The sequence below is a fragment of the Zingiber officinale genome, chromosome 3A (genome assembly GCF_018446385.1).
Source record: "Zingiber officinale cultivar Zhangliang chromosome 3A, Zo_v1.1, whole genome shotgun sequence".
Lineage (NCBI taxonomy): Eukaryota > Viridiplantae > Streptophyta > Magnoliopsida > Zingiberales > Zingiberaceae > Zingiber > Zingiber officinale.
Window position 1 is genome coordinate 76004464 of NC_055990.1, and position 72089 is coordinate 76076552.

The window sequence follows — 72089 nt, forward strand, 5'->3', positions numbered from 1 at the left end:
CTAGAGGAGGAATTGGTTTAGGCCTCCTGATGGGCTTGGGCTTCCTGTGTTCGGGTCGAACACCCAACCCAAGTCCATCAATAATAACCCATACGACTAAAGGATTATTATTGAACTACCGCACCAATCCCATATTACAATATGGGCTCCATCTTATCATGAGTGCGTTAATCTCCCTGTGTTTAAAATATCATATGTCCATTAATTAAATGAGTTATTGACAACTCAATTAATTAACATCTAATTCCAAGAGTAGTACCACTCAACTTTATTATCATACCGGACTAAGTCCACCTGCAGGGTTTACATGATAATCCTTATGAGCTCCTCAAGAGGTCATCATCAGCTAAATAATTAGGACACAAATTCCTTCTATAATCAACAACACACCATATAAAGAGTATTATCTCCCAACTCACCGGGCCTATTGATTTAACGAATAAATCTCACTTATTGATAAGTTAAAGGAATAAATACTAAGTATACGTGCTTATTATTATATAGGGATTAAGAGAATGCACATCCATAATAACAGAGGTTTTGTTCAATTATGTAGTCAATATAAATTGAACAACCTCAAACGGTCCTGCTCAATACACATATAGTATACTAGTGTAATTTTATAGTCAAGACAGACTAATATCAAATTACACTATAACCGTTCCAATGATTTGTCCTAATCCATCTTGGTTGTGAGCTACTATTTATAATTTATAAGGAATCGATAACATGATCTTCTGTGTAGCACCACACACCATGTTATCTACAATATAAATTAAATGGACAACTGCATATATATAAATATAAAATTCAAACATTTAACCAAAGTGATTCTCATTTCAAAATATTTCAAAATAGATGTTCATACAAAAGTTAGGCTTATAGTATACATCCCAACAATCTCCCACTTATACTAAAAGACTATACTGCCATAAATGTTGTCATACATCTGATTCTCATCCCCTCAACATGCCTATCAAAAGCTCTCACCGGAAGGGCCTTAGTGAAAGGATCTGCCAGGTTATCTGCTGATGTAATCTTGGCGACAACAACCTCTCCTCGTTTTATAATATTTCATATCAGGTGGTACTTGCGCTCAATGTATTTACTTGCCTTATGGGCTAATGGTTCCTTCTAGTTTGCTACTACACCACTGTTATCATAATAAATTATGATAGCTTTGGGCAAACCAAGAATCACATCTAAGTCCATCAAGAAGTTTCTGAGTCATACAGCTTCTTTGGCTGCCTCAGAGGCTGCCACATACTCAGCTTCCATGGTGGAGTCTGAAACGCATTTTTGCTTAACACTCCTCCATGCTATGGATCCACCTCCCAAATGAAACACATACCCCGAGGTTGATTTACTACTGTCCCTATCTGATTGGAAGTCCGAATCCGTGTAACCCACTGGGAGTAAATCATATGTCTGGTAAACCAACATATAATCTCTAGTCCTTTTTAGGTACTTTAATATATTTTTATGGCAGTCCAATGTCCTGGTCCAGGATTACTTTGATATTTGCCAACCATGCCCACAACAAAACAGATATCCAGTCTCATACATAGCATCGCATACATTAGACTTCCTATAGCCGAAGCATAAGAAACTGCCTTCATCTACTCTACTACTTTGGTGTCTTAGGACATATTTCTTTAGATAAAGGAACTCCATACCGAAAAGGTAGAAAACCTTTCTTGGAGTTTTGCATGTTAAAAAGAGCTAGGATAGTATCATCAATGTATGAAGCTTGAGATAAGCACAACATCCCTTTCTTGCGATTCCTTATTACTTTGATCCCAAGAATATGTTCACATTCTCCCAAGTCCTTCATATCAAACTGCTTGGACATCTATACCCTTACGTCTGACAACACTTTGACATTGTTGCCAATGAGGAAAATGTCATCTACGTATAGTACAAGAAATACCACTACATTTCCATTACTTTTCTTGTATACACAAGACTCATCCAAACACTGAATGAATCCATAAGACTGGATCACTTCATCAAACTGGATGTTCTAAGATCTCGAAGCTTGCTTCTATCTATAAATGGACCGATTGAGCTTACATACAAGATGCTCTTTGCCCTTCGCAATGAATCCCTCTGGTTACTTCATATAGATGTTTTCTTCAAGACTTTCATTAAGGAAAGCCGTCTTGACATCCATTTGCCAAACCTCATAATCCATATGAGCAGCAATAGATAAAAGAATCCGGATAGACTTAAGCATGGCTACCAGCGAAAAAATTTCCTCATAATCGATTCCCTCTTTCTGAGTATACCCCTTTTCAACGAGCCTCGCTTTAAAGGTTTTCACCTCCCGTCTGTTCCTCTTTTCCTTTTGTAGACCCATTTACATCCAATGGCTTTTACACCATTGGTAGTTCTATAAGCTCCCAGACCTGATTAGAATGCATAGATTCTATTTCAGAGCTCATTGCACTTTGCTAAGATGTCGCATCTTTATCTTGGAGTGTTTCATCATATGTCCAGGGATTAGCTTCATGTTCACCAGGGATCAAGTCTGAAGACTCTCCCAAAAACATAAATCTATCAGGTTATTTAACAACTCTCCCACTACGACGAGGCACTACCTGTAATTGTGCATCATTTGTGACACGTGTTGCAGTTACTTGTGGTATCTCATCTTGTACCATTGGTACTAAAGTAGAAGTGTCCTCTCTTATTTCCTCAAGAATAATTTTACTCATGGGCTTGTGGTTCATTACATAGTCCTCTTCTAAAAATCGGGCATTGGTGCTAACAATGACCTTCTTATCTTTAGGACTATAAAACAAACCACCTTTCGTTCCTCTAGGATATCCCACGAACAAGCGAACTTCTGTATGTGATTCCAACTTATCAGCGTCTCCCTTCAGCACATGTGCTGGATTACTCCAAATCCGAATGTGTTTCAAACTAGGCTTACGTCCATTCCACAATTCTGTGGGAGTAAAGGGTACTGACTTAGAAGGTACCAAGTTCAGAATGTACGCCGTAATTTCCAGAGCATATCCCCAAAACGAATTTGGTAATTCTGAATAACTCATCATTGATCTGACCATTTCCATAAGAGTCATATTCCTTCATTCTGCCACACCATTCTGTTAGGGTGTACCAGGTGCAAACAATTGGGATTGAATCCCAGCCTCTGATAAGTAACTCCTAAACTCTCTTAAGAGGTACTCTCCACCATGATTAGACCGTAGTGTCTTGATACTTTTACTATGACGTTTCTCCACATCATCCTTGTACTCTTTGAACTTATCAAAGCACTCAGACTTGCGGTGCATCAAGTAAATGTACCCATATCTCGAATAGTTGTCTATAAAAGAGACAAAATATTAGAAACCACCTCTTGTCTGGTAGTCATAGACCCACACAAATCAGAATCAACCAATTCCAACACTTTTTTGGCTCTATACGCCTTTGCCTTAAAAGACCTCTTGGTCATTTTTCCTTCCAAGCAAGACTCACAGGTCGGAAAGTTTTCCACTACCAATGAACCCAAAGGTCCATCGACTATTAACCTTTGAATCCTACTCAAGTTAATATGACCCAACATTAGATGCCAAAGATATGTTTGGTTTATTTTCGAAAGTTGCTTTCTCTTATTATAATTAGAATATGTGTTATTAATTTTCATTTGTTGCATCGTGGGAGTTATTAGATTAAGAGTATACAAATTGCCAACCAACGCACCAGAACAAATAATCACCCTATTTTTCTTGACAACCACTTTGTCATCAAAAGAAACAGAATATCCATCCATAAATAATTTAGAAACTGAAATCAAGTTCTTTTTAAAACATGGTACGTAAAGATAATTTTTCAAAATCAAAGTTTTATTCCTATCAAAAGATAAATAAACATCCCCCACTGCAACAGCCGCCACTCTTGTAGCATTGCCCATGTAGACGGTGATCTCCCCTTCATGTAGTCGTCTGGTTTCCTGGAACCCCTGCAATAAATTGTAGACATGATCAATGACTCACATATCTACACACCAGGTACCGGTAGATAACACCGTTAAACATGTTTTAACAACTAATGAATAAGATATACCTTTATTATTCTCCTTTCTATGAGGACAGTTCACCTTCCAATGTCCAGACTGCTTGCATGTGAAGCACTTGTCTTTCGGCTTCTTCACACCTGCCTGTGGCCCAGTCTCTTGAGGTCGAATCACTTTCTTTGCCGAACCAACTTGTTTCTTCTTATTCTTTCCGCCTTTCGGCTTAGAGGCAGAAACATTTTCAGCAATGTGAACTTGAGAACTTTGATGAAATAGCCCTTCTGTCGCTTAGAGTTATGTCAGAAGTTCCGCCAATGAATAAACCCTTTTGTTCATGTTGTAATTTAGGCGGAACTGCTCAAAACTCTTGGGCAGCGTTTGCAGAATGATATCGACCTGGGTTTCCCCATCAATTTCAGCTCCAAGGGCTTCCATCTCATTCAAATGAGCCATCATCTTGAGCATATGATCCCTCACGGGAGTCCCCTCAGTCATGGTGGTCATCATTAAGTTTCTCATAGCCTCCTGTCTGGCAGCCCGATTCTGGTGTCCGAAGAGTTCCTTGAGATTGAGCATCATGGCATAGGCAGTGGGTAAGGCATGATGCTGATGTTGCAGCACATTTGACATAGAAGCCAAAATGTAACACCGCTCCATCTCATCTGTCTTGACCCATTTCCTATCTCTCTCTATCTCCTCTTCACTAGAATCCTTATTAGGCACGCTAGGACAGAACTCAAGAAGTACGAACTTGTATTCTTCAGCAGTTAAGACAATATCCAGTTCCGTTTCCAATCAATATAATTTGGACCAGTATGTTTATTTTCTTTTAAAATAATAGCAAGAGGATTGAAACCCATTTTGAAATCCTGAGAGTTACAAAATAAAATATTTAGTCAAAATTTTAGAATTTAAAATAATATTGATTTCTCAAACAAAATAATTTAAATTCGCCGACACCTCATAACACTGTAAATTTCGTATGCCACGATAGTGTGGACATATACTAATTCAAACATTTGTAAGAGGATGTTTTACCCATTAATTTTATTATCTTGTCAACCTAATTTTATGACAAATAAAATTAATAGTTAGTTTATCTTTGGCCACACAAATAATAGCAGTGACTCCGATAGGGAGGATACTATTAAATGTGTCTAAGTATATACCATTACTTGATACTTAATCCATTAATTAGGATTGTGCCCCTTCAGATGGAGAAGATCACATATACCTAAATAATTTCCTATAATCATCCATAGAGAAAGTTTGATCTAGTGATCCACAAACAAACTCATCTGATATGGAGGAAAGCACTTAAAGCCAACGCGTAAGTTTGAATGCATCACTTACAAACCAGTAATGGAGATCGCGGAATTTATTTAAATAATCCCTCTCCTACTTAGTTATTTAAATTGAGGAATTTTAACATGCACACACATCACAACACATAAAAATAGCATCACAACACATAAAAACAGCATATAAAGGCAATAAATATGAAAATAAAATTTTCAACTATTATGGACTTATCCATCGCTGTCCTCTAATATGTCGTCAATGGATCAAGTCGTCACATCTATCTCGCTTCCTTCTTTGCCGCACCTCCGGTCCTCAAAATAGCACCATGCGTAGCAAGAATACAAGCCGTAACAAAAAGAAATAAAAAATTATATTTATCGATCCTATATTCCATAAAGGATTTTACATGTAATCTAGATCGAACAGAATGTAAAAAAAATAATAATACAGCAACCGACTGCATTTAATTATTACAATCATGCACACAAAATAACCTCGACATGCCCGAGGATTCAAATCATACACAAACACAAAAATCATAATAGTTGGATCTAGGATGCCTGCAACCACAGAGTTAATCTTTCTTGCACATCCTACTATTATCCTGCCTAAACTTATATATAAGCAGTGCATAATTTAACTATAAACCAATCACACATAACCAGAAAACTTGCTCTGATACCACTAGAAGGCGCTGGAATTCCATTCTGTTTAAATTTCCCTATACAAAAATTGTACAAGTACAGAACTTTTCCTAGCAACCCGCATGTTCGATCAGACATGTGTTTGATCAATCAAGCAAGTTCTTAACGGATCAAAGCACACCTTGATCGAAGTACAAGATCGTTGGCCTCTTGTATTGGTATTCAAAATCGATACAAAGAAAACTAAACTAATTACGCGGCGAAATTAAAGAACTAGTTGTACCTTTCCTTTGTAGCTAAAGATCTCTTGATCTTCTACCGTATTCCTTTCCTCTTCTTAGGCGTCGTGTGGATGACGATCTACCAAGATAAAACCACCCTTCTTCGCTTCTCTTCTAAACTGTCGGGCACCAAGGGATGATGCTCTAGGATGGAGCGCCTTCTCTTCTTTTTCCTCTTCTTCCTCTTCTTCAAGTCGCGTCCCACAAGGAAGGAGGAGGAAGGGGGGGGGAGGAGGAAGGTAGGGCCGCCGGCCACAAGGAAGGAGGAGGAAAGGAGGTGCCGACCACAAGGAGGGAGGAGGGAGGAGGAAGGATTGTGCCGCCGACCCTAAGCAAAGCTGGAGGAGGCTTGTGGAAAAAATTAGGTTTTGGAGGTACCACCTACTCCCTTTTATAAGCTTGCCGCTAGCCCTAGGTAAGGAAGAGAAAACCAAAAAACAAAACTAAGCCAGATGGATGGATGCGAGGTTTTATATAGAGGCTACAACAGGGACCTAGAGAAGGAATTGGTTTAGGCCTCCTGATAGGCTTAGGATTCCTGTGTTCGGCCCGAACACCCAATCCAAGTCCATCAATAATAACTCATACCACTAAAGGGTTATTATTGAACTACCGCACCAATCCCATATTACAATATGGGCTCCTTCTTATCATGAGTGTGTTAATCTCCCTGTGTTTAAAATATCGTATGTCCGTTAATTAAATGAGTTACTGACAACTCAATTAATTAACATATAATTCCAATAGTAGTACCACTCAACTTTATTATCATGCCGGACTAAGTCCACCTGCAGGGTTTATATGATAATCCTTATCAGCTCCTCAAGGTGACATCATCAGCATAAATAATTAGGACACAGATTCCTTCTATAATCAACAACACACCATATAAAGAGTATTATCTCCCAACTTATCAGGCCTATTGATTTAACGAATAAATCTCACCCATTGATAAGTTAAAGAAATAAATACTAAGTATACGTGCTTGTTATTATATAGGAATTAAGAGGACGCACATCCATAATAACAGAGGTTTTGTTCAATTATGTAGTCAATACAAATCGAACAACCTCAAACGGTCCTGCTCAATACACACATAGTGTACTAGTGTAATTTTATAATCAAGACAGACTAATACCAAATTACACTATAACCGTTCCAATGGTTTGTCCCAATCCATCTTGGTTGTGAGCTACTATTTATAATTTATAAGGAACCGATAATATGATCTTCTGTGTGGCACCATACATCATGTTATCTACAATATAAATTAAATGGACAACTGCATATATATAAATATAAAATACAAATATTTGACCAAAGTAATTCTCATTTCAAAATATTTCAAAACAGATGTTCATACAAAAGCTAGGCTTATAGTATACATCCCAACAGCATGAACTGCCTGGCATCTCCCCGAACGTCACCCAGCATGAGTTGCATGTCCGATCGGACGCTCGGCCAATAAAGCAAAGGAAGAGAGACTTCAATGCTGAGCAGAATTTGATCATCCGAGCCAGATAGAAAAGCTCCTGGAGGGCGACCACATACGTGAAGTTAAGTTCCCGAGCTGGCTCGCCAATGTGGTGCTGGTCTCCAAGTCCAGGAATAAGTGGAGGGTCTGCATCAACTTTCGGGACCTCAATAAGGCTTGCCCAAAGGACTTCTACCCCTACCTTGGATCAACCAGATGGTGGACTCCACTGCCGTATGCAAGTTGATATGCATGTTGGACGCGTATTAAGGATACCATCAAGTGCTGCTCGCCCGGGAAGATCAAGAGAAGGTCAGCTTTATCACAGCCGACGGTACGTATTACTACAATGTGGTGTCGTTCAGACTGAAGAATGTTGGGGCCACATATCAAAGACTGATGAACAAAGTGTTTCGGCGGCAGATAGACCGCAATATGGAGGTAAATGTGGACGATATACTAATTAAGTCTCTCCAAGTTGCTGATCTATGTTCAGATGTCACGGAGATGTGTCAGACACTGAGGACGTACGGGATCAAGCTAAATCCGAACAAGTGTCCGCTCAGCATGAAAAGTGGGCGATTTCTGGGCTACATCGTTACCGAACGGGGAATCGAAGCAAACCCTAGCAAGGTGAAGGTGCTACAGGATATGCCACCCCCAAAAACCTGAAGGAAGCCCAACGTCTCACCGGTTGGATAACTGCATTGTCTCGATTCATTTCCAAGTTATCCGATCGGAGCCTGCCCTTCTTCAAGATATTACGCCGAGCCATCAAATTTAAGTGGGACGAGGAGTGCGACCGGGCATTCGAGGAACTCAAGGCGTATCTGAACTCGTTGCTAGTACTAGCTAAGACAACTGTCGGTGAGCCGCTCCGAATCTATCTATCCTCAACCAAGCATGCTGTCGGCTCAGCAATAGTCTGGCAGGACGGCGAAGAACAACTAGTGTATTTCCTAATTCATATATTAAAAGACGCTGAGTCCCACTACACTGGTCTCGAGAAGCTTGCTTTTGCATTAGTGCTCGCCGCTCGGAGGCTCCGCCCGTATTTCCTCACGCACACTATCATTGTGATGGCCAATAGTCCTTTGGGGAGAGTCCTCCTCAATCCTAAGGCTTCCGAACGGCTGATCAAGTGGACAATAGAGCTCAGCGAGTTCGACATTCAGTATCAGCCCCGAACGGTCATCAAGGTATAGTCCTTGGCGGATTTCGTCACGGAGGTACAGAATCCTGAGCCTAACTCAATCTAGAAAATATATGTGGATGGGTCGTCCACTCGGTAGGGTAGAGGGATCGGCATACTACTCATCTCCCCTCAGGACGAACGGATGCAACTGTCCGTTCGGTTGGACTATAGGGCAACAAATAATGAAGCCGAATACGAAGCGCTGATAGCCGGTTTGCAAGCCACCTGGCACATCGGAGCCATTAAGGTTCTCATTCACTCGGATTCTCAATTAGCCGCTCAGCAGCTTAAGGCTAGTTTTCGGGAGGTCACTATACAAAAGATCCCTCGCACGGAGAACCAAGCTACAGACAAATTGGCCAAACTGGCCAGCTCACTATCCCCGATCATCATATCACAACCGATCGAGCAGGTATCCCTAGTGGCCCACATTGATCGGATGGAGGGACTCACTTTCCCAAGCGACTAGAGAACGACACTGGTAGAGTTTCTGCGATTGGGAGCTACACCCTCCGATCGAGAAGAGGCAAACTTATTGAGAAACAGAGTCGGTCGGTTCACTCTGATCGGGGATCAACTCTACAAAAAAGCCTTCGCCAGACCTCTGCTTAAGTGCGTCGGATCCGAAGATGCCGAGTACATACTACGACAGGTGCATCAAGGATCCTGTGGCGGGTACCCGGGTGGCCGCTCATTAACAAGGAAGATCCTCCTGGCCAGATACTTCTAGCCGACCCTCTAGGAGGATGCTGCTCGGACAGTCGCCACCTGCTTGTCATATCAGAAGTATCACACCTTCTCGCATCGGCCAACCGAGAAAATGAAAGTTTCTACTGTCTTACCCGTTCGACCAATGGGACATGGATATCGTGGGACCCTTCCCAATGGCGACAGGTCAGTGGAAGTTCCTGTTTGTCACGGTCGACTATTTCTCTATGTGGGTTGAAGTCGAGCCCCTGGCCAGCATAACCGAATAGATGGTCAAGAAGTTCATCTGGCAGCACATCATTTGCCAATTCAACATCCCTCGCCATCTCGTCTTGGACAACGGGAGATAGTTTATTGGTCAAGAACTCAAGGAATGGTGCGAGGGGTATGGCATCTAGCAAGCCTTCACCTCGGTAGCATATCCTCAGAGTAATGGGCAAGCATAAGTCGTCAATCGGGTGATATTGCGGATCCTACGTGCGCGGCTCGACCATATGGGAGGGAGCTGGGTGGACGAACTCTCCTGCGTGCTGTGGGCAATCCGCATGACCCCCAAAGAAGGAACGAGAGCAACCCCCTTTCACTTGGTGTACGTCGGCGAAGCGGTTGCCCCCATTTAAGTTGGAGTAGAGTCCAACTGGATACAACACTTTGACTAGGACAACGTCGAGCGGAGACTCCTGGAACTGGACTTGGTCGACAAGACACGTGCTAAAGTCACCGCCCGGCTGATGGCTTACCGACAGAGGATGAGGCAGAACTACAATTGAAGGGTGATCCCAAGATCATTTCAGGTCGGTGACTTTGTGTGGAAGAAGGTAAAGTCGGTCGGCAACGTCATAAGTTGGAAGCTCCATTGCCCGGACCCTTCAGGATCGTGGAAAAGCTTCGCTCGGGCGCCTACTACCTAGAGGATGAGGACGGATGGCGATTAGAATGTCTGTGGAGCGCGAACCATCTCCAGCCATACCGAGCCAGATGAGAGGTACGCTGATGTAATAAATATATTTTCTTTATCCCTACGCCCTCTGAGTGTAGGACTAAAATCAAAAGCAAAAGGTTGCCAAACTTAGTGCTGAATGGCAAATCAAATCATTGAGCAATGACGTTAAACCCAGGTCTGCACCGATGGTCGAGCGACGACCTTAAACCCGAGACTTCACCAAATCGTCGAGCGGCAACGTTAAACCCAGGTCTCCACCGACAGTCGAGCGACGACCTTAAACTCGAGTCTTCACCAAATCGTCGAGTAGCGACGTTAAATCCAGGTCTCCACCGACGGTCGAGCGGCAACCTTAAACCTGAGTCTTCATCAAATTGTTGAGCAGCAATGTTAAACTCAGGTCTCCACCGATGGTCGAGCGGTGACCTTAAACCCGAGACTTCACCAAATCGTCGAGCGACGACGTTAAACTCAGGTCTCCACTGACGGTCGAGCGGCAACATTAAACCCGAGTCTTCACCAAATCGTCAAGTGGCGACGTTAAACCCAAGTCTCCACCGACGATCAAGCAGCGACCTTAAACCCGAGTCTTCATCAAATCGTCGAGCGGCGACCTTAAACCTGAGTCTTCACCAAATCATCGAGCGACGATGTTAAACCCAGGTCTCCACCGACGGTCGAGCAGCGACCTTAAACCCGAGACTACATCAAATCGTCGAGCGGCGACGTTAAACGCAGGTCTTCACCGACGGTCAAGCGGTGACCTTAAACCCGAGACGTCATCAAATCGTCGAGCGGCGACGTTAAACCCCAGAGTCGAGCGGCGACGTTAAACCCCAGAGTCGAGCGGCGACTATAAACCCCAGAGTCGAGCAGTGACTATAAACCCTAGGGTCGAGCGGCGACCTTAAAACCCAGAGGTATGACCTTGATGAATTTATCAATGATTGAAATGTGAGCATGATGCCCATTCGGGGCTATATAGTCAAAAGCTTTGTGATAGACGAGCAAACATATGAGGAAGAACTGCAAAATGACTTCATTGATAACAAACCCAAAAGCTGCCAAGTGGCAGTCAAACATTCAAAGGTTATAAAATCCCTCCTCACTCAAGATAATCGAAGACTTCATCTGGCATCAAGTCGTTCAACTGAGCCCGGTCGATGAAGCCGTACAGTGGAACCTCTAGGTTTTCCGAGTAGCAACCAACATGAACATCCTAGTTATGGCCAGCTCGAAACTCCGGATGACCCGATTAACAACTTTATCAGTAAATTCCTCCGAGCGGAGGTATTCTTGGAACATGGTCTCGAAGCGGTTTGGTTTGGCGTCCTGGTAAGTCTTCAGGGCAGCGTGGGAAGACTCTAGAGCACCTTCAAGGGTCCTCACTTGACCTTGAAGATCAGCCTCCCTAGCCGAACAGCTTCCCGTTCGGTGATCAGAAAGTTCTCCACCTCCTTGAGCTTCTCGGCTAACTTCTGAGCCTCCTAGTTCTTCAACTCCAGGTCAGCTATGACTTGGTTCTTCCTGTTGGCAGCCTGCTCAATCTTCTTGTCGTAGGTTTTCACCTGAGTCTCGAGCCAACCCAGCATGATGGCCTGATCGGCAGACTTCTTTCTCTCAGTCTCTAAGAGTTTATTGGTCTTCTCCAGATCGGCATGCAGTTGGGCAATGGATGACCCCTAGGATGATGATGCTCCACCAGAAATATTGAGCTTCTTGAGCTCATCCTCCACAAGCGCCAGGCGACCGCACATCACCACACTCTCCACCAAGTACTACCGCCGAACTGAAAAACGTTAATGCTGAATGGAGGTTAAACCACGAATTGATCATTGCATACATACCCCTGTGGACATCTGCAGGTGGTTATTGGCGAGCAACCCCAGTGGCATTGTTGCAACACGTGCTTTGGCCTCCTTCCAAACCTTGGCGAGCAGCCCGCAGATGCGTATCTGATGTTTGGGAGTTTGTGGTTGATCGTCGGTCGCAAGGAACTCCTATGTTGGGAGGTGGAGAATGGTCGTCATAGATCGGCGGGCGCTCAAGGCCGATTGAGGTGACGTCGCGGGACCAGAGGACTGACCAGCTGAAGCCGAAAGAATGCCGGATCGTAGGATCCTTCACCAAGCTGGAGGGAGAGACGCGATCGGCTGGGCAGCAATCGGGTCCGACGGCAGATCGGCCAGTGAAGGGGTCCGATCGAAAGATATGATTTCCACTGTGTCGGAAGCTGCCACAGAGGAAGTGCCTCCCCGCTCAGAAGAACGCATTGCCGAGGCAGCAGAATGGGATGAGGTGGCCATGTGATGTCTCTTGCGCTTGAAGAGGGGAACTTCATCGCTAGAGGACCCCGAGCCTTCAACCGGGGTGACAAGCTGCGTCTCAGAAGGGACTGGGTTCGTCGTTGGTTTGGTGTGCGACGTCTGATTGGTGGTGCCTCCTCCTTTAGTTGGCGTCGCCTCGCTCTCGCCCTCATGAGAGCCGACCGTAGTCAGGCCGAGGTTAGCCATCTCCATTGCCGCTGCCACCTCTATTGTAACACCCCACCCTCCTCGCTACTAGTCTGTGAGGGCGGAGCGCTACTGGACTACTAACTTTACTTAATTAGAGTTGTTCACATGTAAAGATCAATACATAAACTCTAAAAAACTCAAAACATACAATTAACTAGCAGCGGAAGATTAAATGACTCATCTAATACATTCTTAATAAATGACAATCTTAATAAATTCTTATGTTAGGTCCCAAGGCTTCTATAGTCCAGACATCACACATCCATCCGCACCTCCTTGTCGCCTTCCTTTGCTATAACTTTTCCTTTCCTTTATCTGCAGTAAGAGGAAATGCAAACTATAAGCAAAATTGCTTAGTAAGCGCTATCTAACTCACAAAACTCGAATATGTATGTAACTGGAAGAAATCTAAAACTGAATGCTCAGAAAGAAACACTACTCATGCTCATCTAACAGCAAAAGAAACAAGGCGTACTGGAATGCTAAACATGTAAAGCAAATCTAAACAAACATGCTAGCATAAAAGAAAACTAAACTTGCTGGATTTTAAACTTATGTGAAGCTTATTTCTTTTGTTCAAAAACTTATACTTATAATACTTCAAAATAATAATCAACTTCTTCTTGGGCCCGGCAACTGTACTTGCTATGCGCGCATCCCTAACTAGACCCGAGATAATTGGTCCCGAATCTAATAGGATTTGCTAGGTTATCTAAACATAGGGACCGACTATGGGAGCCCAGCCCAAGGACTACTGAGAGTCCTACATACTAGGTTATCTAAACCTAGGGACCGACTATGGGAGCCCAGCCCAAGGACTACTGAGAGTCCTGCATACTAGGTTATCTAAACCTAGGGACCGACTATGGGAGCCCAGCCCAAGGACTACTGAAAGTCCAGTACAGTGTCACTGATAAAAGTAAAATACTTATTATCTTTTAATACTTCTAATATATAATGCCTCGGCATTTTAACGAGCACCTTGTGTACCAAAATCCCTAAAGTTTTGACTTTGGGATCTACTTAAGGCCTTGGCCTTTTTCTTTCTTTTCTTTATATTTCTTATACTTGTTAATACCTCTAATAAAAGAATGCTTCTTTAAAAACTGAAATGTTTAAACAAATTCTAACTTTGAAATGCATAAACAAAAATCTGCATACTATGCTAATCAAAATTCTGCATACTATTCTAATCAAGATTCTGCATTCTATGCTACACTATTTCTGCATACTATGCAAACATAAAATCTGCACTATAAGCTTAATTAAAATCTGCACTATAAGCCTACATAAAAATCTGCACTATAAGTTTAATTAAAATCTGTACTATAGGCTTAATTAAAAACATGCACTATAAGCGCTTAATTAAAATCTGCAATATAAGCTCTACATAAAAATCTGCATTATAAGCTTAATTAAAATCTGCACTATAGGCTTAATTAAAAATCTGCACTATAAGCGCTTAATTAAAATCTGCAATATAAACTCTACATAAAAATCTGCATTATAAGCTTAATTAAAATCTGCACTATAGGCTTAATTAAAAATCTGCACTATAAGCGCTTCTTATGCTTCGAATTCAAGAAGAACAAAGGTCCGAAACTACTCCTACTGCAGGTGAGAAGCACTTACCTTGATTCTTGGACTCACAACCGAACAAAAAGGGCATCTAGGACCTTGGCCGCTCGCCGGAGATGATACCCTAACTCCCTTTCATTTTCTGCCCGAGCTCCGCCATCGTATGCAGAAGAGAAGGAGAGAATGGTTTAAGTCACGGGAAAACAGAGCATCAACTTATCCCCTTTTATAATCTAATATTCTGTTAATTATCTTAGATAAATTTGCTACTTTTTCTAAACAAACAAATCCAACATCAACTTATCCCTTTTATAATCCAATGTTCTGTTAATTATCTTAAATAAATTTGCTACTTTTTCTAAACAAACAAATCCAACATCAACTTATCCCTTTTATAATATTCTGTTAACTATCTTAAATAAATTCGCTACCTTTTCTAAACAAACAAATCTAAGATCAACTTATCACTTTTATAATCCAATATTTTGTTAACTATCTTAAATAAATTCGCTACCTTTTCTAAACAGAAAAATCTGTTTGCCCACCTGGTCAGTCGTGTTTTGACCGAGTCAAAGGTCGCGGGTTCTATTCTCGGCTTGGACATTTTTTTGTCGAAACTTCCTTCGTTTAATAAAAATACCAAACGACCTCCAAAAATTACATAAAAATACTCTAAAAATTTCTAAAAATCCCTAGAATATTTCTATAGCATTTTTAAATATTTTAAAATTACTTTTAGGACTCTAATTGAGGAAATTTGGGGCCTTACATCTATCTCTTGTTTCTTCACCATTGAGGATCCGTTGGCCGGCCCATTGTTGGCACCAAGAAAGAGTCGGCACTCAATCAAGAAAAAGGAAATATATTTTTTAAAATTTTACAAGAAGAAATCCTCATATACATCTGCAGTAGCTTGTGAATGTCGAACTTTTGGCCGACCAACATGTTAGCCGCGTGAAGGTAGTCCAGCCGGCCCCGATACTTTTTCAGGTCTAGTTGAGGCGGAAGTTCGACCTGCCACTTGGTGCGGAAACTCGATCGCTCAGGGAGTCGCATGTAGAAAAAGTAATCTTTCCAATGTTTATTGGAAGATGACATTTTGTCGAAAAAGACCAAACCGACCCGAGACTAGAAGAGGTAGGTGTCCAACTCGGATTGCTTGGGATAATAGAAGTAATGGAATACCTGAGGTGTTAGGGGAATACTATGCACTTTGAACAGAACGACCACGCCGCACAAGAGGCGAAAGGAATTAGGGACGAGCTATGCTAAAGGGACACGGAAGTAGTTACAGACCTCAATTATGATGGGGAATCGAACACCGACCACGAATTGGTCTCGGAAGAAACAGACAGTGCTGGTCGGCGGGCCATAGGACCAATCGGACGGGTAGGGCAGGATTATCTCATGGTCAGAGGGAAGGTCAAAGGCATTTATGAGGCTCGCAGCGTCGCCCGCGTTGAACTGAGTGTCCATGGTGTTGTACCAGAGACCGAGAGTGGGGTCGGACGGTTGAGAAGAGCTCGCCATCGCTGGAAAATCGAAAAATAGAAAGCTCGACGGACGAAAGGAAGGAAAAACGCAAAACGGGCGTCGGAACAGTGGCGTGGTGGAGAAAGAACAGTGGAAGAGCAATGACAGAAAGGTTTGGGGAGGCTTACGGGGAAGAGAAAGGGGGCCACAGAGAACAGTGGATCACCACCGAGGAGCGCAGGGTCGCTGGAGCACCGGTCACTCGAGGTCGCCGACAATCGCTGGAAAAGGAGATGCAGAGGGGGGACGAAGGCGGTGCCGCGGCCTTATAAAGGTTGGGTGGGCCGATCGAAGCCGTCAGATCTAGGTCATGGGAATCGGAGCACAGATCCAACCGTTGAATTCAAACCGCCAAACTCACATCGGTGTCTGTCGCCTCGGAAGTGCGGCGACTGCGGCGATGACACGTGGCACGCTCTCATAGGGCGACATTTTATGGGCGTCATTATTAGACCTGGGCGCGTGCTCGGGCTTAATGGGGTGATTTTCACAAATTCCGGATAAATTCGGATTACGTCAGCATTGACCACGGGGTTCGCACTTATCCAAAGACGCTGAAGGAAGAATCTTCCAAGTGCAAACCCTCAGAACGCCGAGCAGCCTTGAATATCGGTCCTACATAGACCGGTCGGGATCCAACCAGCATACTAACGAATCGGCCGACCAATCACCAAACTACCTTGTCCAGTCAGTTGAACTTGCAGCCTCCTTCGACTAGACTTAGGGGGGGAGACATGTGATCTGGTGAAAAGGTTGGGCCCCGCCCCGCAGGATGTCAGCGCTACGTGGAAGGTCAAAGTTAAGGCGGTCAATGCCCCCAAGCTAGCGTCCAACCGGACGACCCCATCAGCCGGTCGGACTAAGGAATGGCTGCTTCGACGTTATTACAGTTCGGTCTCGCACCGAGCTTCCAACGCTCAAAGGCTATCACCAAAGCAGGCACCGACTGACAAGTCATGTACCGGGCGGACATCCGGATCGGCCACAGATCAGGTCACGGCCAGCGAAGCACAGACCCGACCCAGCAAACCCAGACAGTGGAAGCAGCCGCGCAGCCACCTCGCTCGACCCAGACAGCGGAAATAGCCGAGCGACCTCCCCGCTCGACCCAGACAGCAGAATTAGCCAAGCAATCATCTGCTCGGCCCACTAACAGACAAAGGCAGGATCGATTGGTATCCTCCTCGAGACCCGTGTCGCAGACAGACAGCATGGTTGGCGACATAATCAGGCAGAGAATTGTACGACAAAAGCTTCCACTGTCTTGTCAGGATATGCTCGGATTGTTGAGGTATGATGTTAGGTACACTTTTCTGACACGTCATATCAGGGGAAGCTTTGAGATGCGTGCATGCCTCGAGGAGTGTGCACGCACACCCCTGGGAGCCCTATATAAAGGACCCCAAGCTTCGACGAAGATATGCTCATTCTACTATAGCTACAGTTACGCTACCACTTTCGTTTCTTTGCTTGCTTGCTGTTTTCGCCGGAGGTCTGACTTGTACGTCGGAGGGCTATCGTCGTGGGAACTACTCCCTGGCTCGGCACTGATGCTTTTGTGCTAGCAAACTAATCTCATCAGAGGTCCACGCACAGTCAACAGGAGCGTCACTTCCCCAGCGTCCGTCATCTTGACTTTCGAACAGGATCACTAACATTATGCCCCTCTTCAATATTTATTTTATTTAAAATTTAAATTTATTTATTTATTTTAAAATATTTTACCATTATATCACACTTGTTAGGTCTACGTAGATTAATTATGGTAAGAAAAATTGTTGGTAATCGCCCGGTCAGGGTCCATCCAATTACTCTTCTTACCTTTTCGGACTAGGCTTGACCCAATCAGACCGGTTTTATTAGTCCATTCGTTAAGCCTCCCCGATTACTGCGCTCCACTCTCGCGGTCGGGTTCGCCTCCTGACCAATCACACTCCCTCCGACGACTCCCCAGCGATCCCTTTCTCGATGGAGGAGCCGAAGCTGCCTCCTCCGGCAGCCTCCGGCACCCCTTCAGTCGTAAGCCCTGCGGGCGATGTGACCATGCCCAGGGGAAAGAAGAGGAAGCTGGACGTCGATGAGTTCCGTAACTCCGATTACTACAAGCTTCGACTCATGGTCAAGGACCTGCGCCCGCTGTTTCTCGAGGTGATTCTGCGGCTTGGATACACTTTTGTTTCTTAAAATTTTGGATTTCACTGGCTATTGTAACCCTAGACGACCTTCTCTGCCATTATGTAAGGCCTGATTTCACTGATCTCATCCTTGTTTGCACTGATGCTGATCTTAGGGGAATGTAAGCTTATCCTCTCAAAAAAGCTTCTTTTTGGTTCATTTTTGTTACTTTGTTCCTAGTTTTGTCCGAGATGAGCATGTTCACCTTGACCTATGTGACTCTATTGTTACTACTACTGTACAAGCAGTGGAACCATTAACCTTGACCTGATGATGAGCTTGCAGATGATGTCTGTTGGTGTATAGATTCAACTTTATTATAGGAATTATTTCTCTACAATATATGAGCTAAATTGTCTTCCTACTACTTGCCCGTCTTTGGAAACCTCATTTTTGGTTATCTTGGTTAGCTCACAACTGCACTTGTGAAATTAAGTTAAGATGCTTCAATGTCCCTTACTCGATGCTTACTGCGCTCACTGTCCAACATGTGCTTTTGAATCATCCCTAATCCAAGGTGTCATGCAAGGTCCAATGGTATCTTTGTTACAAGACTTACAGGTCTTTTCAAGTACCTCAACTTTCTTAGATCAGGTTCATCTAGTACCGGATGTCACAACCTTCCCATATGGTCCACTATTTTCTTAGGGTCAACTTTTAGCTCAACATGCATAAGACTAAGGTTAATTTATAGCCCAAAATGCATAAGACTAAGGCAACACAAGTTCAATTATTCAAGCGTATGCACCTCTTCATTAGCTCACAACTCTTGAAGAAAAACTAAATTAGGGTGTTATGATCTTTCTCACTTGAGGCTTGATGTCTCCTTCAAGATAAAATCCATCTCATAGGCTACAATTACTCCTAATCGGTGAAATGCCGAGGCTTATCAATGGCTACCATGCTCCAATATCTAGGACTTTGATACCAACTGCCCACAATCTGCTTGAAAAATCTATTAACTTATTTTGCTCAATCAATATCCCAATGTCCTAAATTAATAGTTATTCTCCCATCTTAGCTTAGAAAGCCCTTCATTAGCCCAAAATTGTCCATGCTGGATAAACTATTGTGTCATGTTTTCTTTTGGGACGTATTTGGAATAATAGATAAGTAGTCTTGAGTAATAGAAAAGGTAATTTTCTCCTTATATAAAGTGCAAGTTGATATATGCTAAGATAACCATATTATTCTTTGTTAGCCTTCAGTAAATTTTATCTTCTAATGCATATAACACCTTTGAACCTAAACCAGACTCATATGATTATTTAGTTTAGGAAGCTTAAAATTCATAATGTCTTAATGTGCCTCTGAGTTTTCATCCACACAAAAATAAGAAATGAGATAAGAAAGCTACTTGCAGCTTCTTTAATAAAAAGCAATTTATCCATCATGATTAATGATTTGGCAGGTTCTTCGCACACCAAACTTCCAGACCAGCAAAGCAGCATGTGAGATTCAAAATCGTAAGTTCTTTATTTGTTTTCTTATCAAGCTATACTTTATAGGTCAACAACTTGCATAAATAATGTATTGCAAATTCGAAGAAATGCATTTATCTAGCATGTTTTTACAATACCACAAAACTTTAGGAACCTCCTATAACCTCGTATTGTTTTTCTTTGTGGTTTATTTTAGATTTGGATATAATGTTGATGTTTTTGCATGCAAATTGAGAAAAAGGTTCCTACCTTTTGGTTTTATTCTTTCTTTTCTTTTCTGAAATTATTGGATTTTTTTTATTTGATTCCTATATAAACTTTTGTAAGGTTGCTGTATGAATTAGCTGACTTGTGAATACAAGTATTTATTGCAACTTATGTTCCAAATCCTCAAGTTTAGTTAGTATGTCCTATGGACAGGGAAATGTGGGATGTGAAAATAGAGACATTTGAATTTGCATCATCACAGAATTATGCTTTTATTGTTTGGTTCCCTTTTTCTGATATAACATGATAGGCGGCAGCCTAAGTTAAACTATGATATTGGTCTTTCAGCACATGCTAGCTTTCTTAATTTAGTTTCTACATCATTATCGAAGCAAGGTTCTTGAATTTGCTTTGTGCACAGTTGTCGGCTTGTTAGAATGCTGGTTGTAGTTAACAATTGTTGCATTTATGAATAGGATTTCATTTCTTATTTATATCCAATCAAACAATTATCTGACCTTCACTTTGTTTAGAAATGAAGACAATGCTAGTATTGATCAAGAAATTGAGAGGTGATGTGGACTCTTCTGAGAACTGTAAAAGTCCATCCCAGGCAGAATCCTCATTTAAAGTTAAGGATGAAGAATCATTAGAAATGCATGTAGAAGATGAAAAAATTGAACAACATGAAACTGGACACGACCCAACAATTCCAGTGAAAGCATCACAACCTGAGAAGAATACAACTGTCTCAGACAGTAATCAGGAGAAAACACATGCAGAATGGATTGCTGAGGTACGGGAAAAGGTGAAACAATTTGATGTAGCATCTCTAGGAAGCTATGTTATCGGTGGATCCAAAATCGGATGGAATTTTCTTGTTTATCTAGGGAGTGAGCCAGTTTATTATGGCGTAACAAAAGAAAGTTTCCTTGCGCGCAGATCGGCAAAGTGATTTGCTGTTTTCCTTGGAAAATAACTAAACATGTCTCTAAATGCTCGACTGATTACTGTTTTTGTTCCTGAGAAGGTTAATGCAGACATTGTGGTTGAATTTTCAGTTATTGTAGAACATATCAGTGTAGAACAATGCTTGAGAAAGTTGATATAAGTAGTTCCGGACTCCACTGTACTCTCTTTCTTGACTTAATGTTTTTTTTTTTCAATTTTTAAGGGAAGAATTATTGGGACTTAGGGATGTAAGATGAATCTGACCCGTCGATCCGATCCCAATCTATCTTAAAAAAACTAAGTTTAGATTGGTTTAGTTTCGGTCGGGTTGGTCTGGATTTACTTTGATTGTTCTAGTTTTTATGAGATTAAATTAAATTTATTTTAAAAATTAAGATTTTTTTATATATTTAAGTAATAATGTAATATAATAATGATAAAATATTGAGATAAAAGTGAATAATTATTAATAAAAAAATTAAGTTGGGCAGATTATTTGGGTATAAGTTTAGGATTTTTGAGTTGGATTTGGATTCGGATCACAATCGAGTTGAGATTTTTTTTAATAATGGATCACAATCGAGTTGAGATTTTTTTTAATAATGGATCTTCGATCTGAATATATTCCCTTCATTCGAATTGACATCTCATTGGCACTAGTTCAGATTCTCTGTCCTGAAATTTCTCTGTCCCCATGTCCCACTGCCGATCGGACGGTTTAGATTACATCTCAAGGATGCCTTGCACATCACAAGGATATTGCACACATCTTAAAGATGTCATGATGTCTTGAAATGTAATCTGGACCGTCCGATCGGCAATGAGACATGGGGACAGAGAAGTTTCGAGACAGAGGATCTGAACTACATTGACACTAGCTAGTTATTCGAAGTTTAAATCATCTTAAATTATATTATTTTTGAAATGGAATAAGGAATTTTTTTTTTATAAATTTAAAGTAACTATAAAACTATCATAAGAATAATGGATAATGGGATAAAGACGGTTTTATATATATATAATTTAGACTTTTCAATTAATTTTGAAGGTGAGTGATGTTTGTTTAGTCATAAATTTAGAAATATAAACAGATTCATACTCAACAGTTAACTTTTGAAAATTTTCTTATTACAATGTGTCGAAATATAAACAGATTCATACTCAACAGTTAACTCTTGAAAATTTTCTTATTACAATGTGTCGTAATTGAGATTTAAATTGTGAGAGCTTATGAGTGGGACATGAAGGTAGACTTTATTTGTTAATTGTTATTGTTGTGGCAAATTATTGAACCACTATCTAAAGTTTTGAATTATTCAAATCATATACTTAAAATTTAAAATTATTAAATCACCTATCCTATAATCATTTTACCTAGATTTTGAATTATTCAAATCACATATTTAAATTTTAAAATTATTAAATCGCATACCCTATATTCATTTTATCCCTCATTACTATTTTAAATCAATTGTTACAGTGTAACAATCGATTAGTTTTTTTTAAATATCCGATTTGTATTAAATATTACTGTATTTAATATAGTATGTCAAATTAATATTTAAGAGTATAAATATAATCAAGAAAATTAGACGAATATATATGACCAAATTTCATATTATTCTAAACTCTCTAAATTTATCAATCAATTTTGATCGAAATTAATTGATATGTTATAGAGTCATAATGACATAATGACATAGAATCAGATTTATTCTGATTATATTCCAATGATCCTCATGCAAACTTGATTGACAATATATTTTTAATATTTTTAATCTAACGGAATTGTTTAGTTTGTATTTGTGGGTGAATTAATAATTCCACCAAATTTAACATGTGTTCATCAATCTAGAAAGAGGTGAATAATTTGCATAACTAAAAAAGTTTAAATTTAATCGGGTTCACTAAAAATCTCTTAGGGTCCTTTTCCTATAGATGTTCTTTAACTTCTTACTGTCAACCCAAGATGGCTCACTAATCATGCTCCTTATTATCATGCTCTTTTGTTTGGGTTGTCCTTAATTAATAATAATAGATTAATGGAAGTTTTTCTTAGATTTTCCTTGTAACCTAATTCTATATTACTAAAGTTTATTCTTTGCCTCTTTATAATTATATTTAAACTTTTAAAACCAATGGTAAACTTTTAAAGGCTTTCTTTTCAAGTCTACCACTCGAGATTTGACATCCTCATTTTCTCCCTCAGTTCCTTAACTCTAAGTTAGTTAGCTATATGAGATTATTGTTATCTCATTGCACAAGTATGGCATTGTACTGATCTTATCTTCTAAAGCCGAAATTAATTTTCTTAAGGTGTTTGTTCTTGTTCTTGGTATTTCTTAATGGCTCGACTAAGCTAGCAATGATCGATATTAATTAACTCATGGAGAGTTTATCACTTTTTTTTTTAGTTGTGCAAAATTGTCCCTTAGCTATTGTTAGCTTCTCCCTCATCACTAGATGACACATTACGCCATTAGTGCTTGAGCATATGATTTTGAAAGTGCTTGTCCTTCTTCGTCTTTGTAAAAGAAAGTCGATCATCCAAAATAGACCTTAAAGAAATGTGATTTTTCCCCTCTTATCTTGTGTCCCCCCTACAATGCAATTGAAGAATCGGATTACTCACTTATTTTCCTTTTCGTCCTTCGCTCTTATTTTTTTGTCATTTGGTTTCGACTCAAGTGTTGATTCTTTGTAAGCGCTTTCTTCACCATATGACCCATGTATGATTCTTTATCGCTCCCTAATGAGATGATACTGGTCACTCGACAATCGATTATAAGTTGATCTTATAATTTATCTCCCTTCATATAATCTATGGACGGACTGTGAGGGACGTCTGGGATAAACGTAATAACCTTTTTCTACAATGATAATACTGGCAATAAAGAATATGATAATTGATCTTGTCAGGAAATTGGGTCAGATGGACCGCCGGGTGAGGTGGATGAAATGTTGACCGAATCGCGACGTCCCAGAGGGGTGTGTTCTGAGATGGCTTATGTTGACCAAGTCATCAGAAGTCCTCTGGTCAACGCTACCTGCAGCCAGCAATCGGATCGCCCTCGGTCCCTGGTACCCCGAGACTCGAGGCAGATCCAACGAGTATATGAGTAACATGCTAATAATATAATAATGAAATAAATGACGGGTAAGTAAGGAAAACGTACCCTGGCCTAGGGGGAGCCCTCTGATGGGGCGCTGCTTGAGTTGTCGTGACCTGGAAGTAGGGCTATAAACAAGCCGAGCCGAGCCGAGGTTTGGGGTGTTCAAGCTTATTTGATAAGGTAACTGAGCCGAGCCGAGCCGAGCTTAAAATGAATCAAGCTTTTGAAATGAGTGTTCAAACTTGGCTTGGTTTATTTTTTATGAGCTTGAGCTTGTTTGAAACTTGGCTTGAGCTTGGTTCATTTAGATGTTATCAAGCTCTCAATTCAAGCTTGGTTTGAGCTTGGTTCATTTAGATATTATCAAGCTCTCAATTTAAACATGTTTGATTGTTTGAAACTTTTAGTTGTTTGATTGGTTATTGAACTTGATAATTTAAATTTATTTATTTATTTTATTGTTTATTTAGTATATTTAAAAGAGTTTTATTAATAAATATGGTTTGTGAATATTGTTCACGAACGTTGTTCATGAACGTTAACGAGTTGAACACATATGTGTTCAATCTTATTTGTTTAGCTTAACAAGTTGTTCAAGCTTGTTTGTTTAATCAATTTTGTGTTTATTGTGAACATAAACAAGCTCTTATCAAGCTGAACACCAAACTTGTTCATGAACGTTTGGCTCATTTACAGCCCTACCCGGAAGGGTAGATGAATGTGTCGGACGAGGAGCTAGATCTGACGACGCGGAGACGAACATGATGGAACGAAATTGGATGCGATATCGGCACGCAGGCCGAGTTAAGACATCGTCACGTAGGCCGGGATACAAATATCAGTGCGTAGGCCGGGATACAAATATCGGCACGCAGGCCGGGATACAAATATCGGCACATAGGCCAGGACATAAAACATCACACAAGTCTAGTCAAAACATAATGACGACGAGGGCTCGGGGGACCAATTGACATCGGAGGCATATGACACTACGGATCGAGCGCCAGGGAACAGGACCAACGGATTTGAGGTGCCGACAGTGGCTCCAACAACTATGGTGACAGCAGGAAGAGAGGAAGAGGAGGGTGATGGGCTGTCGGCGCATGGCAGCGTGAGTGAGGGAGAAAATGAGGGCTCTGGTGGCGTGCGTCTAAGCTGGTGATGGCGGGAGGCGACTGTGAAAGAGAGAGAGAAGAGGAAGGGTAGAGGTGGCGCGAGAAGGACCCGGCGGCAACGGCGTCTTTCGCTGCTGTGGTGGCAGTGAGGAAGGAAAACGCGAGCTCCTCCCTTGGTTGCTCTTAGCTGCTGAAGAAGAAGCCCTCGCTGGTGTTGGTGTCGGTCTACCGGCGACGACAGAGGCATGGAGAGGAAGAAGGAAAAGAGATGCTATGGCCAGCGTCGTGAGGAGAAGGAAGAGGAGAGGAGGAGGTCATCGCTGGTGGCCATCGCTCGAGGGTGGCGTCGAAAGAGGGAGCAAAGGTGGTGGCGCGGTGCAAGACATGAAGCAAGAAAGTCCTCCCCTCATCTTGAGATGCGATTTGGTTGCGGAAGAAAGGGAGGGAGAGAGGAGAAGAGGTGGCGGCCAGAGGAAGAAGAGGGGAGCGACCGACGTTGGCTAGGAGCATGAGAGGGCTGGCGGCAGAGCCAAACGAAGAAGAAGAACCCCTTGAACCAAACCCACGAAACCCTCTTAAGCCCTAAATAGTGGAAAGGCGAGCAGGAAAGTCCTCCCCTCATCTTGAGATGTGGTCTGGTAAGCGCGCAACTGTCACTTGCACAGGACCAAATTAATTCATTTCTAATCTACCGAACTCCTTAACCTACATTAAGGTAGTATAATAGAGGAACGGATCGTCTCTCTTGCGGAACCAGTGATAAGAAGTTTGTTTTCAGACAAGATCGAACCAAGGGGTTTGTTTGGGGGTGCAATAATTGAAATCCTAATTAACCAGCAAAGATGAACTTATAGCGCAGTGTCACTCTACGCTACAAGCTACACCTTCTACAGGCATAACAAACAAGTATAACAGATAGTAAAATAAGCATAACTGAAACTAACCTATAATTCTATTTAACCATTGAAGAACATACTTATATCGCATTGTCACACTACGACACAAGCATAATCATCAACAGAATTAACATAAAAATATACCAAAGAACACAAACATGCATAAACAAAGCTACAAGACAGTAATTAAGTAAATTCAACAGAAATAACCAAATAAGTAAATCCTAATTAACCAATCCAATCCTCCACGATCATACACCAATTCAACTACCCTTCGCCGTCACACCAAGGACCCAGATTTGGAACGCCATCACTGGTGAACAACAACACCACACAACTGACCTCTGATCATTGCTCTGAGATGGAAGGTCACTGCGGAAGTTCACAGCAAAGATCAAAGACATGAGAAGAAGAGTCAGCCGGAGAAGAAGAAAAGGCAGCCGGATTCCTCTGCTGGAATCCTCTTCTTTCTGAACGCTATCCACAGGAAGATGTTTGCTGAGGTAGGGATGAAGAAGGAATACCTTGCCGGAGGAGAATGCTCCGCCGTCAAGAGAACCCTAGACCCACGCTGTTGTCCGCTCAAAGAATCAAATGAAGAGGTACTCGTCGCTTGCCAGTGCAGAACACTCCTCCGGAGAAAACGAGCCCTAGTAGAAGTCGTCGTTGCTAACAGGAGTCGCCGGAGTTGCTGCTGTTGCCGGATCGGAGAAGATCGCGCGAAGAGGGAAAGGGGGGGGGGGGGGGGGGGGCGGGGGTGCAAAGAGGAAGAAAACACACAAATCGTGCATAGTGCCGAGCCCAAGGTTACCGTGCTGCATTTTGCCCTTTAAGCTCCACTTGAACTGGGTTGCTTCAAGTAAACCTGTCCAAATTACTTGCACCCATTGAAGTCATACCAAATAATTGGATCAACTCGGTCTTCCTTTCAACTGCAGTCTTCCTCAATTCCTGCAAAACACAATGTAATCCAATAATATTGAAAACACCCATATAATGTACAAGAATTAAAATTAAGACCAACAAATATCCAACCACGTGAAACACACTAAAAATATATAGTTATATGCATAAAATGATAAAACACCGAGTTAAAACAATAAAATACAATGTCCAAATGTCGATTTATCAAATTCCCCACACTTATTCTTGCTCATCTCGAGCAAGTCAACAAAATAAGAAAGATGATTAAAGATGCATTCCCTAGCAATTCTCAATCATACATAGAAAATAATGAAAGAGGGTTCACCTAGGATTGTCCAATTCAAATGACCAAAGCATTCATGGATTCAATTCATGCATTAATTAACAAACATGATAACTTCAATCCATAATCAATAAATTGAGAATGATACTAAAATAACCTCACAAGGAAAGTGTTTGTGGCTCTCTTATCATATACATGTAATAATGGAGCTCACTTAAGCTACTCATGGATTATGCACTACCATATGCTTGCTCTTCTTCTAATCTTCACCACCATATACATAAGTAGTGCACAATAAAATAATGAAGGCTTATTTGTGATATAAGGAAAACTTGAATCAAGACAAATGATAGTGTAAGAAAGAAATAAGGAAGATAAAGCAACGTAATGGTGGAAGACATTGATATATTGGAATGTTACATAGATGAGTACAAGTAAATAATACCCAAAAAGTATTTCATCCAACTTCCATGCTAGCTCTAAAAACTCAATAAAAACGTGAACAATCTCTACTATAGTTTTTCAATAAACATCCACTCATAATATACAATAATATCTCAATGTCGCTACAATAAATATTATCACTCACAAAAAATTCTATCGCCTTTCACCAATATAATAAAAATGTGAACAACTCCTACTCTAGCATTTCACACTAAAAATCTACACATGATATGCGATAATATCTCAATATCGCTAAAGTAAAAATTGTCATTCACAAAAATTCTACCACAAATGAATAAAAATGGCACAACATGTCAAAATATTTTTTTTCTTTCTTTATTTTTCTTTTCTATTTTTTTTCTTTGCTATTTTTGTTTGTTTTTTTTGCATTTGCTGCTTTTTTTTTTCAACATGTTGTGCACTTTCCTATGCATCATCAACAATAGCTCAAATAAAAAGATAAATAGCATGACTTACCTATGGTGATCAAGCATGGTTCACCTATGCTTCTCTTAAATTCTACTAAGCTATTTTCCTCCCCCACACTTAAACTTTTGATTGCCCTAGGCAAAATACTCATTTTGTACATCCAAAAATATCCACATCCCAAGAGAGAGTAAGAGAGTGAAATAAATTAAAGAGAGAGAAGAATGAAATGACAAATGATATGAATTTATTCAAAACAAAAAATGTGATAACAAAAGGGTTGAATAAAAGCAAGTGAGATAACCTTCATAAAAATCATGCAAACCTATGATAATGTTGTTAAAGTGTATACTAAAAGTCTAGCTTTTTGTATAAACAGTTATTTGGAAATAAGAATCACATTGGTCAAATGTCTATATTTATGCTAAGTGTAGTTGTCCATTTAATTTATATTGTAGATAACATGGTGTGAGGAGACACACATAAGTTTATGTTATCAGTTCCATATAAATTATAAATAGTAGATCATAACCAAGATGGAATAGGATAAACCATTGGAGTGGTTGTAGTGTAATTTGGTATTAGTTTATCTTGACTATGAAATTACACTAGTACACTATGAGTGTATTGAGTAGGACCATTTGAGGTAGTTTCTTTTTATACTGATTACATAAAAGAACAAAACCTCTGTTATTATGGAAGTGCGTACTCTTAATCAAGATATAATAACAAACACGTATACTTAATATTTATTTCTTTAATTTATCAAAGGGTGCGATTTAGTTCGTTAAATCAATATGCTCGATAAGTTAGGAAATAATATTATTTATATGGTGTGTTGTTGATTATAGAATGAAACTGTGTCATAGTAATCTAGGTCGATGATGTCCCCTTGAGGAGCTCATAAGGATTGTCATGTAAACCCTGCAGGTGGACTTAGTCTGACATGACAATAAGGTTGAGTGATACTACTCTTGGAGCTAGATATTAATTAAGTGAGTTGTCAGTAACTCATTTAATTAGTGGACATTCGATATCTTAAACACAGGGAGACTAACGCACTCATGATAAGGAGGAGCCATATTATAATATGAGATTGGTGCGGTAGTACAATAATAACTCTTTAGTTATATGAGTTATTATTGATGAACTTGGGTTGGGTGTTCGGAGCGAACACGGGAAGCTCAAGCTTATCGAGAGACCAAAATCAATTCCTCCTCTCGGTCCCTGTTGTAACCTCTTATTTATAAAGCCTTATATCCACTTAGAGTCAAGCTTCTTACCCATCTCATTGTGGTCGGCCAAGCTAAGCTTGGAGCCCAAGCTAGGGCCGGCCAAGTTAAAAGATGGAGCCAAGTTTATGGTCAGCCAAGCTTAGAGCCCAAGCAAGGTGGTCGACTACATTAAAATAAAAGGGTGTTTTAATTTTTTAAAATTTTTCTTTTTTTGAAAGTCATGGTTTTAAAAAGAGTTTTAAAATTTTAAAATATTTCCTTTTATAGCTTTCTACAAAGGATTAAGAGAAAAGTTTGATATCATTCCTTATTTGTATTTAAAAGGAAGATTTTAATTTTTGATAATTTTTTTTTTTTGTAACCATCCACATGTTTTAAAAGAGAGATTTTAATTTATAAAATTTTCCTTTTATAACCAACAAGGGATTTAAAAGAGAAATTTTTTATTAAAAATTCTTACCAAAAACAAATAAGGAAGTTTTAATTTTATGTTTAAAACTTTTCTTGTTTGGAGCACAAGTAGGTGGTCGACCATGACTAGTATAAAAGGAAATTTTAATTTTTTGCTTTAAAACTTTCCTTTTTAGTCATTGGCAAGGAATATAAGAAAGTTTTAATTATGTTTAAAACTTTCCTTTTTTGCCAAGACCAAGAATTATAAAAGAGATGGAGGGGTACCTCATGAGAGAACACATCTTCTATTCCTCTGTTCCAATCTTTGGTGGTCGGCCCTTGTCATTCTCTCTTCTCCTTTTGTTTTCTTCCTTGGAGGCCGGTGGCATCAATTGTGGTAATCTCTTGATGGCCGGTTGCTTGAAGGAGAAGAAGAAGAGAAGGAAGCTCTCTTGTCTAGCATCCCTTGGAGATTAGTTGGTGGCCAGATCTTGGAAGCCTTGGAAGAAGCTTGAGTGGATTTCATCTTGGAAGATCATCGCCCACACGACGCCTAAGAGAAGGAGGGGAATACAGCAGAAGATCAAGAGGTCTATAAGCTACAAAAGGTATAACTAGTTATTAGTTTCCATATCATAACTAGTTCATCTTTTGTATAGATCTTGAAAAACCAAACACAAGAGGTTATCGGTTTTAAGTTATCATTTTTTATTATCGATTTTATTTTTCGATTTCATGTTTCGATAATGTGTTTCTATTGAGGTCTCTATAGTTAAACCTAGTTTACTATAAGAAGTTAAATATCTGATTTCTTTGAAAGACTTTGTCTAGGAAGTGGTGGATGATCCCATACCCAAGAAGGCCTAGTGCCTCGCCATGTTTAACCTGGAAGCCGATCTTTGAAATAAATATTTGATAACTTCTGTAATATGGTTAATTTCGGAAGATCACATCGGTTAAACTTGGAGTAAAAATGTTAAGTATCATTTCCAATCCAAGTTTAACTTCTAAAGAACAATTTGGATTAATAATGTTAAGCATCGTTTGTAATCCAAATTTAACTTCAGTAGAGTACAAGGGTAGCTAGGATAATTCTATGCTTGTACAAATTTTTATACAGGGGATCTAGGACGATATTCCGAGTAGCAACCAACAAATGTGGTCTCGAAAGAATTAAGCAAGTTCTAGAGTAGCATTAACAACAAGTGCATCACACATCAATAGGAATAATAGGCTTAAAAATATCCTCACTAGGTATATAAAAAATTATCATCTCAATCTACCAACATGAAATCCATCACCAAGTTGTAATCACATGCAATCTAAGAATCTAATCATGACAATTAATCATCAAATTTAACAATCAAATTTAACTAACTTTCACAATTTCTAAGTTGATAAAAAGAACGCTTAGGAAATTTATTATGAAAATCGATAAGACAAACTAAAAATGAACTACCAAGTAAAAGCACACCAAGTAAACGAAGCAAACAAAGTAAAGAAATATATATAAGCAGAAAGAAAAAGAAAAAGGAAGATGGAACAGACTCCCCTGAAATTCTGGTGGTCGAAGTTGATTCAGTTCCAGAAGCCATTTTGGAAGTGGAATGATTGTAAGTGAAGCGAGGATTGCTCCCTCCACCTATAGCTCCTCAAAAAATTTTTCCGGTGGTCGAAGACGGTTCAGATGGAGTGTCCACTCTAGAAGCTTCATTATTGCATACAGTGTTAGAGCTTTCCTCAAGTGGTAGAATGCATCCTTGCATGATTTACTGCAAATGAAATATCTGTAGAAATCCTGTACACTAAAAAGAAAAGGATGCATTCCCTGCACGTATGCTGTGTGAGAAGGACTAGAAATATTAACAAAATCAACAGAGCATGAATCACAAGATGCTTCACATCCACTACAATCAAAATGAACTACCTCCTGAAAGGTACCTAGAGGGTCTAAAATAGTGAATGTGGCATAATTTTGATCAGGTAAAAGATCTGGCTCTGGATCAGGAACAATCAATGAAAGTGATTCTTGAGTTTCCCCTACACTTCCATCATCACTAAGTACAATTGCAGGCTCAACTGGCTCAAATGGTGGTAGAATAGTCAAAGGAAGCGATTCTTAGGTTTCCCCTACACTTCCATCATCATCTCCTATACCTACAACATCAAGATTATCTGGAACAACAATATCATCAACAACAATAATATTAGAATCAACTACAACATCACAATGTAAAAAACTAGAAGAGTCATGTAGAGAAGCAGAATTAAGATCAGGAATATCACAAACTCTACAATCCATCTCCTCAGAATTGATGCAGTAGGTTGATCTGATAGCAACTGTAACTGTGTCGATGAATGTGTTCTTGGTTGGAATTGTGTTTCTTGTTGTTGCCAACATTGTTGTGACTGCTCCCTAAAATCCTGCTCAAACTGATGGTGCTGAAAGTAAGGCTGATAAAATTGGGGCCACTTAGAAATCCCTTGTTGTATGTTCCCATACTTGAATCCTGCAATGAAATTATACCTGTCCTACTAATAGATCTGATCTGATAAGACTGAGGATCAGGCTGATAATACTGGATCCTGGTAGGGAGTACACTGACAAAGGAAAGAACATCTTCGGTAATCATCGGTCTAGTCTCATACTGCTGATAATTTACAACCATAATCTCGATAAGTTCTGTAGCCTGAGTAGGTGTCTTGTTAACTAGAGCTCCTCCACTAGCTGCATCAACCATACTCCTGTCCATGGGACACAATCCCTCATAGAAGTACATAATCAGAAGTTGATCGTTTATTTGGTGCTGAGGGAAACTAATAACAAGTTCTTTAAATCTCTCCCAATATTCTTGAAACGATTCTCCTGCGAATTGTTGGACTCCCCAAATACTCCTCTGAAGAGCTATAGTCCTAGAAGCAGGAAAGAACCTCGTCAAAAATAATTTCTTCATCTTGAACCAGCTGGTGATAGAGTTGGGTGGGAGACAGTACAACCAATCTTTTGCTGAATCCGCCAGTGAGAAATGGAAATGCTCTAAGTCTGACATCTTCATCTGATATGCCATGTGGATTCCATGAAGAGCAAACCATATCCAATTCATGTAGATGTCTCTTGGGATCTTCACCAGATAGTCCATGAAACTTCGGTAATAAATGAACGATTTTTCATAAATCGAAGTCTGTCTCTAAATCAGAATATTTGATGCAAAAGGAATCATCTGACAAGTTTGGTGCCCAAAGTTCTTTGAGAGTCTTTTCAGTGTTGTTCTTCATTTTGCTTATCAAAAGTGAGGTCTTAATCACACTGAAACTCTGGAACTTATGACACAAAAGAAATTCCCTGGTCTAACCTGAAACACTCATACAAATACAATCAAAAGACACAGGAAAATATATAAGATAGCACGTATACATACAAACAATAAATAATGAAGCCCTAACAATATTTTTTTTGAATTTTTACAACCACCAAAGAAATAGAAATAAGAGAGAATATAATAAAAAAAATGAAATAAAAAATATAGAAAAACTGAAACGGTGGTCTAAACAATGAAATTGACCAAAATAGGTCTTTTTTCATGACATACTGTAGTATTACTCCTCTCACTCCTTTCCTTCAACCTGCAAAGTTCCAGAGCAAAAGGATATACTAACAGTTAAGTCTAAAGAAAAATAAAATAACAAAGTAGAAAAGTAAGAACAAGATAAAGATAAAACTATATACAGTCTAAAAACAAATGAACATCACTGGGTTCCCCGGCAATGACGCCAAAATTTGATAAGCGCACAACTGTCACTTGCACAGGACCAAATTAATTCATTTCTAATCTACCGAACCCCTTAACCTACACTAAGGTAGTATAGTAGAGGAACGAATCGTCTCTCTCATGAAACCAGTGATAGGACGTTTGTTTTCAGACAAGATCGAACCAAGGGGTTTGTTTGGGGGTTTTGTTCTCTAAACCTAATGCAATAATTGAAATCCTAACTAACCAGCCAAGATGAACCTACAACGCAGTGTCACTTTACGCTACAAGCTACACCTTCTACAGGCATAACAAACAAGTATAACAGATAGTAAAATAAGCATAATTGAAACTAACCTACAATTCTATTTAACCATTGAAGAACATACTTACATCGCATTGTCACACTACGACACAAGCATAATCATTAACAGAATTAACATAAAAACATACCAAAGAACACAAACATGCATAAACGAAGCAGTAAGATAGTAATTAAGTAAATTCAACAGAAATAACCAAATAAGTAAATCCTAATTAACCAATCTAATCCTCCATGATCATACACCAATTCAACTACCCTTCGCCGTCACACCAAGGGCCCAGATCTGGAACGCCATCACTGGTGAACAACAACACCACACAACTGACCTCTAATCACTGCTCTAAGATGGAAGGTCACTACTTTCGGAATGTTGTCCACAAGTGAAAGATCCACAGTAGCACAGTGATGGATTTAGAGAAGAAGCTCGCTGGAGAATAAGGCACAGTCAGATTCCTCTGCTGGAATCCTCTGCTTTCGGAATGCTATCCACAGGAAGATGTCCACTGAGGTAGGGATGAAGAAGGAATACCTTGCCGGAGGAGAACGCTCCGTCGTCAAGAGAACCCTAGATCCACGCCGTTGTCCGCTCAAAGAATCAAATGAAGAGGTACTCGTCGCTTGCCAGCGCAGAACACTCCTCCAGAAAAAACAAGCCCTAGTAGAAGTTGTCGTTGCTCACAGGAGTCGCCGGAGTTGCTACCATCGCTGGATCAGAGAAGATCGCGCGAAGAGGGAAAGGAGGGGTCGGGCGCGCGAAGAGGAAGAAAACGCGCAAATCGCGCACAGTGCCGAGCCCAAGGTTACTGTGCCGCATTTTTCCCTTTAAGCTCCACTTGAACCGGGTTGCTTCAAGTAAACCGGTCCAAATTGAATCAGACTTGCACCCATTGAAGTCATGATTGGACCAAACGATTGGATCAACTCAGTCTTCCTTTCAACTGCAGTCTTCCTCAATTCCTGTAAAACACAATGTAATCAAATAATATTCAAAACACCCATAAAATGTACAAGAATTAAAATGAAGACTAACAAATATCCAACCTCGTTAAACACACTAAAAATATATAGTTAGATGCATAAAATGATAAAACACCGAGTTAAAACAATAAAATACAGTGTCCAAATGTCGATTTATCAGCGGTGCAAGACACGAAGCAGGAAAGTCCTCCCCTCATCTTGAGATGCGGTCTGGTTGTAGAAGAAAGGGAGGGAGTGAGGAGAAGAGGTGGCGACCGGAGGAAGAAGAGGGGAGCGGTCGACGTCGGCGTCGGCTAGGAGCATGAGAGGGCTGGCGGCGGAGCCAAATGAAGAAGAAGACCCCCTTGAACCAAACCCACAAAGCCCTCTTAAGCCCTAAACAGTGGAAGGAAGAAAATGCCCCTCCTTCCTCTCTTAATTACTCCTCTGCCCCTAAACCATATCCACATCACAAGCCTCCCCTTCAAGTCTAGTCGAAGGAGGCGCGAGTCTGACTGACTAGACCCAGCCAAACGAATAGGGAAATCCATCCTGAATGTAGAGCCCGATCATTGGACTTGTTGTATAACATCAAACGAATGGCGACGAACAACAAACACCTAGTAGAGCAACGAATGAGGTGCAAACGATGAGTGCCAGGCAGAGCGACAAAAGGAGGTGGGAGCGATGAATGAGGTGAGTGTCGACCAGGCCATAGAGAGAATATTGAGTGAATCGAAAGATGATGAGTAAAGGGTTCCGAGGGCATGACCGAAAAAATATTGACCGAGCGAAAGTAAATCACAACCGAGAAAAATACCGATCGAACGACGGTAAATCGTGACCGGACAATCGAATAATGCCGACCTGGTAATAAAAAAATACTGACCTAGCCATCGAAAAATGCTGAGCGAGTCGAAAGACGATGGGTGAGCGGTATCAAACGCATGACCGAGAAAATGTCGACCGAACGACAGTAAATCACGATCGAGAAATCGAATAATGCAGTCCTAGCAATCAAAAAATGTTGGCCAGACCATCAAAAATGATGAGCGAGTCAAAAGATGATGGGTGAGCGATATCAAACGAGCGACCAGGTAAATGTCGACCAAACGACAGTAAATCACGACCGGGTAATCGAATAATGCCGACCTGGCAGTCGAAAAATGTTGACCAGGCAGTCGAAAAAATGTTGAGCGAGTCGAAAGACTATAGGCGAGCGGTATCAAACACGCGACCGAGAAAATGTCGATCAAACGATAGTAAATCATGATTGGGCAATCGAATAATACTGACCTGGCAATCGAAAAATGTTGACCAGGCAATCGAAAAAATGCTGAGCGAGTCGAATGACGATGGGTGAGCGGTATCAAATGTGCGCCCGAGAAAATGTCAACCGAACGACAGTAAATCATGTCCGGGCAATCGAATAATGCCGACCTGGCAATCGAAAAATACTGACCAGGCAATCGAAAAAATGCTGAACGGGTCGAAAGATGATGGGTGAGCGGTATCAAACACACGTCCAAGAAAATGTCAATCGAGCGACAGTAAATCGCGACCGAGCAATCGAATAATGCAGACCTAGCGATCGAAAAATGCTGACCAGGTAGTCGGAAAAATATCGAACGGGTCGAAAGATGATGGGTGAGCGGTATCAAATGCGTGACCGAGAAACATACCGACCGATGTAAAGAGAACAACCGAGCAGATAGCCAAGTGATACTGATCGGTCAACTAAGAGAAGGCCAACAGGGTGATCGAAAGAATACAAGTGGGCGTGAAGCCTTTGCTCTAGATAGACACAGATCCTGAGACTAAATGAGAATAGGAGCAGAGCCCGTGGATCGAGCACGAATGGGAGCAAAGGCTTTGTGAGCCGAGTCGGCGTAGATCTCGAGAGACTAAAAGTAACCGAGAGCAAAGATTGTGGATCGGGCGCAAACATGATCAGAGCCTGTGGATGGAGTGCAAACAGGAGCAGAACAATCATGCAGTTATGCGAATGCTAAGCAAGGAAAGTGGGTATCGACCAAGCAGCAAATGCGGGGCCAAGTGATGAGTGAGATGCGAGGGACAAGTTCCAAGAAAAATGACAAGTGAGGCAAGAGCGGTGAGTGTCGGGCAGAGCGGCGAGTGAGTCGCGAACGATGAGTGTCGGGCAGAGCGACAAGTGAGCAGTGAGTGCCGACTGAGAGGTCATTGGGCGTGAGAGCATGCTCACTTATAACTCGCGCTAGGGCGAGAGTCTGGAAGCGTGAGAGCATTCTCACTTATAACTCGCACTGGGTTGAGAGTCTGGAAGCGTGTGAGTGATGTGCGCAAATATTATGATCTTCTACGCACGTTCTAGCGCACATTCACGTGACTGATGCACATATATTCTTCACATGATCGCATCTTTTATCTTGTATTCATCATATCTATTGTTTTGTTTGGATATCTGCTCTTTGTTTGGTTTTATGTTGATAGGAAAGATTTTCGGAGCTTGAATGGAGGACATTGATGCACCGGAACCAACCAGACGACACGGGCGTGCAACCCTGCATGGCCGTGTGGCCAAACAAGAGAGGAAGAGCACACGCCCGTGCAACCCTGCACGGCCGTGCGACCACAACACCGGCCAGTCAGCACACGACCGTGCAACCCTGCACGGCCGTGCCACCCAAGCAGAGAAGGAGACTTGCACGGCTGTGCACCCCTGCACGGTCGTGCCCCAGGAGACATAGCCCAAGGGCTACACGGCCGTGCAACCCTGCACGACCGTGCAGCCACGCACCGAACCAAAGAAGGGCACGACCATGCCGCCCTTAAACGGTCGTGGCGCCGCGGCCAAAACCTAGGCTATAAAAGGGGTATTAACCCTTTTTGCAAAGGGGAGAGGTGAGCCGTCAGGGATAAAAGGATCTTGGATCAATTCTACGCCACTTTGGACCGTCGTTCAACGAACTTCCGCCACCACATCGACTCCAGAAGCTAAGAGTTGGATCCGAAGGCCACTCTTCGACACCTGATAAGCATATTCCTTCTTACTTGCTGAGAATTGTATGTTTGTCTTTACTATGTTTTCAGATATCTCTCTAGCATTCATGGAGTAGATCCCCTTATTCTGGGATTAGGGATTAGTCGTGATACGGATTGATGTAAGACTCGAATTGTGTTTGTACTTACTAGATGAACCTTCATGCTTTATTTCAATTGTTAATTATTTACTTTTGATTGTGAAGAATTTGTCAGCCTCGTAGAGGATTACCACTAGATCGTACACCCGAGGGGCCCTAGTGACAGGGGTAACCCATTTACAAACATCTAGGATAGCTCCTTGAGAGGAAGGCAAATTCTCCCAAAAGGAGCGAGAGACCAGGCTTAGCTCTACTCACCATTCTTGATTTACCAGTTAGAGTTATGTCATCAAGATTTGCCGATGTGCCCTAGTGACAGGGGTAAACCGTGACAGGACTTCTTAGGGCATTACCCTATTCTGGCTCTTGAGAATACCCACTTAGCTTCTGGCAATAGCAGGAATAAGGACAGCGAGAATAAGACAAACCGAGACACGTCAATACTACCACGACGAAACCGACTCCCTAGAACTCCTCATCACCAAGTAATATTTCGACCTTGCGACTCTTGACTCTCTCCCTTGACCTTTCTTTTCCTTTAGCCTGATCAAGACTGTTGGTGGTCTAGCTAACCATAAGTGAGCAATTCCTAGTGCTTATAACCAGTCCCTGTGGATTGATATTTTTATTACTAACGACGAATTCGTGTACTTGCGGAAGCGTAACAATGAGCATGCTCATGCTCTCACTTATAACTCGCGCTGGGGCGAGAATCTGGAGGCGTAAGAGTATGCTCACTTATAACTCGCGCTGGGGCGAGAGTCTGGAAGCGTGAGAGCATGCTCACTTATAACTCACATTGAGGCGAGAGTCTGGAAGTGTGAGAGCATGCTCACTTATAACTCGCGCTGGGGCGAGAGTATGGAAGTGTGAGAGCATACTCACTTATAATTTGCGCTGGGGCGAGAGTCTGGAGGCGTGAGAGTATGCTCACTTATAACTCGCGCTAGGGCGAGAGTCTGAAAGCGTGAGAGCATGCTCACTTATAACTCGCGCTTGGGTGAGAGTCTGGAGGCGTGAGAGCATGCTCACTTATATCTCGCACTGGGGCGAGAGTTTGGAATCTCGAACTAGAGGTGATCTGGAGGCTTGATCAATACTTGATCTGGAGACCTGACCAAGAATTGATCTGGAGGTCTGACCAGGACTTGATCTGGAAACCTGACCAGGAAGCAATCTGGAGGCCTGACGAAGAAACAATCTGGAGGCCTGACCGTGAATTGGTTTGGAGGTCTAACCAAGACTTGATCTGGAAACCTGACCAAGAAGCAATCTGGAGGCCTGACCAAGAAGCAATTTAGAGGCCTAATCGTGAATTGGTCTGGAGGTCTGACCAGAACTTGATCTGGAAACCTGACCAGGAAGCAATCTAGAGGCCAGACCAAGAAGCAATCTGGAGGCCTAACCAAGAAGCAATCTGGAGGCCTGATCGTGAGATCGTTATTGATGCCCCGATCTGAGATCGGTGGTGATACTCTGGTCCGAGACTAGTGGTGATAGCTCAACCCCGAATGGGAGAGGGAAAGCCCTAAAATCCATAGAAGTCGGGCCCATAGCAATACGAGGGAGGAGAACCTTTATCATACCTGACCACGGAGTGGTGTCGACCGGATGAGGATTTGTCTCTGTCCCTCAACTCCAAAATGCCCGTGAAGTCAGGGAGATAAATAGTGTCGATCCCGTGACTCCCAAATGTACGCAGAGTCCGGGAGAGAAAAATCCTAAGCCCTGGCCATCAAAAGGAGTGAAGCCCATAGCAATATAAGAGAGTAGAGTCCGTAACAAGAGAAGGAAGCAAAGCACCGTAGGTGAAGGGAGTAGGGCCTGTAGACGTAAGAGGCTGCAAAACAGTTAGAGGATGCAGAGCATATAGTAATAATAGAATGAAGCGCCTATAGAAGTAAGAGGATGCATAGCCCTATAGTGAAGGGTCCAGAGCCTGTAGCAGTAAGAGGATATAGAGCCTCATGGTGAAGGGTGCAGAGCCTGTAGCAGTAAGAGGATGCAGAGCGTCATGGTGAAGGGTGTAGAGCCTATAGTAATAAGAGGATGCAGAGCCTCATGGTGAAGGGTGCAGAGCCCCTGATCAGGGAGTTGAGCCCCTGGTCCCTGATCAGAGAGTAAGGCCCCTAGCTTGTAATCAAAGAGCGAGACCCCTAGATTTTAATCGGGAAGTTGTACTATGAGTCACTGATCGGGAAGATGTGTCCCTAGTGTATGAGCGAGGAGTTGTGCCCCTAATGTCTGATCGGGGAACTTGGCCCCTAGTGTTCGATCAAAAATCAAAGGCCCTAGTCTTTAATCAAGGAACTAGGATCTTATTCTCTTATCAGGGAGCTATAGTAGCCCCTATAACCGTAAATAGGGAGCAGAGCCTGTAACATACCTGATTGGGGAGTCATGTCAATCGGCTAAGGGTTTATCTCCGTCCCTTGACTCTCGAATACCTGTGGAGTTAGGGAAAAAATATAATGGAAAAACTAACCCGTCGGCCAGCTGAAGCTCCAACTCAATTCCTCGACTCCCGAATACCCATGGAGTGAGGGTAGAAGATAATACGTTCGTTAGGATCCTCCGAGACTGTGTTAATGGCAGAACCTCCCAACATCATCCATCTTCACGTTCCAAAATAGGTGGAGAAGATTCCCACAGATAATTGATTCTATCCGGAAACTGAGTCAGACGGACCGCCGGGTGAGGTGGATAAAATGTTGACCGAATCGCGACGTCCCAGAGGGGTGTGTGTTGAGATGACTTATATATTGACCAAGTCATCAGAAGTCCTCTGATCAACGCTACCTGCAGCCAGCAATCGGGTCGCCCCTGATCCCTGGTGCCCCAAGACTCGAGGCAGATACAACAAGTATATGAGTAACATGCTAATAATATAATAATGAAATAAATGAGAGATGAGTATAGAAAACGTACCCTGACCCAGGGGGCGCCCTCGGATGGGACGCTGCTCGAGTTGTCGTGACCCGGAAGGATAGATGAATGTGTCGAACGAGGAGCTAGATCTGACGATGCAGAGCCGAACGTGGTGGCATGAAACCGGATGCGACCTCGGCACACAAGCCAAGATAAGACATCGGAACGCAGGCCGGGATACAAATATCGATGCGCAGGCCGGGATACAAATATCGGCATGTAAACCGGGATACGAATATCGGCACGCAGGCTGGGACATAAAACATCACACAACCCTAGTCAAAACATAATGACAACGAGGGCTCGGGGGCCCAATCGACATCGGAGGCATACGACACTACAGATCGAGCGCGGGGGAACCGAACCAACAGATTTGAGGTGCCGGCAACGGCTCAAACAACTATTGGTGGCAGCAGGAACAGAGGAAGAGGAGGGCGATGGGGTGTCGGTGCGTGGCAGCATGAGTGAGGGAGAAAATGAGGGCTTTGGCGGCGTACATCTAAGCTGGTGATGGCGGGAGGTGGTTGTGCGAGAGAGAGAGAAGAGGAAGGGCAGAGGTGGCGGGAGAAGGACCCGATGGCGGCGAGACCCTCCGGCAAGGCAGCGTCGAATAGGGGCGGCAGCGGCGTCCCTCGCTGCTGTGGTGGCAGCGAGGAAGGAAAACGCGAGCTCCTCCCTTGGTTCCTCTTAGCTGCGGAAGAAGAAGCCCTCACTAGTGTTGGCGTCGGTCTGACCGGCGACGGTAGAGGCATGGGGAGGAAGAAGGAAAAGGAGATGCTATGGCCGGCGTCGTGAGGAGATGGAAGAGGAGAGGAGGAGGTCGTCGCCAGCGGCCGTCGCTTGAGGGTGGTGGCGAAAGAGGGAGCAGAGGTGGCGGAGCAGTGCAAGACACGAACAGGAAAGTCCTCCCCTCATCTTGAATGCGATCTAGTTGCGGAAGAAAGGGAGGGAGAGAGGAGAAGAGGTGGCGGTCGGAGGAAGGAGAGGGGAGCGGCCGACATCGGCATCGCTAGGAGCATGAGAGGGCTTGCGGCGGAGCCAAACGAAGAAGAAAACCCCCTTGAACCAAACCCACGAAGCCCTCTTAAGCCCTAAACAGTGGAAGGGCAAAAATACCCCTCCTTCCTCTCTTAATTACTCTTCTGCCGCTAAACCATATCCACATCAATAATAAAGAAGAAAAAGAACTCTTTCTAACTCCTTTCTTCATGATATGCCACAAGTGGCTCCGGTTGACATAATTGGTACCTATATAAGTATTTGCACCAATGATATGCCATAAATGCAACTTTCTTTCCTCTTGGTTTATCTTGCTTTTCAATATCAACATATTTTGCTTCGTGTAATTCCATGATTGAAAATAATTCTTCTTACATGCATTTGTCAAAAATTTCTTGATAAGCATCCACCATAGAAGTTCATTGCTTGAGTGCTTAGAAACCTCCTCTCTTTATATCCGTGAGACCGATATTAGGAGAACCGTTAATGTAATGGATCTATCTTTTTTTTAGTGCTTAGAAACCTATTTAAGTAATTTCAAACTCTGTCATAGTTTGTTATTTCTTCTCCGGTACTTCTCAATTAGCTCTGTGAATTTTGAATGCATTTGAGTGATGATTTCTTATCCTTCATCTTGAAGGTAATCACTTGTTTTTGGAAAAAATCCCTTTTGGCACAATTTTTCCCATAATTAATTCTATTTATTATCATAGTTTGTTTATATTATTTCTTATTTCCATTGTATACTACTCTTGACACAAGCAACATACATTCACATCTTCAAACAACTATTTGATTCTATTTTTTATTGTGCATGAGAATATAGCTTGCTTTTATATAGAGACAAGCCACACTTCCAATCATTCTATTGATTCATAAACAATATCAATTAATGTGTTGTGGTTCATGTGATGATCCCAACAAAAATAAAAACTACTCCAGTCGACTATCTAACTTATCTAGTTGACCGACATTTTATAAATATAAATGTTGGATCCAATAATACTATTTTAATTAACTCAAAGGTTTCATGGACTAGTCATCTTCTAGCTGATTGTTAAAGATTGTTCTCTAAGCTTGTTGAGTATCCATGAGATTAAAGTTCCTCATGTATCCACACTCAATTTATAAAATCCATCATCCAAACTTGATTACCTCAATCTCATGATAAGTCTTGTTATCAAATATAGTTGTTTAAGCTAAATTGTGGGAAAAATCATTGTCTTAATAAAACATTTTATAAAAACTTTAGGTGTCTTCTCTACATATATAGGATTACAAGACATTCATCATCATCATCCAAACAAGTTTCTTTGAAAAAAGAAAAGTTGTATACTTCTTTAGCCAACCAATTGACTTGTTTTTACCTCACTAAACTTCAATCAGATTGCCCATTACAAAGATTGATTTGTTGTAGCTATAAGTCTATCCATATGTTTATGCAATCCCATCACCATCCCTGGAGCATTCCATGCCCATCTCGCCAGAGTGATCATCTTTTGGCTCAAAGCCAACTGGCCTTTTCTTTCATGGAGTGTGGACTTGAAGACTTGGTTGCAGCACACGATCAAAACATGGCTTAAGCTATTCCTGTCTTTTAAATTGATAAAACAAAACAACGGACTAACAAAATCATAACTCTTAGAAAAGGCTAGAAAGAGTGATTTAATTACTTCGTTGCTACGTTAGGTGCTCCACCTTGCCTCGTATGTGATAGATTGTCATTCCTTCCATGTCCAAAGAAGATAAATTTTTCACAGGGTTAGATATCTAAAGTTTTATTAATAAAAGGGTAACCCAGTGCATGAAACTCCTGTCAATATACGATTCCGAAAAAGAGTTTATTGTATGCAGTTACCCTGCTTTGCAAGAGGTTATTTCCGATTTGAACCCATGACTTCTAAGTCAAACGGTAACAATTTTTCTATTGTGGCAAGACTCCCCTTAAAAAACACATAATAAGAAGATTTATAAAGAAAAGTAGATGCATAATAAAATAATGAAAGACAAATATGAAGAAGATGTTAATGTAGTTGGCACTAATAATTAAACGTTGACTTTGATGAACGATAAATAGTTAAAGTTAGATTCTATGTGATTTGATACTTTTATCAAGTGTGTAGAAATTGACGGGTCTAGAGGACCTGACACTAGGCCGAAGCCCAATTAGTTCTAAGGACCTGATAACTGGCATGAAATTCAGATAGGTCAAGGTATGACCTGGTATCTAGTAGGAAGTCCAGCTGAGTCTGTGAGACTTGATAGCTGGCTGAAGTTCAGTTGGGTCTGCAGACTTGACAACTGACAAGAAGACTTGGTAGGTCAAGAGGCAAGTTCAGTGACTACAAATGGTAAGTGAAGGTAAGTCATTGGAGGAGAGTAATCAAATGAAGGCAAATCCCAGTGGGACTATAAGCAATGGTTCAGCTTAGGGTTATTTTGGAAGTATAAGCTGAGACCATGACTAGATCCTGGTCTTGATAAGACAGAATCTAATTAATAATGTCATTTAATATTATGATAACTTTGTTTTGCAAGTTATACTTGCTTGTGCTAACCTTGTGATGCAACAAATCAAATGGATGAAAAAAAGGATCCAAGCGCTCGGACACAGTCTAGACGCCAAAGGTCCGAGCACTCGAAGTTGGTCCAAGTGCCAAAAAAGGGGTCGAACGAGGCGATTGGCCGAGGTGGTGACTATCCGAGGTCGCACACTCTGATTAGCTGGCATACATCAGGGTCCAGACGCCCAGAGATGAATAAATTTTCAGAGATAGAGTTTTGCCAAGGTGCAACCATGATAGCGCTCTAGACGCCCAGGGGTGGTCAGGCGCCTGGAGGTGGATAAGTCAGTGAAGTCCTAGGATCGGATAGACCTCGTTGGAGGTACCCGGGGTGGTTCGAGCGGTTGGAAAAGGCCTATAAAAAGGACTTCGACCAGAAGTTTCATAACATCATTCACAACGACTCTTTTACTCATGTGTTGTGTTGAAACGCTCCCCAACACTCAGAAGCTGCCCCGACAACCAACATTCAGAAGCTACCCGACAACCAACGTTCAAGATTCTTCTTTCGATTGTTGATATAATTGTATTTTGCACTTTAATTTTCCATCTCATTGTAATTATTCGATTGATATTAGTGGATTACGAATCGAAAAAGTCCAAAGGATCTGCGTCTTGGAGTAGGAGTCGTCGAAGGCTCCAAACTAAATAAAATACTTGTGCTCACTTTCTCATATTGCTTTCTTTCTTAGTTTAATTCTTCCGCTGCAAACTTGATTTCAAAAAGAAAAAAAAAATATTTTTAAAATCACGTGATTCACCTCCCTCTCACGTGACCAACAGTCCTATAAAAGAAAATATAACAACCCTTTATATTGACTCCAAGGTGATTTTGATGTAGCCATCTCCACGACTCCAAATACCCACAAGGACGGTTACATCCATTTGAATTCTTGATTATCTAACCACATGGTGAATACTGGAAATTAATTTATGTGCATGATGGATAGGATTGCCGCCGGAAGAAAACAATACCTCTAAAGCCATCCAATATCGACTTCTCTTAAATGATAAGGGGCATGGTTTTCCAGTAATTTGAGAAACACAACATTAGGTGAAATAATTGCGTTCAAATAGAGAAAAGGCCTACTTTTGTGCCTTCAGATTTCAGAATAAATTCAATAGGTAATAGTTTTTTGTACTCCAATTCGCATAGGTACTGAAAAATGAGAATGCATTTCAAGTTTGAGTACATACATGTAATGATTCTCATGTAATTTTCTTGTTCTCGTGACAATTAGGATGCACTACAAGAAAAACCCTCATAGACATCAGTGGAACAACAACAGTTTTAAGCAAAAACCGATGTCTTTAAGTATTTTACACCGGTTTTTCCAAAAACCGGTGTCTATGAGCACAGATTTTCGCTCATAGACATCGATTTTTTTAGCCGATGTCTATGAGCGCCTTTTTTTCATTAATAGACACCGATTTTAACCGCGGTTTTTAAAATCGGTGTCTATGAACCAAAATTCTTGCGGACTTTCTTAGCGCCCTTTCTTTTGGGTTTCTCCTCACCCACCGTAAATCGAAACCCTAATCCTCCGACATCCTCCTTTTAGGAGTTACCATTTGAAAGATGAGTAATGGATCTCGACGGCGATGTGGACGGCGGCCGTCGTCGGCAGTGTCGCGGTCTACTGGTTCGTGTGGATGAAGCAACCAGCCAATTTATCTCCCCAATTTTGAACAATTCGACATGGCGAAATCAGCACTCCTCTTCCTTTGATCCCATCTCTCGATCCCTCTTCCCCCTTCTTTTGTTCCTTTTCATTCCGTCGATCTGTTGGCCAGATGAAGAAAGGCCGAGTTCTGGTGGAGCCGGCGGCGGCAGTAGCGGAGACGCGGTTCCGCGGCGTGCGCAAGCGGCCGTGGGGGCGGTTCGCGGCCGAGATCAGGGACCCCTGGAAGAAGGTCAGGGTGTGGCTCGGAACCTTCGACTCAGCCAAGGCTGCCGCCCTGGCCTACGACTCCGCCGCTCGTGCGTTCCGTGGTTCCAAGGACAAGACCAACTGTCCCCTCGGCGCCGCCGTTGCTGCATCTCCCACCCCTACTCCTGCATTCCGCTACCCTCCCTCCGCCCGGTTTCCCTTCTGCGACGACCACCATGACCCCCCACCGTCCTCTCTGCAACGGCTGACGTCGAGCAGCCACAGCAGCACCGTGGAGTACTTCGGCAGGCCACGTCTTCCTGCGCCTGCGTTCGCGACGCTGAGCCGCCGACGTGTGTCGCAGCTAGAGAAGAAGGCCAAACCACTTCCCCAGAGAATTCCAGACAACGACGAAAACTGCCACAGTGACTGCGGGTCATCGACCTCCGTCGTTGACTACGAGCGTGACATCGCTTCCACATACCGGCATACACTTCCGTTTGATCTTAACCTTCTCCCTTCCCCCGATGACGACATCCAAGCCACGATTCTCTGCTTTTGACATCCTGATCACACGAATTCGTTTGTTTCCTTATCTCTTTAGCACTATCGATCGTTGCGCTTTCTTACATGCTCTCCATTTTATATATTTATGCCAGTGATTTCATTTGATCAAAATGCATATTAGCGGTATCTAATTAAATTGTTCTATCTGATCTTCTTTGATTTATGTTGAACTAGAAAACTTTGAATGTTGAGTTGGATCTACCATATATAAATAATATAATAGTGAAATCTCTCTTAAGAACTGAATTCCACCCACGAAGAAGAAATGACTGAAGAACAATCAAGTTTATAGTTATTCCTTCAATCTTCTTTTAGATTATTTAATCTGAAGAGTTAGCTACATGAAGGTAGAGGAAAAAACTAGGACAGTATGATGAGGTGCACCGAGAATATTCGTACTTTTTTTGACAATTTTTGCCAAGGACTGCTGCCTGAGGATTCACTTGGCTTTCTATATTTTAGTTTACTTGTTCAGGACCTTAGGTGAGTGTGATTATTAGTTCAGCCTCTTGATGAATCTTGCTTAGTTGCTTTTATTGTTCCTCAAATACTTGTCTGATGCCCATATTTTTTAAGTTAGAATCGCTTCTTCCAATTGTATGGTTTGAATAGTTTGTTTCTATATCTTCTCTTGTGTGTATTGATCCTTCACCAAGTTTGTGGTATTACACAACCTTGTTAATTTTTTTTTGCTATGATGGCTTGCAGTTTTTTACCTTGATTATTGAATTAGGATATAAGGCAGTGTGAGTTTTTCAGCCCTGCAGGAAAGTAGAATGACTGTAATTTATTCAGTAGGTTGCTTGCCTAATTACTACTTGCCTATAGGAAAACTAAATCAGCGATTAAAGGTGATTGATCATCTCTAGTTTAAGCCATTTTGTTCTTCAAAGAAAGTATCTTTCTTCTAGTGCTCTGTCAAGCAAATGAAATATTTAATAAGAGTGTTGATGCAGGCATTGACAATGAGAAGGCAGTCAAGCTTTATGAAGTTTCACTCGTCAAATTCTTGGGGCAGAAATAGCTTTGTCATTTGGGTGGTAAGTTCCTTAAATCCAAAATTTTGTATGAACTTTTAATACACTAGGAAAAGCATACAAGAATCTCTAGCAACATAAGACTCCTTATCAAAGGTAACACCTAACTCCAGTTTATGGATGATAGGTGTAAATGCTCTTTGCCTAAATGATCTTATAGAGCCTAGGAATGTATCTTACTTGTTTCCTTTATTAATATCGTCACATCACATTATGCAGACTTATTTCTTTTGTCAGTTTGGAAAGTCGATTGTACGGGCTGACTACCTTACCCTTCGTCAGGGTTTTATCTTGGTATGCTTGAAGTTTTAGAGACATTTTTATATTTGATATCTTGTTCATTAGTGATGTTGGCTTCATGAGTATAAAGGCCAGAGGTTAGACTCATGGAGTGTGATAATGCATGAGTATAGGATAAAACCTTTATTTGTTAGTTGTCTTTGGGCTTGCCATAGATTGCCATCTTAAATTAATACAAATGCATGCCTGCTTTACTTTGGGAGTGTTTCCAGATAAAATCTTGTCTTTCTAACTCGCTTAATTTATTCTTCATGGGGGAAAAAAAAAGGAAGAAGGAATCACTTTTGGTTAGGTTGTAATTGGGCTCTGAAGGCAATCACTTACATTTTATGGTTACAGTTTCTCCTTTGAAGATAAAAACATTGCATTATAATCTTTATTTCTAAGAAATTTTTTAGTAGTACTTTAAACAAGTCTTTAGTATTTATAGTATGACTAGCATCATTTATTCTTCTAGCGGCTACCAGTGTAGCCACTTCATATGATTTGCTAACTTAATATCTAAAGTGCTACTCAAATCTGTATTGAGTACAACTTGACAAACTAAGCACCATCAATGTCTATGCTCCATTATGTTCTAGCTTGATGGAGAGAAGTAGAATAAATAGTTATAGACTTCAATATTCATCCCAAATTACCTATCTGTTATTTTATGTATGGGATTTGTATCTGATGTAATTTTACTCTTGGTATTAATAATATAATTCCTTATTCTTAGCTGAGTTTCAATTGTTAGAGATGAGTAGCTTTTGTTGTTTGGTGCAGATGTTTAATACAGTTTATGTAAATACTAACTTGACGCAGTTGTTTCTTTCTTGTTGGTTAGCATACCAAGTTTGTTAGCACCTAGCCCATGCCCTGTGCTTTTACTAGTCTTGCTTTTGCAGATCAAATTACTGGGTCTCTTGGTACAGTCAACTCTTAATGGTTCAACATCTAATCTTGCGGACTCCTCAGGCCGACCCTATACCATATTGTTTTCTGGCCAGTCTGCGGCAGTGCCTGGGTTCCATCCTTCTGGTTAGACATTCCTACATAAACTTTATTAACATATTCATGTGAAATTTTGCTTGTATGTGGAATTTTGATTACGGTTTGTAAAAAAATAGGTGGTCTTCAAGGATTGCATAATATTCATGGAAGCTTCAACCTGCCAAATGTGCCTGGTTCGCTTGCATCCAGAGAGGCTGCAATGGGTGTTGTACCATCAGGTAGTGTTCAGCAACCAGGAGGAAGCATTCCTAGTGGACGGTTCTCATCAAACAATCTTTAGGTTGCATTATCTTAGGTCTGGCATGAGTTTATTTCCACATTACTTCACTGCATCATATGGTCCTTTGAATGTTTTTTATATTATTGATTCTGGATTTTTTTTCATGCAGATGCCTCATGGCTCTGGTGTCACAAATAGAGGGGGTATTAATGTTGTTGGAAATCATGCTTTTAGTAGTAGTAATATTAATGAAGTCACTGGGTCAATAACTGGTATTTCCTCAAGTTCAACTTCTGGGAATCGTAGTTCTGTTCCTGGTTTGGGAGTTTCTCCGGTATTGGGTAATGTAGGGCCAAGACTTACAAGCTCTGTAGGCAACATTGCTGGCAGTGGTAACATGGGAAGAAGCATCAGTTCTGGAGGATTATCTCTGCCTGGAGGATATTCAGGATACCAAGATAGCATCAGAGGTAGTACAATAAATAGTATATCTCTTCATCAGAGGTAGCTTTGTTCTTCTATGCTTCCTTCATTGGATTTGTTGTGTAGTCATATTTCTTTGTTCAACTATTATCATGCCTAGTAAGTTGTTGTATGATGCTATCGGTTCTTATCAATCTGTACACTTGAAGGAGCAAATTATCTATGTTATATTCTAAGCAGCATATACTAAGTGTCATATATGAAAGTTTTAGATTCTATGTTATATTCGTTATCTTCCACAGCAGCCTTTAAAAACTCAGTATTCTATTTTATTTGATACATGTACACATTTGTTTTAGTTATTTGACATATGGTGGATTTATGTGTTTTTACAGTTTACAAATCTCAAGTACTTCAGAATTGAAATTGATGAAGTGCGGTTCGAGTGGGCTGAATGCATGCTAGATTACATTTGAAGTGCGGTTCTACCTTGATGTGTTAAAAGAATATTCTACCTTGATTTTGATATCTATTAGCTAGCTTTTGATGTAAAAAGAATGTTTGGGTATTTTATGGATATTGTTGTAAGAAGATTATTTATATAATTTGTGAATATTTTTGTATTTTATGGATATTATTGAATGAAGAATATTTGTATAATTTTTGAATATTTATGTATTTTTTTTGTTATTGTCGGTTTTTCATTGTTTCGGAAATCAAATTGTGCTGTTAAAAAATATACATATTACATCAGTTTTCCACCGCTGTAAAACCGGTGTTATTAACTAATATTACATCGGTTATTTACCGCTGCCAAAACTGGTGTTATTAACATACAATATTACATCAGTTTTACACCTTGATGAAACAGTGTCGTTAAGTGATACTACACCGGTTAATAACCGATTCGAAGACCGGTGTCGTTAAGTGATACTATATCGATTTTAACCCGATGTCTAAAATGACAGACTTTTAACATCGGTTTCATAGACATCGGTCGAAAATGAAATAGACACCGGTGGAAAACCGATGTCTATGAAGATTTTTGTTATAGTGATGATGCATATTCTTTATCTTACAATATGATCAAACCATTGTACTCTGGTGGCAACTTGAAGAAAATATAAATGCAAACTTTCTTATAGTAGGCTAAAATTCACCTGTATCTGATTGATATATATATAAAGGCAGTACTTCTTCGTTAAAGCAAAAACTAATAATAATTTCTTATACAATGTTCCTTCATATAATCCTAAGTTAGTTAAAAAATAATGTTTGAAGTAGACTAGTGTCCCAATCCAAGCATATCTTGAACGTGTAGCATAGAATCGAGCAGGAGAACTAATGCATTCAACATTCGTCTCTATAGAACTATTGCCATGGAGCAAGAGATATAATCACTAGGTGAATCATGGTAAGCATAATGATGAATCAAGTATATGAATGATATATAATACCTATAAGCATAATCTTTAGGGTATTATTCTCCTCCGATGGTAAATCATAAAAACAAAACTAAGTGGCAATAATAGCAAGCAGAATTGCCTAACTCCCAACACTAAAGCCTGCCGAACAACTCAAATAGCTAAAACAGAAATTTGCACATAAAGAAATTGTTCACGGGTTTAAGAAAAAACTAAACATGCACGAAATGTAGCATGATAGCATTTCGACCACACATTTTGAAGCACATATTCCGTTGAATTGAGTCACATTATATGAATTGTGAGCATAAAGAATGTGTGAGCAGTTAAGTTTCATTAAACATGCAAGATATGTGAGATAAGCATGTCAACATTCCATCGAAACAGATTTTCAAGCATATATAACTTAGAATGACTAGTCACATTATATGAATCAAGTAAAGAAAACACATACTATTCTTAGAAACTTTTATTATATATTTCCAAATCTAGTCTGGCAAATCATACGAATCAAGTTAGTGGGACTAGTGAGTGAATTGCCCAATACCACATTAAAGGAACAACTCAAATTGCTAATACATAAACACAGAATTTTCAACATAAAACAAGTATAACGTTGGAGAGAAAGAAGATGATCTTTCTAGAGAGGAAGAGAATATAGGAGAACTCAATGACAGTTGTTTCTTAACTTCATGATTGATACGGTGTATTAAGGTGGGGTTCGATAAGACCAAATAGTCAGAAGTCAAGGGGATGTGGAAGTCAGAAGTCAAGGGGATGTGGCAGTCAGAAGTCAAAGGGATGTGGCAGTCAAAAGTCAAGAAAGCGTGGCAGTCAGAAGTCAAGGGGGCGGGGCGGTTAGCAATTAGGGGAAATAATAACTCAAACCTCCTATGACATCATCAGCCGCATAATTCCCGATCAGGTATTAACAGATCATGATCTTAGACCTGAAACATAACGTGTAGCCCGAAGTAACGCTTGACCTGCCCCGACTGGTCGGGTTCCCTCAACCCGATTTGCACAGACAGGCTTGGTACTTGTAGTAAGACAACTCCTGGTCAGACCTTCAGTGCTCTAAGCGTGAAAGATGAGACCCTCGTCGTAGCCCATCTCCTTCATCAAGACTCAAGTTAGGAGACACCTCTGAACAGTCACCCGAGCTGTCCGTAGCCAAACCTAGGCAGGAAATAAGGCACTAAGCAACAAACAAGGTCAGAGAATCGTAACCTCCTGTCAGAGAATAACCATCATGTGTCAAGGAATATTCCAATAGTATACTATCGTTGCGAATGGAACCTTCCTTCCACCAATGAGAGGACACCACATGTTCTTCATCACCCGACAGGCCTCGACACCCCACATTCTTTGACAGTGGTTAGGCTTCAGAGGTACGTAGTGTCGTATAAAAAGGGAGGTCCTCTCCCTTGAGCAAGTACGCGCACATCCACACTTGTCCGTTATACTTCTTTTACCTTCGTACATCTTTATTCTGGGGAAAAAGTACCTGACTTGAGCATTGGAGGGCCTGCACTGGAGACTTTTTCTCTGATTTTGGATCTCTAACGTTCTGGTTGCTTGTCTGAGTGTGTGCAAAGCCAAAGTACCATCAGTCTTCGTCACCATGGTCCTTCTATCAAGGGGGAGGTCTTTTTCCTGGTGCGCGTACGCTAGGTGTGTCTTAGTCATCTCTCCGTCAACATCGACGCCATCTCAGCCGACCTTCGTCTGACTCAGATTCCGGACAGGATCAATTTGGCCGTCTGTGAGAACTTTCTTCGCCTATCCTGGAGCGTGAAGATGAAGGATACCGGAAGGATCAACGTCACTATGACAGCAAGAGAATATGAACTATTTAAGGAGGCCAAGAAGCGGGCAACTTCTGAAAAACAGACCACTACTTCACAGCTGTACAAGATTCCTGTAATTTCCAAGGACCTGACTCACGTCTTGGAAAGGGGATCTAAGAGAAAATAGCCTGAGGATTTCCCTCAAGCCTTCTATCGGGAGCCTGGCCTAAACTATTACCACAAGGGCCAAGACTGTTACAATAAGGAGCAACCATAGGCCTCCATCGCGAGAGCTCCCCGCCCAGAGATTTAAAGAAAGGGAAAGCCATAGTCCTCAAGGAGGAGGCCCGGGGGGAGTCTGAGGAGCATGTGTTCTTCTCTCTAAGGGTACTCGAGGAGAAGCTACCAAAAGGGTACAAGCCCCCAGTTATTGGAGAGTACGACGGTAGCAAGGACCCGAAGGATCATCTTTGAAAGTTTCGGAACACTGTGCTGCTGCACTAATACAACGACGCCATCAAGTGCCGAGTATTCTTAAACACTCTGTCCAGTTCAGCACAAAAATGGTTCGATGGACTGCTGAATAGGTCCATCACCTGCTTCCATGACTTCAAGACCGTTTTCCTGAGTCATTTCGCTAGTAGTAAGAAGTACCAGAAGACATATCACTGTCTCTTTGCCCTCAAACAAGGGTCTGCGGAACCCTTGAGGAGTTATATCAAATGCTTCAACCAGGTAACCCAAGATGTCCCTTCCGCTACCTCGGAGATATTGATAAGCGCCTTCTCCCATGGCTTGGTGGAGGGGGAGTTCTGTAACAACCCACCTTTCTAACCTTACCTTAGAGGGCAGATGTTACTCTTTTCATATCTATAATTTTGATATTCTTATATATTATATACCGCTCAGTGCAGAGATCTACTTTAAACTTGTTCAGACTGATAGGACGTGACCTGGAGCCAAGCAGACTTGGAAGGGAGTCCAGAGCTTTCAGCGGTTCTGAGTCATGTGAGGGTCACATGGCCATGCCACCTTGGTTGAGAGGAAGAGGTGCACGATCGTGTGAACCCACACGACCGTGTCATCTTGGCCAAAAGGAAGAGGTGCACAACCGTGTGAATCCACACGACCATGTCACCTTGCCAGAGAGGGGGAGATGCACGACCGTGTGAATCCATATAGTCGTGTCCCCTTGGCCGAGGGGAAGAGGTGCACGGTCGTGTGAATCTACACAACCGTGTCACCTTGGCCGAGGAGAAGAGGTGCACGACCATGTGAATACACACGGTCGTGTCCCCTTGGCCGAGGGAAAGAGGTGCACGACCGTGTGAATCCACATGGCCGTGTCACCTTGGCCCAGAGGAAGAGGCCCGAGGTTATGTGAACCCACACGGCCGTGTCACGGGCCATGTGGGGGGCACACCCTGCTCTACAAAATGGGGTTATTCTCCCCTTTGTACTTATCTTTGCCATTCTAATTACTTCCAAATTGATAAATTGATCCTAAACAATTAGTGATAGTATTTCATGTAAAGCGGAGAGAAGAAAATACTTTAACATCCGTTCTAACATATTCCAAACAAACACAAGTTCTCATATCTCCTTCCACTGTTCCGTCACACACACACACACACAAAATACCGCTCCTGTCGCCTCCTCCTACTCGAGCTTTCCTTTACCTTTATCTGCAGTATAAGGAAATGCAAATCTATAAGTGAATGCTTAGTAAGTACCATCTACTTACAAAACAAACATTAAAAGAAGGAACATGCTTTCAAAATTGCTTGGGGAAAACACAAAACTCACACTTGACAATAATTCACGCTAAAATGCATAATTCAGAAATCTGTACATGACATGCATTTTTAAATAGGTTTATCATGCAAAACATCAACTTAAAACCATGCTAGCAATGTAAACATGCAATGGAAACATAAATCTTGCCACACTATAGAGTTCATCTATGCTACACTTCATAAGTCAAGTTCTCAAACTTAAGAAAACTTCTACTAAGACAAACAATGAAGTTTGAAAACTTTATATTACATAACTAGTGAAAATAATAATAAACTTGCTTGGGCCCGACATTGTACCACTTTGCGCACATCCTTAATAAGATCTGAGGTAGCTAATCCTGAATCTATCAAGGTACTACTAGGCGATCTAGGGGCCTAGGGGGAATCTAGGAGCCCACCCATGGACCTTGTGTCCAGTACATGTCACTTTTAAAGTAAAATATTTTCTTTTACATATTTCTTTCGTAAACTTGCACTTACTTGTCATTTAAACAAGCACCTTATGCGCGCTGAACCCCCCACAACTTTTAGGGAAGCACTCTAGGGCACTTGAATATGCTTCTTAGTCCCAAAACTAAATGGGAAGCAATTCAAGATACTCTAAATATGCCCTTAATCCCAAAACTTCAGAGGACATCTTACATATCATAACATGTATCTTCTAACATGCATAAAAACATATCAACAACTTGTATCTTCTTTAATACATAAAAATATTTCACAACATGTATCAGCGAAGCAACTCATACTGCAGGTGAGTAGTACTTACATCCTTTCGCTAGATCTTACTATTATAGGGTGTAGGGAAGACAATCCTCTCTTGTACGCCTTAATCTCCAAGACACCCTTCTCGCGCATACTAATCTTTATGAAAACTCTCCTCTTAGATTCTCCTCTTGAAGAACTTAGAACCCCGGAACCCTAGGGTTCTTGGCCAAAAACTAAGAAGAGGGAATAGGAAATTTCGACTAGGGAGGAGAAGAGAAGATGAAAAGTTAGGTTTTCTTCTCTTTCCTTCCCCTTTTATACTAAGTGGAAGTTGAAGCATCTCTTCACCCATCATCAACATATAATGAATAGTTTTCTATTTCCAATGTGATGCTTTACCACCACCCTAATGGCTACTTGAACCAATCTTAAATCAAGGGTCTAGGGTTCAAACCTAGCTCAGGTATATATTTCTATTTCTTTTCTCTTCTTCTATTTCCTTTTGCTCTTTTTGGAGGAAAGGAAATTTACGGGTGTTACAATCCCCATACCTTATAAAAATTTCATCCTCGAACTTAAAACAAGTGTGGATACTTCTATCTCATATCATCCTCGTGTTCCCATGTTGCCTCTTCATACTGTTAACTTTGCCACAACACTTTCACTAACGGTATTTCTTTGTTCCTCAGCTTCTTAACTTCTCGATCTATTATCTTTATAGGTCGACTTTCATAATTGAGATTCTCTTGAACTTGTACCAGCTGTGACTCAATCACTTGGTTTACATCGGGAACATGCTTCTTCAGCATTGAGACATGGAATACATTATAAATGGTTGACATCTCCTGAGGTAGTTCCAGCTCATAAGCTACCTTGCCAACCCTTCTAGTAATCAGGTATGGTCCCACATAACGTGGACTCAACTTTATTTTCTTTCCAAACTTCATCACTCCTTTCATAAGAGCTACTTTGAGGAACACTGAGTCCCCAACATCAAATTCCAGTGGTCTACGGCGCACATCCGCATAGCTCTTTTGCTAGCTCTGAGCAGTTTCTATTCTCTTGCAAATGTTCTGAATGACTTTAGTGGTGTCCTCGATAAGATCTGTCTGGAGTCCCATTTCTTTCCTTTCACCACCTTCATACCAATAGATAGGAGATTTGCATCTCCTCCCATATAGAGCCTCATATGGTGGCATTCCAATAGTAGCTTGATAGCTATTATTGTATGCAAATTCTGCTAAGCATAAGTATCGCCACCAGCTCCCTTTGAAATCTAAGGCATAAGCCTGTAGCATATCCTCCAGAACTTGGTTTACTCGTTCTGTTTGCCCGTTAGTTTGAGGATGAAATGCAGTGCTAAACCGTAGCTTAGTGCTAAGAGCTCTCTGAACACACTCCCAGAAGTGTGAAGTAAAGCGACCATCTCTATCAGAAATTATGATTTTGGGAACTTCATGTAATCTGATAACCTCTTTAACATACATTTGCACTAGCTGTTGAATAGAGTAGGATATTCTAATAGCTAGAAAATGAGTAGACTTGGTCAATCTGTCCACTATTACCCAGATAGCATCGTAACCATTCGTGGTTCTAGGTAGCCCTACTATGAAATCCATAGATATATCCTCCCATTTCCACTCTGGGATCTGGATAGACTGCAGAACTTTTCCCGGTCTCTGATGTTCTGCTTTAATCCGTTGACATGTCAGGCAGGTACTGATATATCTTACAATGTCTCTTTTCATTCCAGTCCACCAGAAGCGTTCCTTTACATCTGGTACATCTTGGTGGAACCAGGATGCATAGCGTAGGGTGTTCCATGGGCTTCATCTAAAATTTTCTGTCGTAGTTCTTCTTGATTAGGGACACAGAGGCAATCACCATAATATAGTATCCCACAGTCTGATACTTAGAACTCTCCATTTCCTTCTTCTTGTATTCCCTGCTTGATTTTCCGAATATTAGGATCTTCATCCTACCCTTTCTGTATATCTTCAAGCAGGGTTGACTCTAATGTCAAAGTGGAGAGCTGCCCAGTAACAATTTCAAGCACAAAATTTACTATTTTTTCTGTAGGGGGTGGGACATAGCAAATAAGGACAATAAAGCTGTACAAGATTTCCTACTTAGTGCATCTGCCACTTTGTTCACCTTCCCAGGATGATAGAGGATTTCACAGTCATAGTCTTTGACCAGTTCAAGCCATCTCCTCTATCTCATGTTCAAGTCTTTCTGAGTGAAGAAATACCTAAGACTTTGGTGATCTGTGTAAATCTTGCACTGTGCTCCGTATAAGTAATGCCTCTAAATTTTGAGAGCGAAGACTACCACTGCTAGCTTAAGGTCATGAGTAGGATAGTTCTTCTTATAATCCTTGAGTTGTCTCAAGACATAAGAAATGACTTTTCCATTCTGCATCAGTACAACCCCGAGTCCCAACTTAGAAGTATCACTATAAATATCGAAACTTTTGCTAGTTTCTGGAAGAGTCAGGATTGGAGCACTAGCCAGTCTCCTTTTTAGTTCCCTGAAACTCTTCTCACAATCCTCTGTCCACTCAAATTTTCTGTTCTTTCTGGTAAGTACTGTCAATGGGGAAGCGATCCTTGAGAAGTTCTCTACAAATTTCCTGTAGTAGCCTACTAACCCAAGGAAACTCCTGATTTTACTAGCATTCTTGGGTCTATTCCAGTTACTCACAGCTTCTATTTTTGTCGGGTCTACCATAATCCCATCCTTGAAAATAATGTGACCTAGGAAGGACACTTGATCGAGCCAAAACTCGCACTTAGAGAACTTTGCGTATAACTGGCTCTGCTGAAGAATCTGCAATATTGTCCTCAGATGTTCAGCATGTTCTCCCTGGGTTCTGAAGTATATAAGGATATCGTCTATGAAGACAATTACAAACTTGTCTAAATATACTTTGAATACTCTGTTCATCAAATCCATAAACGTAGCAGGAGTGTTCGTCACTCCAAAAGACATAACTACAAACTCGTAGTGCCCATACCTTATTCGGAATGTCATCTTCGGTACATCATCTGCTTTCACTTTCACTTGATGATATCCGAACTGCAAGTCTATCTTGGAAAAGACTGTAGCTCCCTTTAACTGATCAAACAGATCATCAATTCTTGGCAGCGGATACCTATTCTTGATTGTTACCTTGTTCAACGTTCAGTAGTCCACACACATTCGCATGGACCCGTCTTTCTTCTTTATGAACAACACTGGAGCTCCCCATGGTGAGTGACTAGGGCGAATAAAACCCTTGTCGAGTAGCTCTTGTAGCTGTCCTTGAAGTTCTTTCAATTCTGTCGGAGCCATGCGGTAGGGTGCCTTTGAGATCGGATGGGTACCAGGGATGAGTTCAATCTCAAATTCAATTTTCCTATCCGGGGCTAAGCCTGGAAACTCATCCGGAAACATTTCTAGGTAGTTACATATGACTCTAACTTCCTCTAACTTTTGGTTTCTTTCTTGTTGGGTATTAATCACATGAACTAGAAACCCGACACATCCATCGGCTAACATTTTCTGAGCTTTTATGGCCGATAAGAATTTCTGAGTTCTCCTCTTTGATTCCCCGAGTTACTCAAACTTAGATCCTGTCTCGGGTTGGAATAGGACTCTTCACTTACGATACTCAATGGAAGCACCATACTTGCTCAGAAAGTCCATCTGAAAAATAACATCGTAGTCAGACATGTTCAGCATTATCAGATCACTATACAGTTCTCTGTCTGAAATTTTGATTGGTACAACATGTAGCCAGTGCGTAGATGTCATTATCTCTCCCGAGGGTAGTGTCATCAAGAATTGTTCGCGTAGGACCTCCGGGGGTATACCTATTCTTTCAGCAAATGCTATGGAGACAAACAAATGGGTTGCCCCAGTATCAAATAGCACAGTTGCATATTAACTAAAAATGCATTTTGACTTGTGACAACAGTGGAGGCATTTGCTACATCCTCTCTGGTAAGGGAGAACACTCAAGCATTTGTAGAACTTAGTGGGGCCTCCAGTTTGCCTTGGCTAATATGAGGACCCTCCAACGCGACCTGCATCTGGTGTAGTTGTGCCTACTTGCCTCCATACTGAACAGGTTGTGCTGGAGGTAGGTTGATCTTGGTTGGGCAATACTTGGCTATATGCCCTTCTTGACCACACGTATAACAAGCACTAGTGCCCTTGCGATAGATTCCAGGATTTATCTTTCCACACGTGGAACACGTAGCATACTTAGGCCGCTTGCTTACGGATCCTCCCTTTTTATTACTCCACTGCTTCATCTTAGAGCTCCCCTTCCAGGTTGAACCTTGGCTCTGGGATTTCTGAGTGCCAGAACTCCCTTGACTTTTATTCTCAATTAGTACTAGCTTCTGCTGCTTGATACTGTTTAGGTAATGCTTCGTGATTAGGGCACTACTAACCAGCTCTTCTGCAGTCTGTGGTCTATTTATTCCGCCAGCTACATTCAGAGCTATCTCTTGCCTCAACATTTTAAGCATTAGCCTTACCCTTTCTCGTTCTGTGCGGACCAGTTCATGGCATAGACGAGCCAGCCTATTGAATTTCTTCACAGCTTCGTCAATTGATAAACTTCCTTGGCGGAATTCCGTGAACTCGTCATAATGTTTGTTCGTGACATGCATATGAAATAATTCTTCAAAGAACTCAGTCTCGAAGTTAGACTAAGTCATTTGATTCACTATTCTTTTTACCTTGACCCATTCCCACCACATTCTTTCATCACCAGTGAGGCAGAAGGAAACACACTTTATCTTTTCTACCTCTGGCCAGTCCAGTAACTCCATTATACTCTTGTTACGCACCGCAAGTGTACGGTTACATCGTCAGTAATAATAAAAGATATCATATCCACAGGGATTGATTATAAGCACTAAAGATGTTTCAAAGCGAATTAGCTAAACAAACAATTAAAAGATCATTTACAACTAAGATCAAGGGTAAGGGTTAAATGCAAAGATTTAGTTTTATAAAGATTCTAGGAGTCTTGGTTTCTTTGTGATAATCATTGATGTAATGTAATCTACCAAACCTTGCCCTCAATTGCAATGTATTTGTAAGAAGTCACCGGTTGTTTTTTGCAGAAAACACCGGTTAAGGACTTATATATAAACCCTAAGCAATCAAAGAGTTATGAATCCCTATGAGGTCCATTAACGGGGTGGCCCTGTCACGACGCCCCTCAGTCATACGACATAGAAACACATCCCTAATCAATTAGCATTAAGATATAGAATTAAACATGTCAATCTGTCCTACTTCTTTGCAAGTTCTTGTTTTATCCCTAAAGGTAATCTCCTAAAAGGTCAGTGAGTGGGGCAGCCCTGTCACGACGCCCCTCGGTCATATGATTTAGCGAATTCCTCTACAAGATTTCACAAGAGATACAAACAACCAATCAAGAATAGGAATTAGGCACAAAACACAACAATCCAATAGAAGATTGATTGATACAAAACATAGCAATATCCTTGGATCAAGAAGATGGCAAATCCATTGACTCTTACATCAAATTACATCACAAATACTCCCTCATTCCTAGAACAAGAAATCTACTCCATAAAGAATAGAGAAAGGATTGAAGACAAGAAAATCCAAGACATTCCAATCCAAGAACAAGAGAATAGAAAGGAACGCTTATCTCATTACGATAAGTGATCTTCGGAACCAATCCTCTGCTCTCCGAGTCGAATCTTGGACAGAAATCTCCCCTTGAATGGTTGGAAACCGCCCCAAGAACATATCTCCCTCAAAGGGAGAACCTCCCCTTTCAAAAGGGAAGAAGCTCTATATATAGAGGGGAAAAATTTGGGTGCCACACGGCCCAGGGCACGATTGTGTGAGATCCATACGGCTAGGGCAATCCTCCTCTCGGCTAGGGTCGCACGGCCGTGTGATGGTCACACGACCATGCCATGTACTACCTCTGCTTGCTTGCATGGTCGTGTGAAACCACACGGCCTGGCCATTTCTCCTATCTAAAAGTGTTACACGACCGTGTGGGACACACGACCATGCTAATTTCTGGCTCTGGAAAGGCTGCACGGCCATGTGAAACCACACGGCCTGGGCAGTCTTGGTCACTGGAAGGGCTACACGACCATGTAATTATACACGGTCATGTACTGGTTGGCTGAAGGAGGGTGGGACGACCTCTCATCACCACACGACCGAGATCATTCCCCCTTGCAAGGCCGTGTGGTAGCCATTGCCCGGGTCGTTCTTCTCCATTTGGTTGTAGAATCATCCACAGACATCAATTCTTCTCTAAATTTTACTCCTGAAAGCATAAAATGCACAAGAGCAGATCTCCAAATAAAGAGAAGTATTTATGCTAAAAGCAAAGAAAGAAGCATGAAAGTGCATAGACAAAGCATGTACAAAACGTAAGAATGTGCATCAAAACATGCTAAATAAGTGTATAAAATCTACACACATCACACCCCCAGACTTGGACTTTTTCTTGTCCTCAAGCAAAATGCCGCAATCAAGATTCATGTATTCAATAATGGATCATAATCCTTAGTGCACATTCCTAATTCTATCAAGAAGTTTCATTGATGAGCATGATCATGGAAACAACTCAAGTATGGCTTAAGCATAAGTATCTTGTGCACAGTGCAAAGTAATCCCCAAACTCTTCAAGTTTTCAATCTATGTCCTAGCCAAGTCGTCATCCAATTGACTTCCTAATATTTCCGGTGATAGATACTTACCTGCCACACACTTGGTTCATATTTCTCAATCAACCCAAGGTCTCAAAGGCGTGCTCGATATCAGGAGAACCATAGGAGTCATTTCCCCAGTAACCTAACTCGGTCTCAAAGGGGTGACTAGCTAGTTTCTACTCACGACAACTATTTTTTATATCCCTTTTTCAATACTTTTTTTTTCATTTGACTTTTTTTTTCATGCACCCCTTTTTTTTACATTAAGTGATTGCATTGTGCAACACTTAAACACATAAGCTCATAGACACATAAGTTGCGATATTTTGATTTTTCCAAATGAGCTTTTCAAGATTCGAGCTTCATTTAGTAACCAAAATGAAGTTTGAGAAGTCACCATGGAAACCAAGTACTAAACAAATAGGATGAATCATGGCTATTTCAATGATATCAACTATTCAAGTTCAAGTAAAGTGAAGTGAAGGTAAGATCCTTAAGGTTAAGCCAAAACTCCAACTTATTTCCATATGATACTTAGCTTATTTTATGATACTTAAGATAGAGAAAAGAAGTACATTAAACATACTAGCATCATTTACAATATCATGAATCAAGATAAAGAACGTGCTAATAATTTTTCTTTTGAACAAGAAAGCATAAAAGTGAGGATTTGATGTTCTCTTCAATGGGGATGCCACAAAACTTTTCAAAAATAGTCAAGTGACTATCAAAACAAAATAAACTGCTAAACAAAACATAAAATGCAAAAATTTTTAGGTTTTCAAACCACCCCCTCAGACTTAAACTCTTCATCGTCCCGATAAAATCAATATGGTGGAGGAGGTGGATGAGAGAAAGGAGGTCTACATCGTTCCCCAATAGGAAAATTAGGAAAACTAGGGGTTTCACTCAGGAATCTATGATATTCATGAAGGGCATCTATTTGTTGGCTAGTAATACTCATGCCCTGTATAAAATCTCTCATTCTAGCTTGGTCAATATCATAGTCTTGAACAAATTAAACCATTTGACCTTGAAAGTTCCTCGTAAACTGAAAGTAATTTTCTACTTCTCTGAACTGGTCATCAGATAAAGAAAAGTGACTTTCCAACATTCTTCCTTGGACATTTTGCTTCTCATGAAGTGAGTCCAGAGATGCACGGAAATATAAAAAATCAAATCTGGAGGAACCCGTACCATGGACAAAAGAATGCCTAGCGGGCTTCGGATGTCCGGAGGGCTGCGGGTATCCAGATGACGAGGGCTCAAGGTGTGGCTCTGTGTCTCTGGATATAGAAGGGATATTCTCGAGGTCTAAATCAGTAATTACCCAATTAGCAGGGTAGCGAATAGAAGTTCGTTCAAGACAAGGAAGAGGTAAAGGAAAACCATTCGACCTAGGAAATGTAAAACCATTCTCATCCTGACAAATTATTTTCATAGCAATACATGCGTCAATGTCTATCATGTCATTGCCATGGATGACTTCTAACCCATCTAAATCAAGTTCCAAATTTATAGCTATTTGAGTAATCAACCTACCAAAAACAATTGATCCTGAGGATGCCCTCCCGACTCTCACCAAGGTTTGCAAAAAATGAAAACTGGAATCGAAGTCAACCTTATGTAGCATAGCCCATAGAGCGTAAAGCTCTACTTTCTTGATGACTCCATCACTTTCCCCCCTACCAAAAACAGTTTTACTCATAACACGATGTAAGTATCTAAAGACGGGGTTTTGCATGTGAGAAGCCTTAGCTCTAGAGGGCTCATAAGGTTGTTCTAATCCAGTGATCGAATTCCAAAATTGATTCCAATTAAACCTAGAATCAAACCTGCGAGAGCTACCGGTAGACAATCCAAAACAAGTGTTAAAGTCACTAAATGTCCATTGAAACTCTTGATTCATAAGCCTAAAAGTTATCTTACCAACATAGTCATCCTCATTGGCAAAGTGAACATCTAATGAACTTAAGAACTCTAAAATAATGCGAGGATATGTATGTAGATGTGTATATAAAATGTCATTCCAATCTAGGAACCCAATCATCCAATCTATATCATCTCTAATTCCTAACATGTCTAAAACAGTTGAGTGATGTAGATGGGATCTATCCCTCCTATATGACGGGAGTGACATCATTATTCTTGGTAGAGTGAGACCACTAAGTGCATGACCATGCCCAAATGAGTCAATATGAGATATTGAGCTCATTTGATTAGAGTGAGTCTACTTGGAGTTCAAGATTTAGATTGATTAGAGGATGACATGGTTTATGCCTCACATTGATCAATCTAGATGTCAAGGATAGAAGGACATTATCATATATTGTGAAGGGTCACAATTAGTAGTCACAAGGTGATGTTGGATCTCATCATACTTGTAACTTGGGTAGTAATGATGTGTTGCTAGTTACCACTTATTACTTATGCTTCTAAATAGGTTTAGGAGCATTGCCAGCGTTACAATAACCTATTGGGTCACACAAAAAGAATAAGTGGATGGAGATTAGGTTCATATGGTGAACCAATTGGATGAGGTTTATATGATGAACCAAAATTGGATTAAGAGTAATCCAAATTAGACTTATTGAGTTAAACTCAATTGGATTCAATTGTTGAATGAGTCTAATTTAGAGTTGATTCATTGAGTCAATTTATATTAATGAATTGAGATTCATTAAATTGAAATTGACTTGAATCAAAGGTTGGATTTAACTCAACAAGGAAGAGAAGTGGTCAATTTTGACTTGACCAAATTGGAAGTTGAAACATCAAGTTTGACTTGATGAAATGCCACTTGGTGAAGGTTGACTCATCCTACATGGCATGGCTAACCAATTCATCCTTGCCACATCATCTCCACATCATCAAGGGAGAGCTAGAGGAATGGAATGCCAAGAGCCAAAGACCCTTGGCATTCCATGAGTGGCCGACCAAATGAATATGGGATTCATTGGCATTGAAGTGTGATTATTGGTTGTTGTCTTCTTCCTCCTTAGCTCCTTCTTGTTCTCATTCTTCTCTTGGCCGAGATTTCCAAGAAAGAAGTGTGAAGGTGAGTGAGTTTAATCTAAGAAGAAAGGGTAAATAGAGAGTTTAGAGAAGTGTATGAGAATCCTCTTCTTCTTTTTCTCTCCTTTCTTTTTCCAATCCCATCCGAGATCCCTTGGGAGTGCTAGCACACTTGTGGTGCTCTCTTCTCCATCTAGAGTGGTTTGAGAATCACTTCTTGTTCGTGTGGATACTACTAGAGGTGTGTACACTTGAACACACTTGAGATCCGGCAACATTTGGACGAGCGAGATTTGAGAAGGGCTTCGCTTCCAAGGTATACTCACTTTCTTGTAGATCTAGTGTAGATCTAGGATTAGACAACATGTACATGAAAATTTTTTATATCTTTGCACGGATCCGGTGGCAAGACTTCGGGGTTTTCGGAACGCAAAAAGCGATTTTTGCGGCCCGAAAGTCCCAACAGTGGTATCAGAGCCGCGTGCGAAGCGTGTACTTGTTTTTATTTTAATTTTTATGAAAAATTATAGTTCTGTAAGTTTCTATGATTTTATTAATTTTATGATTTTTAAGAGTATTTTTCTCGTAGAAGCAAAGCAACAAGTGTTTAAACACTTGTAGGCTTCGACTACTGAGAAACACCTTCCGTAACGGTAAGGTCTCACCCAAAATGTTTTGGGACAGTGGCTAAAGGTACTGTAAGATCATCATGGGACACTCGTTAGACTCATTTTGTGAGAAGGGGTGTTACCCCTAACCTCGCAAGGGGCATTGTCCTGCGATCGCGCTCGAAAATCGCTAAACGGGACCGCCGGGAAGTTACGACTCATAAAATCATAAAAAATAGTAATAAAATTACAGAAATTTATATAAAATACATAATTTAGAATTATGTATGATTTGTGATGGTCATGGTCCAAAAAACCTCAATTGGATTGGTTACATGTGTTGTAATTCATAATATGACCTGCGCACCATTTTTGTGTGATTGTGTGTGTTGTATATGTGATATGCGACCTGCGCGTCTTGCCTTTCTATTTTATTTCCTGTTGTAAAATAGTTTAGACTCGAATGTAACTCGAGTTTTAACTTTGTAATGTACAAAATGGATCTGTGGAAGGTTCACTCGAGGAGGAGTTACGAGGAGGGTGCGAGCAACACATGGCGGTCAAAGGGAGGAGCTTGGAGAAGCTCTTGACCTTAGGTTGACTGTCCGATCTTCTCATTGGCTTGAGAAGATCGTAGTAGGGCCATGATCTAATCACATTTTAATTAATTGCTTGGGTGTGTATATGTGATGCATGCTAGAGTAGAGTAATTAATTAGTGCCTTGTCGATTAGATTAGATCTTAATCGTGTATATGATACACATCAACGATTAGATTAGATCTTAATCGCGTCAACTCCAAATGCCTACCATGCCGTGATACTCATCACTACCTCGATCACATGTTGTTGTTGAATCTTCCAAAGCAGAGCAACACATATTATCTTTGTAGGGTGCGGAGGGACAATCTTGGTCCCGCCTATCAATGCCTGGGTGAGTACAAACTCAATCAGATTGAGTAAAACTAGTTAAACTCAATTGGATCAGGTATAACTATAGGCATTTTCCAATGGTTGGTAGATAGGTCAAAATCACATTTATATTAACTCTTGGGCGATTTAGCCAATGCTAACTCGAGTTTTAATATACATGCGGATCTTGATCCTATAAACAAGAGTTGCATAGAGATGTAATTGGTAATTAGTTACCTACAAATCATATTAAGTCTTGGGTGATTTAGCCAAAGCTAACTCAAGGCGTAGTATGATGTGGATCTTGTCCCACAAGAATTATAGCTAGTTGGTTAGAATCTAGTGAGTGTGGTTTGACCAAATCCATGACTCGAAAGTTCTATAATTCAGTGGGAGTATCATTTAATTAAAGGCCTAATTAAATGATTGGTGGAATATGATATTTATTTTTTGCATTTTTCTATTGTAGATTGCCATGTCGACAAACACGAACACCTTCTCTCTGCGTTCTGTCCTTGAAAAGGACAAGCTCAATGGAGCTAATTTCCTGGACTGGTACAGGAATCTAAGAAGAGTTCTCACTCAAGAAAGAAAACTGTACGTCCTGGAGCAGCCCATTCTCGAGGCACCTCCTGCCACTGCCACGCAAGCTGACCAAGATGCTTACAAGAAGCATCAAGATGACGCATTAGATGCTCGCAACCATGAACTCTAAGCTTCAGAAGCAACACAAGTTGATGATTGCTTATGATATGGTTGAACATCTTCGTCAACTATATCAAGGACAAGCAGGGCACTGGAAGAGGAACTACAAAGGATACCTGGAAGTTCTTAAGAAGAAGAGAAATAAGATTTCTACTTCAGGTATACATGTTATAAAAGTCAATCTCTCTATTTCTTCATCGTGGGCATTAGATACCAGATGTGCTTCTCACATTTGTATTAATGTACAGGCGCTGAGAAATAGCAGGACATTAACGAATGACAAGATAGACCTACGAGTAGGCAATGGAGCATGGGTTGCTGTTGTTGCTGTAGGGACTTACTATCTATCTCTGCCCTCTAGGCTTGTACTACAACTAGATGAATGTTGTTATGTGCCTGCTCTTACTAAGAACATAATTTCAGTTTCTTGTTTGGACAAGAAAGGTTTTTCATTTATAATAAAGAACAAATGTTGTTCAGTTTATTTAAATGATATGTTCTATTGTAGTGCACCTCTGATGAACGGACTCTACATTCTAGACTTAGAGAACCCCATCTATAACATAAATACCAAGAGATTCAAATCAAATGAAATGAACCAAACATATCTCTGGAATTGTCGCTTAGGTCATATAAATGACAAACACTTATCCCAGCTCCATAAAGATGATTTGCTGGACTCATTTGATTTTGAATCATATGAGACATGTGAGTCATGCCTACTAGGTAAGATGACCAAGACTCCCTTTAGTGGACACAGTGAAAGAGTGACTGACTTGTTAGGACTTATACATAGTGATGTATGTGGCCCTATCAATGTCGCTGCCAGAGGTGGTTATAGGTACTTCATTACATTTACTGGTGACTTCAGTAGATATGGTTATGTGTATTTGATGACACATAAGTCAGAATCCTTTGAAAAGTTCAAAGCATTCAAGAATGAAGTACAAAACCATATTGACAAGAGTATTAAGATACTTCGATCAGATTGAGGTGGAGAATACCTTAGCCATGAGTTTCGTGACTATCTAGCTGGGTGTGGGATTCTATCCCAACTCACTCCTCCTAGAACACCACAGTGGAATGGTGTATCTGAAAGGAAGAATCATACCCTATTAGATATGGTACGGTCTATAATGAGTCACACAGATCTTCTTATATCTCTTTGGGGCTATGCTCTGGACACAGCAGCCTTCATACTCAATCGTGTTCCATCCAAGGCTATGATAAAGACACCATCTAGGATATGGACTGGGAGAGATGCCCAGGTGTCTTTTATGAGGATTTGGAGTTGTGAGACTTACGTTCAACGTCAAGTCTTAGACAAACTGGGACCCAAATCTGATAAGTGCTATTTTATAGGATATCCCAAGGAAACGAAGGGATATTACTTCTACATTCCCAGTCAACACAATGTAGTTGTGGCTAAGACTGGGGTATTTCTAGAAAGGGACTTTGTTTCTAGAAAAACTAGTGGGAGTACGTTCAATCTTGATGAAGTTTAGGATATGGACCATAGCACTGAAGCCTTGATGGAAGTTGAACTAGAACCACAAAGTGTTGTGGATGATGAGATTGTTCCATAAGGAGTTGAGGAACAACAATCGGTTCAAGTAGACATACCTCTTCGCAGGTCTGATAGGGTACGTCGTTAGCCTGAGAGATACTCATTTCTCTTGTCTGACCATGATGACGTTATGCTCATTGAGAATGAGCCTAATTCCTATCAGGAAGCTGTGATGAGACCAGATTATGAGAAATGGCTAGAGGCTATGAGATCCGAAATGGAATCCATGTACACCAACCAAGTATGGACTTTGGTTGACCCAACTGAAGGGATAAAACCCATTGGGTGTACGTGGGTCTTTAAGAGAAAGACTGACATGGATGGATTGATATATAAGGGTCATCTGGTAGCTAAAGGTTTCAAACAAATTCATGGTATTGACTATGATGAAACCTTTTCTCCAGTAGCAATGTTTAAGTCCATTCGGATCATGCTTGTTATTGCAGCATACCACGATTATGAGATCTGGTAGATGGATGTCAAAATCACGTTTTTGAATGGAAATCTGCTCGAGGATGTGTACATGACACAACCTGAGGGTTTTGTAGATCCACAACATACTGGCAGAGTATGCAAGCTGCATAAGTCCATTTATGGACTAAAGCAAGCTTCTCGAAGCTGAAATCTTCGATTTGATGATGCGATCAAACAGTTTGGTTTAATCAAGAATGAAGATGAACCCTGTGTTTACAAGAAGGTTGTAGGGAACAGAGTTGTCTTCCTTGTATTGTTTGTGGATGACATACTACTCATTGGGAACAACATCCCTTTGCTGCAGTCTGTAAATACTTGGCTAGGGAATTGTTTCTCAATGAAGGACTTAGGTGAAGCAACCCGTATTTTAGGCATACAGATCTATAGAGATAGATTTAAGAGATTGCTTGGCCTAAGTCAGAGTACATATATTGACAAGGTATTACTACGGTTTGCCATGCAGAACTCCAAGAAGGGATTTCTGCCGATGTCACATGGTATGAGTCTTTTGAAGACTCAAAGTCCCTCTTCTAGAGAGGAGAGAGACTGCATGGATACAATCCCTTATGCCTCAGCCATAGGATCTATCATGTACGACATGCTATGTACTCGTCCTGATGTTTCGTATGCTTTGAGCATGACGAGCAGATACCAGTCAGATCCAGGTGAAAGTCACTGGATAGCAGTCAAGAATATTCTTAAGTACTTAAGAAGGACAAAAGAATATTTCTTGATATATGGAGGCGATGACGAGCTAGCTGTAAAGGGTTACAGTGATGCCAGCTTCCAAACTGACCAGGATGATTATAGATCGCAGTCTGGGTTCGTGTTTTGATTGAATGGTGGTGTTATGGGCTGGAAGAGTTTGAAGCAGGACACAGTTGCTGATTCTACAACAGAGGCCGAGTATATTGCTGCATCAGAAGTAGCAAAGGAGGCAATTTGGATCCGCAAGTTCATTACTGAGCTTGGGGTGGTTCCTAGCATTGCAGATCATATTGAGCTCTATTGTGACAATAATTGAGCAATAGCACAGGCTAAGGAATCTCGCTCATATCAGCGGACTAAACACATACTACGATGCTTCTATCTCATTCAAGAGATCAACGATAGAGGAGATGTGAAGATTTGCAGAGTATCCACAGAGGCTAACATCGCTGATCCCTTGACCAAGGTTTTGGCACAGAGAAAGAATGATGGTCACACTAGGTCATTGGGTATTAGACCCTACACTGATTGACACTGGTGCTAGTGGGAGATTGTTAGTTAGAGACCTAGAGCCAATCATATGATGATTGTTGTATGGACTCGATGTATCATATTCCTATATATTTATAAAGGCATTTAATTATGGTTATTATACTTACTTGTATTGATGCCAAATAACTAAGTATAATATCGTCCTTGAGTAGAGGGTTCTTATCTATATCAATCATTTGGTTGAATCGATAAGTGAGATGATATAGAGAACACTACTCTTAATCATTCCTAGACAAGTATTAACATTCAGGGACAATGTTAATGCGACGAGACTAGCATGTAGGCCAACTCAATGACTTGATCTCACAAGTCATGGATATCGAGTATTAAGTTGACACATGAGTATGCATTGGAGAATGTATACTGAATGACCAGCCATGAGAAAGTATCATGGATCGTTATATGAGTGTCATATACTTTCTCATGTGACTATTAGTATGACTATCAGTCCTTGGACTTGAAGTCACCATGGTTCCTTACATAAGGAGTTACATACTTTGGCTCGTCAAACATCACCCATAACTGGGTGGACTATAAAGGCGATTACTGGGTATGTAACAAATTATGCGGAGGGATGTGAATGATGTAGATGAGATCTATCCCTCCTATATGATGGGAGTGACATCATGATTCTTGATAGAGTGAGACCACTAAGTGCATGGCCATGCCCATATGAGTCAATATGAGATATTGAGCTCATTTGATTAGAGAGAGTCTACCTGGAGTTTAAGATTTAGATTGATTAGAGGATGACATGGTTTATGCCTCACATTGATCAATCTAGATGTCAAGGATAGAAGGACATTGTCATATATTGTGAAGGGTCACAATTAGTAGTCACAAGGTGATGTTGGATCTCAACATTCTTGTAACTTGGGTAGTAATGATGTGTTGCTAGATACCACTCATTACTTATGCTTCTAAATGGGTTTAGGAGCATTGCCAACATTACAAGAACCTATTAGATCACACACAAAGAACAAGTGGATGGAGATTAGGTTCATATGGTGAACCAATTGGATGAGGTTCATATGATGAACCAAAATTGGATTAAGAGTAATCCAAATTAAACTTATTGAGTTAGACTCAATTGGATTCAATTATTGAATGAGTCTAATTTAGAGTTGATTCATTGAGTCAATTTATATTAATGAATTGAGATTCATTAAATTGAAATTGACTTGAATCAAAGGCTGGATTTAACTCAACAAGGAAGAGAAGTGGTCAATTTTGACTTGACCAAATTGGAAGTTGAAACATCAAGTTTGACTTGA

The 72089-nt window shown here is 40.9% G+C and overlaps 2 protein-coding genes across 2 annotated transcripts; both read left to right on the plus strand.

Annotated features, from left to right (window-relative positions):
• Positions 1 to 18064: 18064 nt before the first annotated feature.
• On the plus strand, positions 18065 to 21146 carry LOC122052002. Its single transcript, XM_042613371.1, has 3 exons — positions 18065 to 18343; positions 19782 to 19836; positions 20553 to 21146. Exons 1-3 carry the CDS (start codon positions 18164 to 18166, stop codon positions 20972 to 20974), a joined length of 657 nt encoding a protein of 218 aa, XP_042469305.1. The 5' UTR covers positions 18065 to 18163; the 3' UTR covers positions 20975 to 21146.
• Positions 21147 to 46101: 24955 nt separating this feature from the next.
• LOC122053843 (ethylene-responsive transcription factor 3-like) lies at positions 46102 to 46890 on the plus strand. Its single transcript, XM_042615781.1, has one exon. It carries the CDS (start codon positions 46238 to 46240, stop codon positions 46874 to 46876), a length of 639 nt encoding a protein of 212 aa, XP_042471715.1. The 5' UTR covers positions 46102 to 46237; the 3' UTR covers positions 46877 to 46890.
• The last annotated feature ends 25199 nt before the right edge of the window (positions 46891 to 72089 follow it).

Excerpts from the sequence above, each read along its gene's own strand:
- LOC122052002 (XM_042613371.1), top strand. The coding sequence starts at position 18,164 with ATGGAGGAGCCGAAGCTGCCTCCTCCGGCAGCCTCCGGCACCCCTTCA. Across the intron at positions 18,344-19,781 it reads TGCGCCCGCTGTTTCTCGAG|GTTCTTCGCACACCAAACTT; the intron begins GTGATTCTGCGG and ends ATGATTTGGCAG. Across the intron at positions 19,837-20,552 it reads AGCATGTGAGATTCAAAATC|AAATGAAGACAATGCTAGTA; the intron begins GTAAGTTCTTTA and ends CACTTTGTTTAG.
- LOC122053843 (XM_042615781.1), top strand. The coding sequence starts at position 46,238 with ATGAAGAAAGGCCGAGTTCTGGTGGAGCCGGCGGCGGCAGTAGCGGAG.